The sequence below is a fragment of the Gossypium arboreum genome, chromosome 12 (assembly GCF_025698485.1).
Source record: "Gossypium arboreum isolate Shixiya-1 chromosome 12, ASM2569848v2, whole genome shotgun sequence".
Taxonomy (NCBI): Eukaryota; Viridiplantae; Streptophyta; class Magnoliopsida; order Malvales; family Malvaceae; genus Gossypium; species Gossypium arboreum.
Window position 1 is genome coordinate 89,860,170 of NC_069081.1, and position 63,333 is coordinate 89,923,502.

Genomic DNA, 63,333 nt, shown 5'->3' on the forward strand with positions numbered 1-63,333 from the left:
TTACTTAGATAAGTTTCCTATACTTCTATTTCATTCAAATAAACCCGTCAGCTCTAATTTGTAACCGTATAAGCCCTTAATAAGCCGGAGGAGATAAGGGCCTTGAGAAAAAAAAATATTTAATCCTTCCAAAAAATTAAAAGGTTTCAATTTAAATCTTTTTAGGCTAGGGCTAAACGGGAATTTTTCATTTTTGACCCCTCCAAAAATTAATAATTTAATTTAATTCCTTTTTTAACATGATTCTTTTTTACCTTTAGTCCGCTGAAATTTTAAAATTTTATCTTCATTCTTTGTCTTTGCTTAACATAAATCAATATTTCATTCGAAATATAGAGGTTATTTTAGTGCAATAAAAGCAGTGAGGAAGGCAAAAGTAACAGATAGAGGCAGTAGCCTTACCCTAAAAATGGTAGATTTATCATTTAATTTCTTAAATATTGTATAAAATTATATACTAATATAATAACAAAATTTTATTTTAATACCTAATAATTTATAATTTATCTCTAACCTCTAAAATAATTTTCTAGCTTCAATATTCCTGAATAACCAGCATATTTAACAACAATGAACTAGTTAAAGATCTGTTTTACATATATATATTCCATGCATTTAACTTCAATTACTATATGATATTAATTTGATGTCTATTCATCAAATATTAATCTAAAACGAATCTAAGGGAATTGGCAAGAACTCTAGCCTTCTAAAATAAAAAATAAAAAATTATTCAAGTCTATTTATAATTTATAAAATTTTAAATTAGTAATGATAAAAATACATTTTAACCTCCAAAAATTATAAATATATAAGCTATTAAAATCATAAAATTTATATTTAATTCAGAACCAAAATTTTGGTTAACCCCCTCCCTGAAAAATGGGTTTGCACATGCAGATATCACTACTCACACGCAAGCCACTACGAACCCAAAAGTTCCAAAAACACAAAGAATTGAAATTCTATGGTGTTCAGAGTTTTTGTCTGTCTTAATTCCTCGTGTCTAAATCAAACATTTGGAAAAAAAAAAGAAAGAATAAGAAGACATTTTTGGTTGGCTTGCTTTATAAATAAGACCACAATTCTCTCATTGTCTGCAAATAAACATCTCACTATACCATCCCTTTAGTTATTACCACCTACAACTGAAACTTTTTCAAGCTTTATAATAGTAGCACTGTAAAAGCAAAAGCAAAAGCAAGAAAGAAACATGGAGTTTAAGAGAAAGAACAAGACACAGCTCTTGTCTAAGATAGCCACTAACGACCGACATGGAGAGAATTCACCATATTTTGATGGGTGGAAAGCTTATGACAATAACCCTTTTCACCCTACTCAGAATCCCAATGGTGTCATTCAAATGGGCCTAGCAGAGAATAAGGTATGTATGTATGTATGCATGCATGTGTTTGTATGTAGGTAATCAGTAGGGTTGAATTTGGTTCGATATTCAATTTTTCTACGTTAATTTGGGTTTAAATTTATTGGACTTTATTTGACAAAAATGATTTTGTTTTATGATTTTTAACTTTATTTGATAAAATTTTAAAGTATTTTAATTTTTAATTACATGAAAATAATCAATAACTCTTGCATAATTTTTTAAAAATTCATGATTAGTTTTAGAAAACATAGGTTATTTTTGTTTTCGTTGAATTGACAAGCTTCAAACTTATATAAACGCAAAAATATTTTTTAAATATTAAATTTGATATCTTAGATTCTGTGATTTTTATTTTATTTCTCATTTTATATAAAATAAAATATTTTTATATTTTATTATTGGAAATAAAATAAAAATAAAATATTTTTAAAAATGAAAAGAAAATAGAAAATAAAAAATATTTTCCTAGCCCTAGTAGTTGGTTGATTAATTTCCATTTTTGTTTCGCTTTTCAGCTTTGCTTTGATTTGATAAAAAGTGGATAATGGAAAACCCTGATGCTTCCATATGCACTGCTGGAGGAGTTGATAAGTTCAAAGATGTTGCAATCTTTCAAGATTACCATGGCTTGAAAGAGTTTAGAGAGGTAATCAAATTTGAGTGAATGTTAGATACGAATATATATTTAAAAATTAAAATCTATGTTTATATCTGAATACGTGTAAAAAACGGGTTTATTTCAGGCTATAGCGAAGTTTATGGGAAGAGTAAGAGGAAACAAGGTTATATTTGATGCGAACCGTATAGTGATGAGTAGCGGAGCCACAGGAGCAAACGAGACGATTATGTTTTGCTTAGCCGATCCAGGCGACACTTTCCTTGTACCTTCTCCTTATTATCCAGGGTACGTATCTTATAAATATTGAAAGATGATAAGGTTTGAACCCATGTCATTTAAGTATTTGACAGTAGCATATATAGAATATATTTTTAATCCTATTTATAAAGTTTTTTAATCCTACTATAGGTTTATAAAATATTATCCTTTTTCAATATATTATAAAGAAAATAATTTTGAAATATTTTAAAACTTAGATTTTTCAAAAAAAAAAGTATAAAATTAAACCCAGCCCAAAGTGGAGTAGGCCACTTGGCCCATAAATGCCTCATATGAAACGTGTTTATTCACAAATAATTCTTCTTCTTTTGGATTAATTGTACTAAATATCCTAATCAATCATCCATAACTTCAATCCATTTATAGTCTCAAAACATTCTTATTGAGGTTTAAGTTAATAGTTAGGCTGATGAAAAGAGTCGTCAATACAATTTTAATATTTTAAAGACTTAATTTGAATATTTTAAAGTTTATGAATCAATTTAAAATTTCGGTAATAATTTTGATATGTTAGTGAAATTAAACTTTTTTATATTTTTTTCCATTAATTGAAGGTAATTGGTGGTTCAACTTAAGGTGTTCATGGGTCTGACCAAGTCGAGCTTAAGTATGATATTAATATACTTTAAGCTTGCCCAAATTCAGTCCGGCCCAAAATATGGATCTAAAATTTTGCTTGAACTTGCTCGTACTTATAAATGATTAATCCAAGCTTATTTTAGACCCACTCATATATTTTTAAATTTTTTAAAAAACATATATTTATATTATTTTAATTTAATATTTAATAATATATTTTGTATTCATTAAAATTTTATATATAGGGATCTTTAATATTTTTAATATTTACATTATAGTAGTATTATATATTACTATAGATTTAATTTTTATGTGTTATAAATTAGATAATATAAAATATTACAAACTTAAAATAGGTTTAACCAAGCTTGGGCATTGAATGTTCAAAGCTTGAGCCTAACCCATATTTTAAACAGATCTAAATTTTTGCTAAATGATTAAAAAATAATTAAAAATTGGCTTTAACTAAAATTTTTAAAATTTTAAATTTTAAATTTTATATTGTTGGAACCAAAAACAAATAATCTCACCGATTGAATCACTCATTCGATTCTTATATCTGCTTTGCTCATTATTTGAAAACTGTGTAGATTTGCCCGAGACCTAAGATGGCGCACTGGGTTAGAAATAGTTCCAGTTGACTGCAAAAGCTCAAACAATTTTCGTATAACGAGAGCTGCCATGGAAGATGCCTATGAAAAAGCTCAAAAATGGAACCTCAATGTCAAAGGCATCATCATAGCGAACCCTTCGAACCCTTTAGGCACCACATTGGACATTGCAACGATGAGAAGCTTAGTCGCTTTTGTCAACGAAAAGAACATTCACCTCGTTTGCGACGAAATCTATGCTGCCACTGTCTTTGACTCCCCTCGATTCGTTAGCGTTGCCGAGGTTATACAAGATATGGATTGTTGCAACCGCGATCTCATTCACATTGTTTATAGCTTGTCCAAGGACATGGGGATCCCAGGTTTTCGGGTCGGGATAGTGTACTCATTCAATGACGATGTTATGCTTTGCGCTCGTAAGATGTCAAGTTTCGGATTGGTGTCGTCGCAAACACAGTATTTGCTTGCTTCAATGTTGTCCGACGATGGGTTCGTGGGGAACTTTTTAAGGGAAAGTTCTAAGAGGTTGGCCAAGAGGCACTATGTTTTCACCAAGGGGTTGGAACAAGTTGGGATTTCTTGCTTAACAAGTAATGCCGGTTTGTTTTTTTGGATGGACATGAGACCGCTCCTTAAAGAGCAATCTTTCGAGGGCGAAATTGAGTTGTGGCGTGTGATTCTTAATGAAGTGAAACTCAATGTTTCCCCGGGCTCATCTTTTCAATGTTTTGAGCCGGGTTGGTTTCGAGTTTGCTTCGCAAATATGGATGACGAGACTGTCGAAGTAGCCCTCAACAGGATTCGAGCATTTGTGCTCGATCGAGAGAATCAAGAATCGACTAGGTCAAAACATTGTTGGCGGAAGAAACACCTTCGCCTCAGTTCCTCTTCCACTAGATTGTATGACGAGACCATAATGTCTCCATGCATGATTTCCCCTCACTCACCACTTGTTCGGGCGAAGACTTAACAAATACTTAAAATCAACTTAAATTCGAAACCCTAAATTTTATGATGTTTGAACTTAACAGTGGATTTATTAAACCACTAGGTTACTAATTTTTTCTCTGTATATTTCTGCATTGAAAATTTTTGCCGAATGTAAGCATTAAGTTTGTGGGAGATGAAATATATATTGTTCTAGCATTGTAACAAGAGTTAATATTTGGTACATTAATGATATATATTTTTTTATTTTACAAGTAGCATTAACAAATTGTTATGTGTCTCTTTATATATATATATATATATATATATATATATATATATATATATATATATTTTTCTTAATATTTTATTTTAAAATAACTACTGATATTATAAAAATAATAAAATAATACCAACTTATTGTATAAGGACTAAAATTTGAATTTAAATATTATAAAAGGACTAAAATTATAATTTAACCTATATATTTCATAAACATATTCAAGTAATTACAACAAAAATCAAACTAATCCAAAACAGGACGAATGTAAAATTAAACAAAATCAACTATGACATATGCCTATAACAAAACTCAGCACCCATCAACTCCCATCAAATTGAATACTCAAAAATCAAACAATGTCAAAGAATTGTTTACTTACAAAGTAGAAATGAGGTGGAATCCTGACCGAGACAAATAACTAGACAACAATCAATTATATGACATCATTTGATTGGCCATAACATTCCATTTCCATGCCATTAATATTGCAAACATATATAATACAAAGGACAGTTGAGACAGACAAACAAACAAACATGGCATGGAACATGATGTGATCTCACATGTGCATCATGAATTATATATATATGCATGGCTTTGTATACATGGTATGCTAGATTTGTCACATCAGTGACTTCCCCCCATATGAAATTATGAAGCTTTCAAGTAATCCAGAAGCCATTTATTCCATGGCTTACTCAAAGGGTATGTATATATAGTATAGTCTTAGTCTACAAATGTGTTTCAAAATATCTAATAGAAAACATGCAGATATTGACATTGTAACATAAACTCGTGATTTTTTATAACATAAATTATTAATTAAAATATTAGTACTCAATTTAAAAAGTTACAAAATAGTCTCTAAACTATTCGGAAGTTTTCATTTAAGTTATTGGACTATTAAAATTATTGTTTTACGACATTCTCTGTTCACGCCACCTGCACCAATCAAAAGCTCTCATTCTCTTTCTGTTCTACAATTCAGTATTTTTCATGAAACAACTTTGGACGTCACGAATTTGTAAACCAAAAATCCAAACAGTTTTCTTCTCTGATCTCTAACACTAGTTGTTAGATTAACTTGGATTTATGGCATGTTCTACTCATTAATGGGTACTAATCCACCGTACCGGTCATTGAATCATCGCTTGGAGCTCGCTAGTCAGGCTTTAAAAAAAAAAATTTAACAACCAGTGACTTAAATAAAAACATCCTAATAGGCCAGTGACCATTTTGTAACTTTTTGAAGTTGAGTGACCAAAAATAAACTTATTAATAGTTTAGTGACCTTGAGTATAGTTTACCCTTTTTTAATCAGTGCCAAAATGTTTAATTATGATTTTAGTCTCTTTACTATATCAAAATTTGAGATCAATCCTTCTCATTTGGCATAATTTGATCCCTTTATTTTTATAATGTTGTTAGTAGCTTTAAACTGATCACATCGCTAGTTACTATCATTAGAAAGGCAAAGCGGAACTTTTTACTTTTAATGGTATCTTTACTTCTAAAATGTTGATTTGATACCTAAATTTTAATTTCATCTATCAATGGGTTATCTCTCTCTAATAATGTTAAATTCTAACAACTTTTAAAGTTCAAGTATAACATTGATAGACAAAATTAAAGTTTAGGTAACAAAACCGATATTTTGAAAGTATAAATATCACAATATAAGATTTGATAAAGTATAAGGGCCAAATTTACAATTATCCTTTTTTATATAGCCTTGAGTTGTTGGCTAACATATAAGTTTGTTATTGGTTGAAAAACAAGGATTTTGTGTTAGAGAGGTATATATCAAATAAAAAAAAATTCTTGTGAGGGCATTAAAAGACAAATGGAATTATAAAACTTTTGAAAAGAATAAGAGAGAAGGGTAAGCTATCTTGTTAGCCAGTTTCAATTAAATGGTAATGGAAAGATTAATAGTGCATTTTCATGTTTTTTCTTTAGATGATTAAAATAGGAACGGCTCTTATTTAGAGTAACTAACGTGGAAATGCATAGTCAATATCTTGTTATCATTTAATGGTAGAACAACCAATTTAATTAATTTCTGTTTTGAATGACCAAAATAAAAATACCCATATTACCAAATAAGATGCTTTCTTTTCAACTTGTAAGTTTTAAATGTTTGATTGAATATTCAAAAAAAAAAAGTAAAATGGAAGCCTAATATCCTACCATATGAGATGAAATATGATGCCCCCACCCAAAGAACAATATGTTTGCACCCAATTCAGCAGTTGTTTAACCCTTCAAGTTATATATATATATATATATATATATATATATATATGATGCCAAATTATGTTCCATCTATTTCTATATATATGTCATCACCATAGTCCATAGCCTACCACAAACAAATCTTTAAATGTTTATATTGGTTTACAAAGGACGGTAAATTTTTGGCTTTCTTAGCTCAATCAACATTGAGTTGCGTAAGCTTTAAGCTTTGCCGTCCAAGGGTTCCTTCTCCATCTTGTTTACTTATCTTGTATTTTAGAATTAAGAGTATATAATATAATATAATATTCTATGTATATATATAAGCAAAATTAGATATTAAAAGCAAAATCAATATGATTTAAGCATGAAATAAAAATTCTCGTAATAACTCCAGTTAAAAAATTATACTTACTTAATTTTTACTGAAACAAGCATAATTTGAGCTCTTAAACTTGAAATAAGGTGATTCAAAATACGTTTTAAAGCTAAAAGATAAATCTTTCATTGGTCAAAAGACATCTTAAGCCAAAATTGCCTGGATCCCATTCCAAAACATGTTGCAAGTCAATTGATTTTTTAGACTTCAAAAATATCAGCTTTGGTGAACTTAAAAATTTTAAGTAGGATCGAGATAAAATTATAATTTTTTAGAGGGGGCAAAGTTAAAAAGGATTTAATTGTATTATTAATTTTTGGGAGGGGCTAAAAATGAAAATTTTTCATTCCACTAAGAACTAAAAAACTTAAATAGAATGATTTAATGTTTGAAAAGAGCTCATGGAAAATTTTCTCATTTAACCAAAGGAGGCTCTTGCCTGCCTCTTTGGCTATGTCTTTGAAAGTATGTGTATGTACTACAACCCAATTGTTAATGTAAATTTATTTTAGCATGCAAATTAGACTATAATCCAAATTTGACTAGTTAGTTTCCATGTATAGTTCCTAGGTACTAGTATAAATACCTAGCACTTGTACACCAATAAATATATACTAAAATAATTATTCCTCTTTCTTTTCACAAGTTTCATAACATGGTATCAAGAGCTTAAGTTCCCCCTCTATTTTTTCTTTGCTCTTTTGGTCCTGTTTTGTGCATCATAGCCCCTGTTTCTTCCTCTTTTTCAATCCGTTGACCAAACTACTCCCACTATTTTCCATTGTTCTACTCCTATTTATTCACTCTTTTTCTATCTGATTTGTCTTTATTATGGAGAAAATAGAGATTTCCCGCCCCATTTATGCTACCTGGATGGGACAAATAACAATCTTTGGGCTTTCGGGATGTATAACTTCCTTATTGGCCAAAAATTGTGGTGCATTGTTACTGGTGATAATATTCAACCTATTCATGAGACAGATGAGACTATTATTGAGTATAAAGACCGTTTGTTGGATTGAGACAGTAAGAATTATCAGATTATCACTTGGTTTTGTAATACTTCTATTCCTGACATTTATGCGGAGTTTGATGAGTTTGAAATAACAAAAGAGATATGGGATTTTCTTGTTGCTCGATATTGAACCACCGATCTTGCTCACTGCTTTCAACTATGGAGTACCTTGCACAATCCCAAGCAAAAGTCTAGTCTATTTGTGAACGCCTTTTCTAGCCAAAGTGAAGCCGATCTGGACTCAATTGTCACAAGCTAAGATCAATGAAGATTATCTTCGCCTTATCTAGGTCCTCATGACACTTCGCCCTGAATATGAGCCAATTCGAGCCTCTTTGCTACTTCAGAGTCCTCTTTCGTCCTTAGACAATGCTGTTAAAAAACTTATTTTTGAGGAGACCCGTCTAAGCTGGTCCAAGCATCTTCCTCCGATGTTACTCTTACTACTAGACTATTGTCTCAGAAGTCTACCTCTAACAATGTTTTCTATAAAAAAAATGTCATTAGAATGGTCATCAATTCTCCTCCTACCCTAAGGTGGAATGTCATTATTGTGACAAACACGATTACTTATTTGGCATAGCGTATGTAATTTAGTGTATACATTTACCTCAATGATAGTATGTATTTGTTGAAAGGTAAATTGTTTTTGCAAACCAGATTAATATATAATGGTTATTGGAGGTAGGTTAATCATTGAATTTGTATGAGCGTACTAAGTATTCCTAATACTTACTTCTGCATTACTTTTACCTTGTAGATACTAACCGAGTATATTGAATCAACAAGAAGTTCACACTATCCGCCAACATTGTGGTAGACCTTTGATTTTGTTTAGTTTGTCTAAGTGGCATGTATATAGGGGGTTTGTTATTTTATAATCAGTCATGTTAGAGTTTGAAGGGTTATCCTTGTGCTTTTTTTATGTATGTAATTAAAATGGATACAAGTTTTGTTTATGATATACATTGGTAATGTAACAGTCCGGTTTTGACCTTAGTCAGAATAGTGGTTTTGGGACCACCTATCCGAGTCAGAAAAATATTTAAATATTATTTTTCCTGCCTATTATAAGTGAATTTACATGTATAAAAGTCTAGTGTGAAAATTTAACTATTTGTGTGCTTAATTTGCAAAAAGGACCTAACTGCGTAAAATGTAAAAGTTGTGTGCTAGATGTTAAAAGTGCCTATTGGACTTGGCTTATTAAATGAGAGGTCCTTATGTTGTTATTTAACCATTGGAAGTTTTAATGGACATTAATAACCATCCATTATGTGATTTTATAATGGTTTAACAAATGTTATAATGGTAAAATGATTAATAAGTTAATTTATGTTATAGTAAAACATGAAAATAGGCATTATATGTTTGTTGGTGCCGAAAATTAAAGAATAAAAGGAAAGAAAAAGATTTCTAGGGTTCAGCTAGTTTAAAGCTTAATTGAGGTATGTTTTTGTTTCGGTTTTTGATAATTTCTACGTTTTTGTGACCGTTGTTAAGTGTTCTAGCTAGCCCATGCTTAAATTGGAGAAATTGATGATTATTTTGAAATGTGACATTGATGAAAATATGAGCTTTTTGATATAGTTGATGAACTATGAAAGCTTGATGTTGGGTTTACATGTTTTGTCTTTGAATTTTTGATGGAATTGAGTATTATGGGCTAAATTATAAAAATGTTATTTTGAGGGACTAAAATGTGAAATAAATGAAATGTATGGATTATTATGAGTGCTAGTAGAATTCGGCCAAGTATGTGTATATTAAAATTCTGTGTATTTTGTGATTTTGTGAATTATGGACTAAAGTGTTGAAATGTGAAAATGTGAGGGCTATTTTGCAAAGTACCCTAATTGTGTGTATATGGATTATTTTGAATGATTTGGTGAATAAAAGGATTAATTTTGAATACATATAGATTAAGAAAAAAGGAATCCGGATTTAGACCGAGGGAAGTTGAAGATTATAGAATAAACGTTCGAGTCAACAATTTCGAGTACAAGGTAAGTTCGTACGTAGAACATGATATTATAAGTACATGTGGTTGTTTTGATTATGCATAGTGTAATAGGCCCATTTCGCCCTGGCCCATACAATAACCAAAAAACCAAAATATAAAAAAAAATAGTAAAAATAAAATAAGGTCCAATGTTCATTTAAATTTAATAGCCCAAATCCCTAACAAAACCCAGCCCAATTACTAAATAAACCAAATCCCAGCCTACTCCACTCCTAAAACAACCCAGATGGCCCAAACTTCGGCACCAGGAGCTGAAACCCTAGGACCAAGTTGCGTCGCAGCCTCGTATGGAATCGGTTTCCACGCGCGCCATTGCTCCTCCACACGCGCCACGCCATACACACCTGTAAAATAGAATAACAGCAGCGCAGATTGACAGCAAATAACAGGAGGATAACAAAATAACGGCAACAAAAATAGAGCAGAAAAGGAAATTTGTAAATTTTATATTTTATTTTGGCTATAAAAAGGCCGATTGTAATCCAATGGAGGGGACTTTTCTTTTTTTTTTTCACATTTACACATACTGAATATCAGAGAAAGCAATCAAAAATTATCAAGAGGTGATTTCGAATTCTGTTTCTTTTCCTTAAGTTTTTTCCCCTCTTTTGATTTGCCTAGAATTTTCAAAATGAAAATAAAAAGAGTTTACCTAAATCGGCGCTGAGGAGAGCCGAATATTTCAGGAGTGTGGAGGTTCGGGCGAAGGTTGAATGGTGTTGAAATTTTATTTTATTGTTCAAATGTCGCTTCGTTTTATTAAAGATAACATAAGATTTGAGGTTTTTTAAGTATAAAGAAGAAAAGGAGGGGGGAATGCACTTACAAAACCTCCATAGGTGTAGTCAAGGCTCCTTCGTTGGTAAGATTGGACCATTGTTTGCGCATCATCGACCACCAGACCTGGTGGTGGTTCGGCGGCTGCATGCGAAACCCTAGCAGAGTGTGTAAATGATTTTGAGGTTTTTTTAAATCAAAAGGATTTGTTGTATTTAAAGAGAAAAATAAATGAGAATGAAGATGATTTGATACGGTGCCGTGTAAGTGGGGGTGAAGGTTCGCGCGCAAACCAGTCCATAGGCTGGATCTGCTCCTTGGCGCTTCGAATGGTTAATTTCGAGGCTGGTCCTTCGTTTTCGCGCAGGCCTTTTAATTGATCCTTATTCACATGTTATTTTGTTTCAAATTTTTCCTAAAATCTGCGTGTCTTTGCGATTTAATCCGCGCGTAAACGCAGCGTTGTGAAATTTGGTATATTTTCAGTTTTGATCCTCAATCATTTGTGCGCATTCTATTTCGATCCTCAGCTCAGTTTTAATAATTTATTTTATTTATAAATTATCCTCTTGATTTTGTTTTTATTTCAATTAAGTTTAGCTTATGTTTTATATTCTTTAGGATTTATTTATTTATTTATTTATGTATTTTTTTTTTAAAACCTATTATTTTAATATGTTATTTTGGAACTATTTTTAATTTCATTTTGTTTTAGTTTTTTAATTTTCTTTTATATATTATTGAATTGTTTATTATATAATCTATTATTTTAAAATTTGCTCTATGTAATTTTATGTTTAAAAGATTTATATAATATTTATCCTCATACATTGATATTTATATATACATATACATAATTTATATTGAATTATTGATTTAAATCCTCTTCGAATATGATCATATAATTTTTTTAAATTTTATTTATATATATTATTTATTTCTTTTAAATCTAATTTTGGTATTATATATTTTGTTTGTTTCAAATATTTTCTTATATTATTATCCTTTTATATATGCATTGTTTATATTAAAATTTTTACTTCATGTATATTAATCATTGTGGATGAATAAATCTTGTTTCAAATTATTTTGTACAATCATCAATTTCATATTACATAGTTAGTAGTTCATATACATTCTTTTATATATTTTTTACGGTTATATTTATCTTAAAACTTTCTAACATGTACACCATTGTTTAAAACTTTATATTGACATCCATTACTACATTTATGAATAAAATTTATATTATATCTTATCGATAAATTTTCGGTTTAAATCGTTTTGTATAGCATTCTTTTCAAAGTTCTTCTTATAATACTTATTTTGAAATTCATTTATATGTTAAATTTTATGTATTATTTATTCTATGTTTTTCTTTATTTGATGATCTATTTAATTTCAAATTTTGTGTGTATATACATATCCCTAGTTTTTATGTAAAATATTTCAAATTCTAGCATATGCTATTTGTTCATCAATTCATCACTTTCTTAAAATTGTTTTGTATCATATTGATTTCTTGTTTCTATTTTGTTTTGTACATTTGGTATTGATTGTTTTATATTATTCCATATATTATTGTTGCATGTTATTTATTCGTTTTTTGTATTATCATAACAATTGTTCTTCGTTCATGTTTGGAAATTTGGTTATATTTTTCTTGAATTAGTTTTATGTAATTGTTTGTTTTGTTAGTTGGTTAAATAGAGTTATATTGTCTTCATGTACCAAGTTTGGTACTTTAGTTGTATATATTATCCCATGTTTATTATTTCTCTTGTTGATTACAAATGTTGCTTTGTAATTTCCAACTTTTTAAAATTAATTATTCCATTTTATTTCAAGTCAAATAAATGTGTTTTGAGCTAGTCTACAATTGTTTATTTAAAAATTCTAAACTAAGGCAATGTTCAATGTTTAGAAATTCGAGAAATCGTGCCCTACCGTGCTGAGTTTCAATTTTCCGTTGGACTAAATAATTGAACATCCTTTTTTAATTTTCAACATATGATATTTTGGAAGTCAAAATTAATCGAGGTTTCGAAGGTATACAGTATCATGTTCTATCGTGCAGGATGTGATACTGTATTCCTTTGAAACGAGAGAATTTTGACGACCAACTTGAGCCACTCAAATATTTTAAAAAGAACCATATTTTAATTTATTTTTTTTTAAATCTTAGACATAAGGACAATACTTAATCAATTTGGTACCAATTTTGGGCGTAGTGAGGGTGCTAATCCTTCCTCATACGTAACTGGCTCCCGAACCCGTTTTTTTAAATTTACATAGACCAAAGTTATTTTAAATGGAATAAAATGTTTTATTAGGTGATCCAATCACACCTAAACAAAAAGATTGGTGGCGACCCCACACTTTGTTTTAAAAGTCGATCCTCGTTTTTTTCTCAAAATAAAAAATGGTTTCGACACATAGATGTATAAATAATTGAGCTGAATGTATATGAACATGAATCGAAAGTATTTGGCACTAAGTGTGCGATTTAAACTAGCTTCGGCTACTTGAGGCACTAAGTCTGCGATACCGACTAAGCTTCGGTCAGTTGAGATGGCACTAAGTGTGCAGAATCGTTCTAGCTTCGGCTAATCCTAAGCACTAAGTGTACAGATGTTTAAAGTAAAAATAATTGACAGAAAGTCTTATAATATTCAACGAGAGGTAAGTATGAAAGTGAATAAGTACGGAAAGCTTCAGGTATGTACGATGCCTAAGTGGTAGATGGTATTGTATATTAAGTTCACAGAATTGATATGGTCATATAGATTGAAAATGCGTAAATACTTATATGTTGATGTTTTATGTTTTATATATTATTGATGATTTTAGTACAAGCTTACTAAGCTTTTAAAAGCCTACTTGGTGTCTGTTTACATTTTTTTTTTTAGATATTGTAGCTACTGCAAGCTCGAGGATTATCCAGGATCGTCATCACACTATCGAATCTCATTTTGGTACTTTTGAAAATGCATATCTTTTTGAAGTATAGGCTAGTAGTGTGAGAAGTATGTTTTGTGATGTATATGCTTAGCCATGTGACTTGGTTAATTTGTGATTGAACTCATGGTTGATAAAGGTTCATAGTATGTGATGATAATATGAAATTGTTGCATGTTTTAGTTGGTAAGTCTTGGTAAGATTAACTTGAGATTGAATGATGTATGGAAGAAAATGTTTTGGCATGATATTTCCTTATGTTTATTATGAATTGGTAAGATTTATGGGTATGAATTTTAGTGACTATTATATGATTTGAAAAGGGTTATGTTTTGGTGCTGAATTTGCCTGAAATGGTGTTATAAATATGCTTGTTTTCTTTGCTTGTAGGTTGACCCTATTGGGGCGGCAAATTGGCTATTCAAATGGCCTATTTTTGTCCACACGGGTAGAGACACGGGCGTGTGTCTTAGCCGTGTGCGACACACGGTCATGTTGCACGGTCGTGTGTCCCTTGGGGTACCCTTCATTTGTAAGTTAGGTTAGCACACGGGCTAGACACACAGGTGTGTACTCTGGCCGTGTGACTTTTATTGGTATAGTGACGTCACAAATAGAATACCCCCTATTTTTGGCACGACCTAGCACACAGCCTAGACACGGGCATGTGCATTGCACACGAGCTGAACACACGGGCGTGTGGTTCGGCTGTGTGAACAAGTCAGTAGCTAAGCCCTATTTTGCCACGGCTTTGACACACGGGTGTGTCTAGATCGTGTGAGGCACATGGCCTGTTCACACGGGCGTGTGACCTTTTAAAAGTTGAAAATTTTTATAAGTTTTGAAACTTTCATATGTTATCTATTTGGTCCTGAATGCATGTTTAAGCATTGTATACTTGATTTTATGTGAATATTGAATGTGAATGAATGACTTTTATTAGTAATGAGATGATATTTGATATATGGTGGTTCTGATTTGAGTTATAAGTCCGGTAATGCCTCTTAACCTATTCCGGCTACTGTTTCGGGTTAGGGGTGTTATAGGTAGTTACTTATTGCATTGTAGAGGTATCCGTGGAACAATCCGTCATTTTAATAGTTTTCCATACTTCGAGCAAAAGTTGTGTCCACAGAAAACTCCGCAGTTTAGCAATCTAAAATTCTATGCATAATTGATCGATCCACAATTTTTCTAGTCCGCGGCATGGTCTGCCATGCATGTTTAAATTTTGTAAAATTGTTATTTGAGTTTTACACGGTAACCTCCTATAACTTCGGTCTAACAACCAGACTGGGCAAGGGGTGTGACAGAGGGCCTAGCTAGAAATTATCCAAATAGCCAAAATGATTATTTAGCCATTATTTAACATGAAGTTGTGAATGATCATGGTTGATTCCACTTAGTTTAATTATATGTATATTAAGGCTTTATTTAACTAATTAAATATAATTAATTAAGCAAAACTAATGCTAATCTAAGTATATATGTTAAGTTGAGTGGAAGATTGTTGTCTTCTCTCTTTGTTCAACAGTCCAAAACATTGAAACGAAAAGAAAAACTCCAAACATCCTTAGTAACTTTTGGCCATTAATCAACCAAGGTACATAAGCTAGTTTTCTTTAATTTTTATAGATTCTTGATCATGGGAGCTTGAATTAGCTAACCCATATATCAATTTGTTCAATTAGTTGACATTTAACTAGTTTCTATGATAGAGAAGCTAATGATTTTGAGCTTAAATGGAAGAAATTGATAGTCGATAAGCTTAGATTATGATAAGGGCTAAATTAGAAACTAAATTTAATTTGTTAAATAACTTTGTAACATGAGGGGCTAAATTGAATAAATTATTCTATAGATGGAAGGCATAATATCAAAATAGCCCCTAATGTTTGGCTATTTGGTCACTTTGGCCCTTAACATTTTTTTTGGATCATTTTCACACCTAACGTTTTTTTTTGTCAAATTGACCTATTTTTAACGGAGTTGCCGACGTGGCCGTTAGGTGACAAATGATACTGATTTGGAAAAAATTTACTCCACCTAGGCGCCAAATGTATGTAAATGCTGACGTGATATTATTTTTTTCTTATATGCCACGCCATCAAAATTGAATTTAAAATAAAAAAAACAATAAAAATCCCTAAACACATACGGACACAATTAAATCAATATAAGAGCTCCTAAATGAAGAACCCTAAATCTCATATCTTCTCTTTCTCCACTAAAATTTTGCAAAAATCGAAGCTTGAAATTTAATGGGTTGGTAAAAGAATCGAAAATATTGTCTGAAAAAAGTAGTTGGAAGCTATCAATGGAGAAGTTTCCTTATTCGAAGTTGGTTTCTTCATCACAAGGGGAGTTCATTTATGATGGAGAGAAAATAACATATTTCTATAACAAGTTAGCTCCGAAAGAGACTTTGTGGAGCGATTTAAACCCATGTAGAAGGTATTATGGTTGTTCAAATTTTCTAGTAAGCATATATCTAGGCAATTTCTTTTAGGGTTCATAAAAAATTGGAGATTTTTTTAGTTTGTTTGATTTTTCTATCGGTTAGACTAAATTGGTACTACAATTTGTCATAGCATTAGATTTTTGAGTGAATTGTAGGTTGGTGGATGCAGATTTTTTAAGTGGTATGATGATAAACTGTGTAACAGGGCAAATGAAGTAATACATGAAATACGTGATAGTGAAAGGAAACTTGCAAAAGAAAATACGAGACTTAAGAAGCATCTTATGAATTGTGAAAGTGTTGAGATGTTTGAGAGTGGTAGTAAAAGCAGTAATGTTGAGATGTCTGAGAGTGGCAATATGCAAAATGTGGACAAGAACAATCAAACAAAAGAGGTCAATCATGATGTTGTGGATCTCATTGAATTAAACACAAAGATTAAGAGCTTGAAGCAAAAATGCAAATCACTCAAAAAAGAGTAAGAGTTTTATAAAAAAATATTTATTTGCAGTGTATTATTTATCTTATGTTTCACATTATTTAGGAATGTTATAATTTGAAAAGCATGGTGTCATGTTCTTATGTTTTGTACATTTAGTACCTTCAAACTTTGTTGTTGACATAAATTGTCACATTTGAATTGGTGTTTGTAGCTAATTTGAGGGAAGTATAATGAAAGGTCTATGAGCAAAATGAATAAAAGAATGTTCGTTTAAAAAAGAAGTTACATGTACTAAAACGTTGGATATTTGACTTTTATGTCATATTCAAAATAGTAACTAACAAAATGACCTTAGACCCACATAGTTGCCAATAGCAGTAATGGTATGCCACATCAAATTGTTACATATACCATCATTGTTATACCAACTTCAAGCAAGTCCTAGAAGCCTAAAATACAAAAAATATCTTAAGCAACTATCACATGTAATGACAAACAAAAAATATATTAAGCAACTATTTCAACAAACAAACAAAATGTTTAGTCAAAATAACATCTCAATTCATTTCTTCATTTTCTTTACTGCAGTTGATTCTTGGGTGCTGATAGGTTCTTGATATACTATCCTTTTTTGGCTTCTAGTTCTTGTACTCGTACCAAATTGAGGGAAAAATCACAACCCCAAATTAGATTTAAATATTTTGAAACCTGTCAGTAAAAAAGTGTTTACAATATACATGTGATCCAGTTGTATTAGGTTGAATTCATGGTCTTCTATTGTTCTGTTTTTGGCTTCTAGTTCTTGTACTTGTGCCAGACTGAGACAATAAAAAATCATAACCCCAAATTAGATTTAAATATTTTGGAACTTGACAATGAAAAAGTGTTTATATATACCTGTTATCCAGTTGTGTTAGGTTGAAGGCATGATCTTCTGTTGTGACCCTCACCACCACATTTCCTACATCTCATAATTAGACTAGCCCTACTGAGTTGTCCAGGCTTCACTTTTTTTAGTTCATTTTTTACCTTCCTTCTATTCTTCTTTTGCCTACCAGGCATTTTTTTCTCAACTGGTAGAAGCACGAGCTCAATACCAGATTTTCTCTACTCATGTAACCTATTTATGGGTTGTAAAACATATGCATATGCTTTCAAATATGTCTCTTTCTAGTAGTACCTATATAAGTAGCCATTAGGATCTTGTTCAAGATGCCATATAGCAGAAAAGGCATGGGGACAAGGGTTCCCAGATAATTGCCAACTTCGACAACAACTGGTTTTATCCTCTACATTTACTATGTATTGTTTTCTGCCTTTCTTAACTTCACACCTATTTTCCCCATTCCAGATTATCTTCCAATCAACACCTTCCTTCTTGATGTCATCAAATTTCTTTTTTATTAGTAGATCATAATTGTATTTCCATGAACTGCGTTGCTTCCTCTTATCCACTATTCTGGTCATCATTTTAACTATAATTTCCTCCAACATGGTTATTATGCTCTTGAATTTAGACTCCACCATGCTAGAGTTAAATGCTACATAGAGGTTATTGTCAACAATATCTGACACTGAGTGCAACCACTGGAAGGCTTTGGTCCAAGCTTTCGAATTCTTAAAGAACAACTCCTTTGCAAAACCTTCATTAATCTTATACAATTCTTCTTTTTTTTGTTCCCACTTCTTCTTTGTTGTGGACTTCACAATTTTCCAAAAAGTAAATTCGAATGCCTTTGCTTTCTTCCTATCAGACCAGTTTGATAAGACAGCCTAGCATAATTTCTATGTTCTACTCAAGGCAAAATGTCATTAATGGTTATCTCAAAACCCTGCAAATTAATTTACAAAACATAAGTAAAATATCAGTAATAAATTGGTGCAAAATAAATAGCATTATTTACCTTTTGTTGGTCACTGATGATGGTATACCCAAAGCCATTTTCCGTTCCTAAGTCTGTTGTCAAAAGACTAAGAAACCATGACCAAGAATCAATGCATTCCCCCTCAACAATAGCCCAGGAAAATAGGTACATTTGATTGTTTCTATTTCCCCAATAGTAGACAACATCTCACCCTTAAATGGACTTTTTATAAAGCAGCTATCAAAACCTAGAATAGGTATGCACCCTTTTTTCCAACCTCTTTTCAGTGCTTCAAAACAAACATAAAACTTCTTGAAATATGGTGGAGATTCAGATGTGACTCTATTCATTATCATCTTTATAGTACTTCTAGGATTCTTTAGTCTCAACTCATTAGCATAATCCCACAGCATAACAAATTCCACTACAAAGTTTCCTGCAACTTATCCTTCACCATTTTCTTGGCCCTTCTGCACCTTGTCATATTAACATTTATATGAATTTCTGAAGCTACCCTTCTTTCCATCTTCCTTAGCTTCATTTTTGGGTGGTCCTTAATAGTAGCTTCAAAATTATTTACAATTACTTTTACATTAGCTATTTTGTTTCTAAAACTAACACAACAATTGTGCTCATCATGAAAACTTTTCACTTGCATGCATCTGGACATGTTACTGTAACTTGCAAATATTCCCCATTTATACTTGTTTGATGCAATGCATTTAACTCTAACCCTATTTAGTTCATTCTTAATTATCTTAAGTTCCCTTCTACAACATATTGAGTACTTACGAATTGCATATTTGAATTGCTCACTATCTTTAAAAATCATTCTAGTACAGAAGTGCAAACTTCTGCGTTTGGATTGTATGCGGAGAACCTACTTCTTCTTCTACAAGCATCAGTATTGCCATCATCATCTGACCCAAGTATGCTCCCATAAACATCACTATCAAAATATTCAGTCTCATTTCCTTCTTCTTCGCTATCAGCTCTATCATTTAGTCATTCACCCTTGACTTCTTCAAGGACCTCATCCTCAAACTGCTCTCCAGAGCTTTCACTTTCTGTCTCATCAAGTATTGTTTCCTTAGCTTTCCCATTGGTTTCCCCCTCTACTTCCCCCACCTTTTGCCTAGCTTCTTAAAACTCTTCATCATCATCACCATTTGAAAAGTACATCACATTTATCAAATAAACATTCTCATATTTTGAATCACTATCACTTTCATCCTCAACCCCCTCCTCACCAGCTTCTTCAACACCACTATTTAAACCTCCATCACTTTCTTCTAACCTTTCAATAGATACATCTAAACAATCTAAACTTTCAACACCCTCACCACCTTCACCACCCTTACCACCTTCATTGCCAGTAATATCAACACCCTCCCCACCTAAACCTTCAACACCCTCACCACCTTTACTGCCAGCAACATCAGCACCCTCTCCATTTAAACCTTCAACACCCTTACCACCTTCACCACCCTTAACCTCACCAACCTCACCACCTTTACTGCTAACAACCTCAACACCTTTCCCACCTAAACCTTCACCACCTTCACTGCTAGCAACCTCAACACCCTCTCCATTTAAACCTTTAACACCCTTCCCATTTAAACCTTCAACACCCTTACCACCTTTACTGCCAGCAACCTCAACACTTTCATTACCATCACCAGTACCTGCCACAGTTGCTACAAGTAATATTAAATCATCATCAGAAAAAATAGTAGTGTCAATCTCATGTTCTACATACAAGTTTATTTCATTATGCTTAACATAGTAGTTCAACATGTTTATAGTACTACTGTCATTCCACACAGCCCTAAGGTTATCCTATAAAGTCCTACTACTAGGTACGTTAAAACAAATTAGTTGTATTGTATTAAACCCTAACCTTTTGTTTAACTATTTTACACAACTCAAAATACGATATCGTATCTGGATCCTCTTTAAACCTCATCATCTCACCACCTGAACACTTAACATGGGGATCATGTACAAATTTACCTACAACATACAAGTTCATATAGTATTCCTCCTCTATAGGCATTTGCAGTTTAAACAATAAAAAAACATATTACAAAAGTTAGAAAATAGTAAGATTTCATACTAACAGACAAACAAAGTGCAACAAAAAAAGGTATAGATAAACAAAATATTAAATATTATAAACAATAAATGTATAAAGTTAAATGATTTAATAATTATATAATCAAATCTGATAAAGTTTATATACATATAATAACATAACGACAACCAAAGATGGAGGGACCACTTCAATAAGTTCACTTACTAAATTATGCCTAGAACTATTGCACCAACCAACCAACATCATACCCCCCACCTAAAATCTGTGCACTGAACCAAAAAGTAAATGAAACATGAGAATTTGTCAAATGAAACAATTAGAAAGTCCTCTTCTTTGGGTTTTGGGTTTATTGAGGGATTTTGATTTCGTTAGTAGCCAAAAACTAAATACACAAAATTCTTCTTTTAATTAGTAGCAAAACCCTAAATCAATGTCTCAAAAATAAAAAAAATATTAAACTAAAATCCCCAAAATCGAAATACTTTAAACAAAAATCCCCAAAATCAGAACCCCTAACCTAAAATCCTCAAATTCAATAACTTAAACCAAAATCCTCAAATTCAAAAGCCCTAAACATAAACCGAAATAACATACATAATGTTTCCAAAGTGAAAACTTTTAAAAACATACCCTCAATCTATCATCCAAAATCAAATTTGATTCTGTAACAGCCTTTGGGTAATCTTCTTTCGCACAATTTTCTTACTTTCTCAAGTTAGGGTTCATTGTCTACTCTCTCTCTTTCTCTTTTTTATTAGTTGATTCAAGAGTTTTTTTGTTTCTAGGATCGATTGAGCTTTTCTTTTTTTTTTTTAAAATATCTGATTCTCTTTTCTGAATTATTTTTAATTTTAATTAGGTGTCAAATACTTTGGAGCTTAGGTGGAGTAGTTTTTTTCCAAACCAGTATCGTTAGTCACCTAACGACCATGTCAGCATCTCCGTTAGAAATAGGCCAATTTGACCAAAAAAAAAATTAGGTGTGAAAGTGATCCAAAAAAAGGTTAAAGGTCAAAGTGGGCAAATAGCCAAACGTTAGAGGCTATTTTTTATATTATGCCTAGATAGAATGTATAAGGTCCCAATGAAAGAATGTGAAGTCTGATTTTGATCTGATGTTAGATATTGAAAAATACAAGTATCTCGGATATAAATACTAAATTAAATAAAATGAAAAATATGTTGGTTATGTATTTTAATGTCATTTGGATGTAATATGATATTATTCTTGTTATTGAATTATCGAACGTAGCTAAAGATGATGCCTGGTCGTTACAAGAAAAGGGAAAGACGAGAGTCGGAGAAGAGTAACAACTTCAGTTTGTACTTTTATGATTCAAGTTTAATATATATGTATATATATACATGATCATTGCATATTGGTTATTGAGGTAATATTATTATTTTTCTTATGAATCGAATTATGTTTATTAAATGCCAAGAATTGAATTGTTCTGAGTATCGTAGAAACAAGTATGATATGATTTTGCTAAATGATGTGTGATATACAATATGAATTGATGATGAAATGGTATGTGATCATGATATATGTGAATCAATTTATAATACATAATTAAAATATTAATTACCCTATTAGTTGTTCGGGCAAAGTCGGATATAATTGGCACGTCATAGGCTCAAGTATAATAATTATAAGCCGTCATTTTCGGGTAACCCGGGGTGATAGAATGTACATATTCTGGTAGTCATCGTTTTCGAGCAAACCGGGATAATAGAGTAAACAGATTGTGAAAGTCATCATTGTTAGGCAACCTAGGGTGGTAGTATGTATATGTTTTAGTAGTCATTGTTGCTAGGCAACCTTGGATAACAAAGTAATAGATCCGTGTACCTATCTTACATTCGTGTCAGTTTAATAGGGTTTATGAAGCATGAATTGGTTATATGATAATTGAAATGAAATGTGATTGAAATTGGTATACTCTGTATATATATGAAATGTGGAAAATGACAGCATGTAGAAGATCATGTGAACCAGTTTATACGAGCCCTAAGAGCCAATATGGAAATGAGATGAATCAATAGATTCCATAAGAAATTGAGATAATTCTATAAATATATGGTAATAATTGGAATAAAAATGAATGTTTTGTGATGATAGGAAACTTGGTATGAATTGTTCATGTATGTTGCCATTTGAGATAGGGAATTAGTCGATTCATGAGACATGATTTGTAAGTTGAATTGGTGAAACTAAATTGTGCTTTGATTGAAACCTATCATGTTATTTATAATATTTTATTGTCTTGAAACATGAAAGTACCGCTGAGCTTTATCGTTCAGCATACGGTTTATTTATTCCATATAGATTGTAACAGTAGATCTTAAAGACTCGAAAAGCGATCCAACATCCAATCCATGAGACTCGACTTAGCAATGTTCATAAAGTTTCCCTATGTTTTCGATAGATGGCATGTACCTATGTTTTGAGTCAGTTTTGTATCGTAAATGGTCACTTTGGAAATATGGATAGTTAATGTCAATTTGAATCAAGCATGTAGTATGTTAAAGATGTAATGAGATGGTACAATGCTGCAAAAATGGTTAGAATGATTCATTTGACCTTTGGTTTAGGTGTTGTGAATTGGTACCATATGGAAACTTTGGAAACAATAAGTGACGACGCGACCTCAGACCCCCGACATCGTGATGACACTCACTATTTTTTTGAAGTCGCGACATGGTACCCCAACGTCGCGACGTCAACCTGATAGTTTTGAGATTTTACATTTTGGTCCTTGTTCGGCCTTGAGTTACCAAACGAGCTTTTGTAAACTCGAATAAATCCCGGTTATGATTGTATAAAATGTTTATAATGATGTATTGAATATAGTAGCATGTATAAACTATTGTATTAAATTGTATTAAGTAGCTGCTCTAGCAATGAATGTGACATTATGTAACTCGAATTCAACGATTGGGTCAAGTATGGGTGTTACAATTAATTTTTCGAAACATCCCCAAACTATTTTCTAAACTTTGAATTGATCCATATAACTTTAAATTATTCTAGTTGAGTCCTCAAAGTATCAATATCGTATCAATCATGTCCAATTGCCAGCTAACACTATATATGTTTATACATATCCATACCTAAGGATGGCAATTCAGATTGCATATTCAAATATTCACATATATCAATTTATTATTTTCTAATTTGGATATTTCAGATTCGGATTTTAAAATTACTATCTACTACGAATTTGAAGCGGGTGCAGGTAGAAACTTCAGAATCCATTATCTAGATTCGCATTGCTTATTTAGGTAATAGATGCATATCCGAATATTCGAATCCACTTGTTACAAAATTCTTATAATTCGAGTATTCAAAAAATGATTGAATTTTCTAAATTAGTTTTTTTTTAACAAATTCAAATATTTGGCAAAAAATCATATTTAATTCAAATTTGAATAACAATATTCGGATAATTTGTGAAATCATATTTTTAAGTAGATTTACGAATTTAAGAAATTCATAAAATGAAGATATTCAACCACCATTTAATCATTCTTCCATAGTTCATATCTAACCATTGTTAAAAAAAAACACTGTACAAAAAGAATAAAGTGATAGTTTAAAACAAAATGACACATGCCTAAGATTAGCCACCTAATTTTATGAGAAAATTAAGTAGAATTATGGAGGAAAGGGAAAACATGGGTCACATGCATTTTTCAATTATAATACAGAAATTGTACAATTCGATGCACTCTTCAATATGGAATAATATTGCATTACAACAGTTGTCTATTTGTTTTTTTTTTTCATTTAACCTTTAATTGAATTAGGTTGAGTTACGAAAAGGACAAATAAAGTGATGGCAAGTACAGGAGATTCAGAAGCTTTTAGATTCAAGAAGGAATTACTTTTTATTAGTCTATAATTATTGTATAAAATAATTAGTCATTAAATTTTAATATGTTTTAATAATTATATCTTTCTTTCACACTACCAATCAGTTTAGAGTTTAGAGGTTAAATGTTAAATTAAATTTGACATTCAACATATTTGAGGTATTGAGTTAATTTTTAATTTTTGTATTTATTAACATATTTGATATTGTCTCTTTTATAAACATCTCATATCTAAGTTATCCAAGTAATAAGTACAAACATATTTAAATTTTAATTCACGGGATTTAAATATGTTCCACGACAAATCCAATCCGTTATTTAATGTCCAAGTTGATAGTTAAGCTGGCACAAAGACATGATTAATACAATATTGATATTTTAAACACAATTAAAACAGACCAATTTAAAATCTGAGTTATTAATCTTATATGTAATTTTTGAGATAAAAGCCACATGCATTTTTCAATTATAATACAAAAATTTCTCATTATTTTTAATGTTTTGAATAATATAACATGTCTATAAATACCAATTCTACTCTATCTAATCTTTTAAACTCTAATTAACAAACAAACAAAATCCTATAAAGCCCTAAGACCTAAAATTATAAACCATTTTAATATAATTTAAATTCTACTATTTTTATTTTTATAATTATAAATGTTCTCATCTATTTTATTACATAAGACAAATCTTGTTCGAGTCAAAGATGATATTCAAATAAAGTCTTCTCAATAATAACAATTCAAAGATTAAAACTAAAGGATCAATTCTAATACTCTATGTTTATATCATGTTTATGTAGTGTTTTAATTATAGAATGAAAGTAGTACCTATTAGGTCCCTCTATTGTAAAGATCAAATCAAATTAATTTCTTTATTATTAAATGGATCATTTAGTCATTATACTACTAGAAAGAATCGAATAAGGTCAAATATTAACAAAGTTAACATTTACTATTTTAAAAGACGTGAAAATCATTATTTTTCTATTGCATTCAACTCCAAATAATAGATTTTATTTTCGAACCATAAAAGCTTTAAAAATATTAACTTTGTTAAATAATTAACGTAACTTTTAAGCAATAAACACTAACATTGTTAAATTTTGGTTTTATCTTATTCTTTGTAATGATAAAAGAACTAAATTAATTCAATCCCTATACTAGAGGATCTAAAAGTACTTTCACCTTTTAAGTCGACTTAATTGCACTAAATATCCCTAAATAAAGATTTTCAGGTCTAAACTAGTTTCTAAACTTTAAAATATTTTAATTGCATCCTCAAACTATTAATGTTATATCAATCGGTCCTTATATTATAAAAACTATTAATTTAATCGTTAAATGACACATAAAATCTTATGTGATATAATTTAAAACAAAAATTTAAATAAAAAGTAAAATGTTACTGCATAATCTTTAAAAGCTAAAACTAAAAATAAAGTAAAATCGAAAAAAGAGAGCAAACGATAAACCTTTTTTAAATGTTTCGAAAACCTTAAAACCTACATTTTTCCAACATCCATTTTTTACGAGATTAGTTTTGCTTTAATTATGCTACATAAGAGAACGTCTCAATTAATGATTTTAATAATTAAAGGACTTTATTGATATAACCTCAATAGTTTAAGGATATAATTAGAATGTTTTAAGAATTGGGGATCAATTTAGAATGAATGTTATAATTTAGGGATGTAAGTCTATCCACTTTAAAAGTATGGGGATCTTGAGACAGAAAATTACATTAGGTAAAAACAGCACACCCTTGTGCTCTCCAGCTAACAATAATGGGTACTAAGTTCTAAAAAGAGAGAAAGTGAGAAACCTGAAAAAAAATACTAATAATAATAATGATTACGTGAATGAACCGACCAATGCATTGGGACCATTCAGTTCTTTCACGTAAGAGATTTTGTTTGATAGATCCATTAGTGAAAAAAAAAAGACCCACAAATCAATAAATGAACATTGACATATACAACAGATTGTACAACATGTAGTAGGAGAAGAACGTCACTATGACCCACCATGGTCATGGTGTTGTCAAACATGTGAAAGCTAACCCTTTTTTTTTTTTTTTAATTTTCTTTTGCTTTTTTCAGCTGCCATTCCCTCCTTTGCCCACCACTATATCATCAACTGTTGCAAACAAAAAGCACCCTTAAACGAAGTATCTTCATTTAGACATATTTGTGTGGCATTGCATTAACATCCAATGACATCCCAATTTTCCTTGTTTGATCATGTTTGTTTGGGCGGTGGCAGTGGAAGAGAGGAGTTGGGGTGAAAAGGGAAGAAGATTCGAGCGTTAGGGTTCAAATCTTATTCAATGGTTGATCTGTACCACTTCCCGCCTTTTGGAAGACCGATGACTTGGTGTGGGATTGGGGTGAAAAGGAAGAAGATTCAAACATCAGAGTTCAAATCACATTAAGTGGCTGATCTATTAGTACTAGTTTTAGTAAATACCACTTTCCTTTTTTATCTTTTTTTATTTGGGCGATGGGTGTAGAAGAGGTTGGTGTGGGGTTGGGTGAAGTGGAAGAAAATTCAAGCATAAGGATTTGAATCTTATGTGGTAGCTGATCTGAATGTATCACTTTTTCTATAAGATCGATAGTTAATCTATAAGTACCACTTTTATTCTTCGATAAAGCCGATAACATTAGGGTTCAAATCTCATTCGATAACTGATAAGTCCCCAGGGTGGTTGATCTACATCACTTGCAACCTTCTATAAAACCGATAATTGATTTATAAGTATTACTTTCAACCTTCTATAAAACTGTTAATCTAAAACTTCTTTTGTATCAAAAGAAATAAATAGAATACAACAATGGGTTCAAAACAAATTCCCAAAATTTGATTTTTATTCAATCTACTCCCCTACACAAACAACATTACTTATACATAATCAAAAAACCAAAAAGGAGTAAAAAGAGGCATTTCACCATCTATATATACAAAGGATTTTTATAATCTTCTTTGTGTTTCTTTTTCCTTTTTTTAAGAACCTCCTATATATTCTCCATTGATGACATTCTCAATTCCCCATCACCAATTTCCATCAACAAATAACACAAGCATTAGGGTTCTCTTCCATGCTTTGAACATAATAGTAAGTAGTCATATGAGGATTATAAGCTCTATAAGCCTTAACAAGTTCCAAAACAGGGTCTGGTGGTGGTAATGCCTTCTTCTCTTCTTCTTTCTTCTCACCACCTTTCTTGGTTTCATCTTCTTTCTTACCTTCTTCCTTTTTGGCTTCATCTTTCTTTTGTTCATCTTCCTTCTTGGGTTCACCTTCTTTCTTTTGTTCATCTTCTTTTTTGGCTTCACCTTCTTTCTTTGGTTCCTCTTTCTTCTCTGGTTCTTTTGCTGGTCCTACTAATACTATGTCTGTTGGCCAATGCTTGCGCAGTTTGCTTACCACAGTCACAGGGTCAACTGTTCCTATCACTGTTAATTGCTTTGCTTTCATGTCCATGGCAATGGAATCAATTCCTATATATCATAGAAAAGAAACATTAATCACAAGGCCAGCTCAAAAGAAAGAATAATATGATATGACAAGTAATCATTTTACTTTTGCTTTCTCCTTGAGTTAAAAAACAAATCACTTTTTCGATTCAGTATTCAGAAATCACATTAAAACTTTATTATAACACTAATTTATATCTAGAATAATTATATTGAATTCCAACTAAATCCCGAACCAAATCAACCAACGTTTAAACTTTCAAAATCATACAAATACATTAAGCTAGCAGTCCCATCATTTTCCTTGTTTAATATTAAAAAAGAACATTTGGGCAGCAATCAAGTAAATACTTAATTATAATCTTTTTTATTTAAGAAAATTTCTTTATGCAGTGTCACATCAGTTAGTTTATGTTAAAAATCTTTGTTTTGTATAGAAATTGAATTAGGAAAATTATAGATTTTCATCACCAAATTTGATAAACTTTTCAAAAAAGGGCCTCTAATAGAAAGAAAGAAAAAAAGGGTAAAAAAGTTTAAAAACTTTTTACACATGTAGCAATTGTTACAAAGATTTCATGCTTTAAAATATATGAACAATTACCTGAAAGAGTTGAGACTGTTTTTAAAGCCTTTTGTTTGGCTTTATCATCATGCAAATCCAGCTTCAACACTACCTTCTGTAATAAAAAACAAGAGATCTGTTTCAGAATCATAATTAAGATTTTTTTTTTCTGTTCAAATTACAAGATGAACATGAAAAAAATTGAAATCGGTCTTTTTGATTCTTAGGAATCAGTATAAAAGAAGAATCAAAATTGAATTTAAGAACAAACCCATCAAGAAGATTCCCTCAGAATCAAAAACCAGAAAAGGAAAACAAATAACTAAAGTCATAAACAGAAAGGAAAAAAAAGATCCCAAAAGGAACTATACCTTCATTTCTGCTCACACCCTTCTCAGGGGAATTTGCAGAGATTTTAAATCTAAAAAGAAACCGAGAGAGGAATTGAGAGAATGTGTACAAAAAACAGAAAAAGAAAGATAAAAAGGCAAAGGGAAAATTGTGAAAGAGGAAGAGATTGGATTGAAGACGTAACGGGATGTTGCTTGGCTTTTCTGAAAAATATGGAAAGATTACTGATTTAAAAAAAAAAATTAGAGTAGAGGAAAGAAAAGAAGAGAGAAAGAGAGAGTCAGTGAATAATGAGACTAAAATGGAAGGGAGTGAAAACAAGTGGCCATGGATGTGAGAGTTTATAAGAGAGTGATGCAGGAAGATGATGATGAAGCATTGAAAAAAGCAGTAAAAAAACATGTATAATTTGTACAAGTCATCTCCACGCTATTGAAAGGTGCGTTGTAACCATACCATTGCCTCATCTTTTATTTAATTTTGAATTTATAATAATAATAATAGTATTAATAATATTATTTAAGGTTCACTTTTTTTCCATTTTATTCTTGAAAAGTTTTTAATGGTTGTTATTAATATAAAAAATTATCGGTCAAATGGTCAGAATATTTATTTTCAATCCAATTTTAACCTAATTCAATTAGTTTATATTAGATCATATCTATTCTTTTTAGATAATACTTAAAATAAAATTATCTGTAATTTCTCTCCAATCTATAAATAGGAGGATAATGCGTTTCAATATACTCAAACTCACATCCTTCTACATTAACAATAATATTCATATTAATTAAACTAAAACTTGATCAAAAGAAATTAAGTAAAAGTTATATTACTTTCAAGTTTACGTGAGCTTATTAATTAAAATTTCATAAATAGCACAAATTTGACAACCGACATTTTTTCAATTTCGTAAGTAGATCATAATATTAATTATTGATGTCGAAGTCAAAAAGATATATTGAAATATTTGGCAAGCAATTATTTTTGTATTATAATTGTATTTATATTTATATTTGTAAATTTTTAAATTATATATTATTGTCGTAAAATAAAATTTCTAGTTTTTAAAGAGGAACAATTGTAGTTTTAATTATTGGTATAAGTATAATATAAATCATAATGTTGTTGGAATCGTATTGAAGCAATAGATTGGACAAAGCACAATTCAGTATACCGATTTAAGTAAAGGGATTGATATCAGTTTATAAGTAAATTATTCAAAATCAGTAAAAAAATTAAGACAAAAATTCACAATTGAATTAGTTTATAAATTTGTAATAATTTAATTATTATTAGATCGATGATTGAACTAGTCAGATTAAAAGTCGATAACTTGACTAATTTAATTATTGATCTGATTTTTAAAATATTAAAATAATAATATTTAATCAACTAAAATTAAAATCAATTCAATATAAAATGGACCAAAAATTAAAATATACCTTTAAACTTAAAATAAATTATTGCACAAATTCGATGGCAGGTAATTTATGGAAGTGGATCCCTCCCACCCAGGTGCGTACAAAGATATTTTTACTGCGAAGGCTTGAATTTTTTTGTGCACCGCAGATTGAGGCGCGTGCAACTAACTTCTCGCTTTTGACATTGATAATTGCAATAACAAACAGCACGGAAAGTCGCCATTTGGGCATTTCAGTCGGAGCGTGGCCCCCACCGGTCAAATTTCTACGTCCGAACACCTGCGGGTTTTCGCAATGAAGGCAGCTCATATTTTATCACATTTTTTATTAAATCATAACAATTATCTCATTAATTAAAAACGACATTGTTTCGTGCATTTTTTTAATTCAATTATTTAGGAAAAAAATATTTGAAATTCATATTTATTTCATCAAAAACTAAAACACCTAATTATTAAAGAATTTTTTTTAGAATCTAATTATTTTAGTTAAATAAATCGAGCTATGGCTTTTATATGATATTTAAATAATTTTTATAATATTTTTTATATTCACATGAAATTTTAAATTAAACCCAATATAATAAATAGCTTATCTTAACATTAAATTTTTCTAAAATTAAAAAAGAAAAGGGATATATTTCATTTGAAGGTTCAACCCTTACCTACTACTAGTGGTGGCAGAAAGTTAGCCCTCAAACCTACTACATTTTATTTGAGCTGTGGGTCAAATATTCAAATAGTTATTGCCATGCCATTTAAATCCATTCACTATTGTTTTTGCTTATTTGTGGTAAGTTTAGATTTTACCATTAAGCTTTTAAGAATACTGTCATAAATATATATATAATTTTCAAATATTTTTATTATTAATTTGATAATGTACTAAAAGGTTTGAAATTGGCTTTGAACGAGGATTTAAGCAAGTTGACTTAGAAAGTGATAATGCTATGTTGATTGGATTTATTTGGAATGGTTGGGTATCAGTGAGTAATACATTCATCACTGGTGTTTGAAACCTTGAGAAGTTAAGTTTAGACATATTTAGAGAGATGCTAATAAGGTTACGGACTGCATTGCTAAGGCTGATGGTGGAATAATTGATTATTATTTATGATCCTTCGAGCTATGCAAAGGACTTTTTGAAAGAGGATATTCGACAATATTTGTTGATCATAGATAAAATACTCTAATTTCTGATGTTTTCTTAAAATTGTTCTAAGTTTACTATTTACCAAAAATATATAAATATTATTAGGGATAAATCAAAATCTTTTAAAAATGCACAATTTTTTATTTATTTAGATTTTATATATCTAAAAAATTAAATAACGGTGCAGTATAATCTTATGGTCTATGTTCTGAAACTAAAGTGGGTTAAAAGAAATCAGGGACTAAGTTAAAAAATTATCAAATTGAGGGATTAAAATGTTATTTTATCCCATTTTACTATCATGTTACTAGAAAGTTCAATTGGTCCCGACATGGATGACGCAAAGTAGTAGGGCTGGCTTCTTTCACGCGAATGCCGTTGATTAACAGCATTTTGAAGTTTGAACCATAAGAAATTCCCCGATAAGTAAACGTGGAGGACCACCATATCATACATGGATGGTACCGCAACATGTATTAGTGGTTTGATTCGATCCGAATCTTTGGATAATACAATACCAAAGTTGTCATCTTATTAATGTATGTTGCATAAAGTGATAAAATTATAAAAATTTAAAAATTTTGGTTAAAATATGTGATAAATTTTATTATTTTTAAAAATTTTAAAATTTAGTCTTTATTTTTGGATTTTAAAATTAGGTTTAATTATTAACACTGTTAAAATTTATAGTTAATTAAAATGTCATTTTTTAACCAAAAATTTTAACGATGTTAACATTTAGACTTGAATTTTAAAATCTAAAAAATAGAGGACTATTTCTTAAAATAAAAGTACAATGATTAAATTCTAAATTTTTAAAAAGTATAGAGACTTATGACATATTTTAACAAAAATTTAATTATGTAAATAGTTTTTTAAGAGTATTTTTATGTTCGAACTCATGTTCTCTTGATAGCAACATATCTTACTATTACACCTAACAATGTAAATAGTTAAAATAACTTGTTTCTCATTAAGAGGTTTCACTTTATTACTAGGTTAAATTTTGCTATTAGTCTCTGTAATTTGTGAAAGTTTTAGATTTAGTCTTTATATTTTAATTTGGTCATTTTAGTCACTTTACTTTTAAAATTTTAAAATTTTAGCCATCACCAAATGATAAATGTTAAATTCATTAAGTTTTGTTGTCCCCAAAACCTAATGCACCAAACATATTCTCATATGTGTATATTGCCAAGTCAGCTTGTTATTTTCATAAATTACTGACTAAAAAATCAATTAATAGATTAACTACTGTTATTTGTGTTAAGACTAAAATTTCAAAATTTACAACTTAGAATGATCCAGTTAAAAAATATGGGCTAAATCTACAATTGTACATATAGTACAAGACAAGTAATTGAATTTAAACAAACAAATTTGAGCGCAACCGCTTGGTGCATTAGATTTTGGAAATAACAAAACTAAAAATTAAAAAAAAATTAGGACTAAAATTAAGCAAATTAAAATACAAAGACTAAATCCAAAACTTTTATAAAATACAGAGACTAATAGCAGAATTTAGTCTTATTATTATTACTACAAACCAAATACCAATTTAAAACAAAGAGATCTTAAATATTAAGAACATTACATTTTAAATATAATTTATAAGAGTTATTTGAATTAAAATTAGAACTTAAACTTGTCTAATAATTGTAAGGTTAAAGTTGTTATAAGTACTAATACTTTTAGTAAATTTATAATTTAGTTCTTCTACTTCTATTTTTAATAATTTATTCTTTTATTTATCAGATTTAAAAATTATGTACTGTTAAATTTTTTATTAAATTCATTGATATTGCATTTTAAAATATAAAAAAAAATCACTTGATAACCTTGTAACAATGCGACTAGCGCGACTTGAATGTAGGCTACACTTAGAATTATGAACATTCTAATCATCAAACCAACACATGAGTTCAAAAACTAAACTTTTTAAAAATAAAAATAAAAAGTAAAATTTAAATCTACCAAGAGTATAAGTTTGAGGCATATTTGAATGCATTTGACCAAACGCAGCTTATAGAAAAGCCTTCACTTTTTTCCTGCTTTATAATTAATGTCATCAAAGAAAATATAACACTTCCTTTCATCAAAAAGTTTATTAAAATTTTAACTATATTCACGTAATAATACTTGTGATAATTTTTATATATTTCATATAAATTAAAAAATATATTATTATTTAAAATTAACAAATTTTAAAGTTTATATTTTAAAAAATTACTCACATCAGTAATAAAATACATATAGTTTATTACATCAATGCTGTAAAAAAATTAATAGTTTATTAACTTTTCTTTAAAAAAAGTAATTTAAATAAAATTTAAATATTAAGGACTGAAGTGATAAAAAAGTAAATGTTAGGGTTGTATTTGTTATTATGTTTATTATTATTTTTATTTACATGTAATGTTAGATTTATCATGTGTATGAATTGATTTGATTTGGGTCTAAATCAATTTAAATAATTGATTCATCATGTTAAATTTATCATACGTGTAAATTAAATTGGTATCAGTTTATCATTTCAAGTCATTTATTTGAGTTATTTCATGTAATATTGTTTCAAGTTCATATTTTAATTTCTTGCTTTAGTCCATCACGATTATGATCAATTCAAATTCAAAATCGAAATTGACATTCATGATTATGATAGAAGGAAAGGAAGGTATCATTAGGTTAAATAAGGGCAAGCCGACAGTGATGATGTATGTATAAGAATCTTTTGCTTGCTATCACTCAAAAAGACCCAAGAGGGTGAGATGGTAGCGTAGCCGGCCTATATACGTTATATTACGTTGGCTTCGGCCCCTTGAATTGAGAGGTTTAGGTCCACAAAAGAGAGCCTCCACTTGTGTGGTTTTCTTTTCAAACCCTCTTTTAATTTTTTATAGCTTTATTTAGAATTCTCCAAAACCATCAATCTTTTTCTTCTCAATCTTAGATTGCTATGTGCTTTTTAGTAGACCAACTTTTTTCTTTTGATTTGACAATTCATTTTCAATGTTTATATTTAATATATGCTTGTATGTTTGCCAAATAATATGTATGTTGATGGGAAAAAGAGGTGGAAGGTTTGGGTGATGGTTTATATTGAGGTGTGTGAAGAGTTGTAAGGAAAAGTTATGGTATTTTTGGTACACCGAAGAGGTAGAAGGAGAGAAAAAGAGAGATCCTTCACCAAGGTTAGGAAAAATATTTATAGGTGAGCATAACTCTGTCTTAATTTAAAGTTTTAATACGTGTATGGTGCAAGTTTCATCATGATTGATCACTTGAGAGATACAATAACCTTCTAGATAAGTAACAATGTGATAGAAATGCACTAGACGATATTTTATATGTAATTATGTAAGACATGCAAGAAAGTACTCAACATCTATCATTTGCCAAGTAGATCAAAAAAGTTTCACTTGATACGCGGGCATATGTTCATGGAGTCTAGCCCTAGCATAAGTGATGGCCCTGGCTAGGTTAAGGTGTTGGTGTTGGTTGTACAACAAAGTTGTGATGGCGAAACCTTGATGAGCGAAGTACCTATAACAATGCATTATGTGTGAATGATGCTTTGGCTTATTAGTTAGGTTGAGGTTTTAGATTCTTAGAAATTAAGTTCGAGTTCAATTATATATAATTATTATTTGTAGTGGTGAATCTTAACATTAAGTTTAAATAACTTAATTAAAATTTCTAAAAATTTTGAAAAGCTTAATGTAAATTTCTAAAAATTGGTGTTAAAATAACTCTTTAAAAATCTTTAAGAGGATTAATAAAAAATTCTCAAATTGGGGGAGAGGTCCCTCTACTTAGACTTGTTCATGGGCTAGGCTACCCAACCAGGCTTGAAAGCTCGCCCGAAATTTGAGAGGATTTGGACAAAAATATTATGCCCAAAAAATGGGCTTTGACAACAAATTAGGCCCGTTTAAAACATGGGTCGAGTTCGGCTTGAACATTCAAGGTTTGAGCCCTACTGCTTTTAATTTTATAATACTTTATATTATGTTATTTTTATATTATATGTTATTTATAACACATTAAAAAATAAACCTATACTAAATATATAACACTACTCTAATGTAAACATTAAAATAATGTTAAGATGACTATATAAAAATTCAATAAATAAAAATAAATTATTAAATATTAAATTAAAATAATATAAATAAATTTTAAAAATAATATAGGTGAGTCTAAAATAAGCTTAGGTGAGTTTTTTGCAAGCATGGTCGGACTTGGACAAAATTTTAGGCTCATATTTTAAGTTAGACCAAACTTGAACAAGTGTAAAGTATATTAATATCATACTTAGACACAACCTAAACTCGACTCAGCTCAGTCCATGATAAAAACAATAAAAAATTGATTTAATCATTTAAAAATTATAAAGATATATAGACTATTAAAATAGTGAAATTATATTTTATTATCGTAAAAATTATAATTTAATGTCGAGACACTAATTTTTTTTTTAATATTTGGGAAAGAAAATCCAAAGACTATGATTTGGTGTTGCTTTCAATTTTGATTATTGTGTGATTATTTTTCTCTTTCCTTTTTCTTTTCTTAAACCAAACCAAGTGTGGAAACGTGGATTGACAATTTTTCCTTCAAAAGTTTGAGTTTGGGTTAAATTTTTTATGGTTTTGTGTGAACTAATTTGTGTACCTCAATGAATAAGGAATTACTAATAATATTATTTTAATTTTGATCCCAATACGAAAATATAATTCAATTAATTTGAATATAAACTTATTCAATTTAATATAATCACAAAAAGTTAATATTTTCAATTCATCCATCTCGAACCATAAATAATTTAAACTTTAAATTATCCTAACTGAAATTATTTAAACTTTATATGAATTGACCAGAAAAAAAAAATCTTCAAGTGGCAAACCTAAATGACCTAATTCGAAATAGTTCGAATTAGAAACAATTCAAACTTGAAATGATGTGAAAATTTTAAAACTGGAATTAGTTTAGTTTAGATTGATCCAATCTAAAATCAACCCAACTATTAGGAGGTCTTATAATAATTTGCATCAATTAATACATCAATTGGTACTCAAATTTGACAATTTTTTCTCTAATATTGTGTTGTTATGTCACCTCTATGAGCTTCTACACATGTCCCTAGTAGATGAACCTCATTCTATACACATGTTCTCATAGACGAACCCCACAATACTAAACGTACCTTAGACATAGGCATCGCCACGACGAACTCTCACTAAACCACCTCTATTGAAAGTGTATGAACAAGTCAAATTTGAATCGCACTTAATGTTTAAATAAATAAATAAATTGATAGAAAAATTCGATTAATATAATATTTAATACTTTTAAAACTTAATTAAAGCATTTTAAAGTTTAAAAAATAGAATCAACCACGTTTGCATAATATAGAAACTTTATGGCCATATCAGGGAGAATTACCCCTCTATTTCATTTAGTGTTGTAAAAATTAGGACGACGATTCAACAAATTAAATTAATAGTTCTCGTTCAACTAATCGAACCTTCAATTGAATGATAATTAAATAAAAATAAAAAATTTATTTAAAAAACAATACAAAATTCTTAAAGTGATTCACTTAAATTACTAATTTTTCTTTTTCTTAATTCACAACTATTTATTCTATATCTATGATTTTATGTAATTCGTCAAATCACTAATTTTCGATTCAATTAATTATTATTTACTAAAACCTTTGAATTAACCTACAATTTGGGACATGTCCTACCTATCAATCAAACGACTCATATTAATCCACGTGTACGGTTAGTTCCCGCCATTTAACTCTCCCTCCAGTTTGAATATAAAAATGCTCGAACTTTCACTTCCTCACCACATTTTTCCTCACCACATTTCCATATTTTCTACTTCTTTTTACTATTTAAAGAAAATCCCAAAATTAAATCAATTTAATTATTTTTTTAAAATTAATTTTTGGGAATTTCAAGCTTATGGTCTCTTAATTCTCTACCGCCGCCGCCTCATCCTCCGCCTTCTAGTTCCGTGTCCATGTCCGCCGTTGGTAATACCGGTTCCTAGTCGGAGGATCCGAACAAGAAGATCAGGAAGCCTGACACTATTACCAAGTCTAAAGAGAGCTGGACTGAGCAGGAGCACGATAAGTCTCTCGAAGCTCTTCAATTGTCAGTAAAATTTACTAGATTTCATTTCTCTTTAGTATTGTTTTTAGCTATTATTTGTTCAGTTTGAAATTTGAATTTAATGAAGTGAGTAACAAAGTCAATTTCCTTAAAAAAAATTTGAAGATAATATGCTTAAGTGATGTGCGAAAGTTTTTGCTAGATTTGTTGAGGGAGCTTTCGTTTTATGTGGAATCTTACCAGTTCGATGCAATTACTTGGTGATTTTTTTCAGGTGATTTGGTAATGACATTGTTAGGTTGAGAAGCAACTGGAATAACATATTGATTTTAATTCTAAGTAATTTTAAATTTGAATTTAATGAAGTGAGTAACAAAGTCAATTCCTTGAAAAAAATCGAAGAAGGTTGCTAGATTTGTTGAGGAGGATTTCGTTGTATTTGGAAACCTACCAGTTCGATGCAATTTGCTTTTTCAGATAGTTTGGTGATGGCATTGTTTGGTTGAGGAGTAACTGGAATAAGATATTGATTTTAACTCCAAGTACTTAGAATTAAGCTTTTGGAATGCATGAAATTTGAATAAGATATTGATTTTTAACGTAGAAATACGTTGATAGAGTTTGTTTATATTTACATTATTATATGCATACTCTGTGGCTTGTGGTGCTAATGATATCATTGTTTACCTTATTTTAGATTTGATCATGATTAGAAGAAGATTGAAGCATTTGTTGGGTCTAAGACAGTGATCCAAGTAAAATTAGAAAGATGGTATGGTTTCTTTCCGCAATGAATTTGGCCATATATGTTGTTTTTGGTATGTGTTTGCTGAAGACTTTAATGGGTGCAATTGACAGATCCATAGCCATGCTCAGAATTATTTCCTTAAGGTTCAGTAAAATGGGATGAGTGAACATGTACCGCCCCCTCGGCCAAAAAGGGAAGCAGCTCATGGGTACCCACAAAAAGCTCCCAAAAATTGTCTGTATGGTACTATTTTTCGATATTGGTTGTATATTTTTTTGGGTAGTTGTGCATGAGTTGCAGCTACTGTTGTATCCCAAGTTGCTGGACCGTTTCAATCTTCATCGGCGTTGCTTAACTCAGGTTATACATACAGAAAAATATTCATCATCGATGCTTTGAAATCCGATTGCTACTTCAGCTCTATCTTCCTGGAATTACAATTCCGTGCCACCTGTCTCTGTATCTCAATTGACCAAAGGTTTTAATTTTTCCTGCACTGCTTTTATCTTTAATTTTTCTTACTCTCAAGTCTGGAAATATAATCACATATGAATCATGTATGTTTTCAGATGATGCAGCATTGGCTGGACCATGTATTGTGCATAATTCTTGTTACAGTAGTAGCAACAAAATCACTTCCGGAACTTGGTTGTTTAGTGAAACCATTGATGGAGGGGGTCATGGGAACAAATCTAGAGGTTAGTAATTTATTTCTACTTTGAGCTTGATATGGGCATCCCTAGACCATGTTGCCATATTATCATATCTCGAAGCTGCAACACTGGAATGGCAAAAAACAGGACACATGCAATTTCTTAAAATAATAAATCTAAAATAATACTTCAATAATACTGACATCTATAATGCTATCTCATGCAGCACTTAATATGATGTAAATCAAATACGGTTTAGCAGCTGTTTCTGATTACTGAATTAAGTTCTTTTTATCAAAAGATAACTCTGATTTGTATGATACATGCGCTTATCTTTACACTTGAAAAATACTTTCGCTCATATTGACATTTGTTTATTGTTACAAAAAGACATATTTCTCTATTTGCAAGAAAATGGCCATTTTGTCTCAGATACTTCATGATGAACTCTAGCTGCCTCATGATAAAGAACATCTACGTATTTGACTATGGGCATATTTTGATCTATATTCTTCCCATTTCTTCTTTTTGTTGCTGTTTGTTAAAATTAGCCCCTATAATAGCTGTTTTTTTCAATTTGGCAAATAAAGAATTTTTTTTCTCAGTTTGGTTCCTAAAGTTTTGCCCTGTCAAACAGTTCACCCCCAAAATCGAGCCGTTAAAAACATTGTGGCATTAAGTGCAAATAAGGATTCCACATGTAGCAAACTTTTCAATGTCAGCGTGTAATTTTTTAATTTCTGAAAATTTTACAAGTTCTCTTTTTTATTTTTAAATGATGTAATTTTTCATTAGTTTTTACCGCAACTTGAAATTTTCCTTCCTTCCTTCCATTAGCAATAACTCTGCTTCTGATTTGATGCAGCTATGCCGGATTTTGCTGAGGTGTACAGCTTCATTGGCAGTGTCTTTGACCTCAGTGCAAGTGGGCACTTGCAGAAGCTGAAGCAGCTGGACCCGATAAATTTTGAGACGGTATGTCACACTAAATGATGTTAATTATCCAGGCTTTTCTTTTTCTTTTTTTTTTTTTTTTTGGGGGGTTGGTGTGAGGTTATAGAGATGTCATATTCTGACATAAAGCTTACAGTTAAATCAAGGGGCTTTGTTTGGCTCTTTGCAGGCATTGTTGTTGATGAGAAATCTGTGTGTCAATTTGACAAGCCCCGAGTTTGAAGATCATGTAAGTTATTTTTCCTCTTCTTCAGCACTGTTACCTTTTACACAATATATATTAACTTTCAGTTTTTAGCCCTTAAAAAATTGTTGATGGAAGTCTGTAAATATAACACTGAAACCACATTCAAGTTTGAATCCGAACTCATCATGTTGAATTTATTTAGTGTCCTTCTTGGCTTCTCTTTCCTGTTCTGACTTAAAGGTTGGTAAATGCCGAAAGGTCTAAACGATATCTGGTCAAAATATAGATTACATTCATTACTAACTAGTAATAAAATCAAATGCTGGAGAGCCTGAGGATGTGAAACTTGGTAGCTCCTACAGTATCAATCTCGCACATATCTCGGCAAACACCAGTCCATCAGCATAACAAGGTACTCTAAAGTGTTTGTGGAACAGTTTGTGCGCTCTTCTCTTTCATTGCTCATTCCAAGGCTTTAATGCCAGGTTGCAGGTAAATGGTCCTGCTGCTTAACTTGCTAACAAGGTGTAGCAGTCAGATGTTATGTATATATGTATGAATGCATGCATGCATGTCAATACACTGGATGTCTTTTCTATGCCTTGTTTATATCATACAAATGTATTAGCCTGTTAGAGGCTACCGTGTATAGATCTTTGAATTGTGACTCTGACCATGACCATACATCGCTTGACTATGACTAGCCACACCGAAAAGGCTGATCGGCTTTGAGTTTGACCTTCGTTCCATCTCAATAAGCTTTTGCAGTACCTCCATATGATGGCTCTCACTGCCATGATCATGAACTGAAATATCAAATAATGTCTGCGTGTATGTATGTGTATGTATGCATATTATTGGCATATAAAATATGCATCATGAATACAAGATCATTTTGGTAATAGTAGCTTCACATGGACGACCATTTAAATTTGAGAGGTTATGTATTCATTACTAGATAGGCTCATTAATTTGGGGCTCCTTACGAGTTAGGGATTTTCAAGGTTAGAATCCGAATAGTTTTGATAGACATGAGAATTACAGTGTCGGTACCGAGGATCACGTTTGATGCAATAAGTAAATCCAGGCAACGGCTGAGGATATTTGTAGCATTTTGTTGTTATAATTTGCATCATTTCTGGAATGTATGTCTAATGATGTGAGAGGAGACATTGTAGTCAATGTTGTTTAAATCAGACTGGATATATTGGTTGGACCATCCTAACTAGTTGGGATATCAGTTTAGAGAGAAGGGTTAGATAAGGTGACCTGCGAATATCTTTTTTTAATTTTATGAATTTTTAAATAATTCATTTAATTAAATCGAACGAACTAAATGAATCAAGAATTGATAACCTTATAGCTACAAGTTTGAATGTCGGTTTAGTTCTTAGAACCTTGATTGTAATGCATCATTCTTTAGGGGAGTTTCAGTCAGGATTAAATTCTTGTTCCTTAGTCTGATTCTCGTTCTGGAACATTCAAATTGATCCAGATTCATAATCGAGCAAAACTTGAAACAACTTGAACTAAAAATGACTTTAATGAGGAAATTAAAATGATTTGAGCTTAAAACAATCAATTAGAACTTGCTCCACTTGGACAACTCCAATTTCAACATAAATAAGTGAAACATAAAATGACTTAAATTAAAATCATTCAAAACTCGAAGTATCAAATTCATTTAACCCAAAATTAAATCAATATGCTCAATAAACTTGGATGCAATCCAACTCTTTTTTTTCTTCTACTCAGGTCTTTTGAAATTCAATACTTGGTTAGGAATTTAATTATTTTTAAATAAAAGTTTCTCTTTTAATATTTTTTATTGAATCAACAAAAGAAAACAGTTCATATAAATTGCCATCTTTATTCATAAATGCTACTTTAATGAAAAACACTAGACATCCACTAACATATCATCTAATTATTATATCATAGTTGAATGATAAAATCATGATAGTGACTATGAATGATTAGTACAATAATGCATATTCTTTATTCCTTATGTAAAAGAGAAACAAAAGAAAACTTCAAGAACACTACTTTTAGCTTCCTTCTAATTCCAACTTGTCTTTTGAACCCACAAAACAACAAGTAATAAAACCATGTTCAAAAATACTTTAACATTCTATGATTAAGGAAATTTATTTATTTCTTTAAAAAATTTATATCTATTCATACCCTCATTTCGAACTATTAAATAGGATAATAAATGTTCTTTAATACATTTAAACTCATATTTTTTATATTTATAATGTATAGTAAAAGAGTTTGAAAAAAAAAAGAGACAAATAAGGCTCGGCTTGTTGGCAAAAATGGAGACCTTGAGATTTAAATACTCAAGTTTAAAACTCATTATTTACAATTATATGTGTAGGTTTCAAAATCTCATAATATATCGATGTCGTATGTGAATTTTAGTTCAATAAATCGATTTAATTTAATTTTTTAATTATTAATCTTTTATGTTATAATAATTTGATTATAGTATTTATAAAATTAGAATATTATACTGACCAATAATTTAATGCAATGATTTATCCTTATCTACTCAAAATTTCCTAATAACGCCTCTCGTCTCCCCACTTTCCATCACAATTTTCTTTTCTGTCTTTTAGAATATTAATATATTATCATAATTAAATTGGACCGATTGAATAAAAATAACAATAAATTGTCCAAATCAATATAATCTCTAAGTTTAAAAGCTGGTTTAATTTTTTTTAAAAATTAAAATAATTTATTTGAAACTAAAAGGAGCTATTAATTTTAATATTAAAGATATATCATTAAATCAAATACATCCTTTATTATCCAAAATTAAACTATTATTTAAATATTAAAAACTTGTTAACCAACTAGGTAAGTTGAACCTATCATTTTCTTTTTATGATTTCTCAAAGTATATATAGAAAGAGGTTAGATATTGGGCACGAGTTTTAAAGTTGTTTCATATTTAGATTGGGATGTAGCAGGGGCTAGTAAGGGTCCGGTTCCGATCCTTCTAAAATAGAAAATTTTTATTTAGGCCTTTTATTTTTTAATTTTAAATTAATAAAGGTAAAATTACACTTTAATCCCTTAAAAATGATAAAAATTTAATTTAATCTTTTAAAATTATAAAATAGAGACATTAAAATGATAAAATTATATTTTTACTATTGTAAAAATTATAATTTAATTTCAGCCCTCTTAAAAACTTTTTCTAGCTTCATCCATGTACTCAAGATGAGAACTGAATGCTTAACCACTAATTAAAATAGAGTAAGAACCCTAACCATTTCACTTATTTTTTATTTGACTTTATAAAATAAAATGAAATTGACTAATTAATTAATAGTTGCAGTTTGCTTGTGAGTTAAGGTATTTATGGCTGGACCAAAATTATGGCATGAGTTTTACATGTTGAAATCCCCCTTTTTACAATTAAAAAAAAAATAATTTCCTTTTTGAATTATAAAAAAAAAAGAGGACAAAGCCTTAAAAGTAATGTAACGATTCGAATTTAAGTTATACCTAAGACGATGAGCACCACTGTATTTTTAAACTATTTAATTTAAATTCGAAATGGATTAAATTAGCACAAATTATTTTTATATTTTGTATTTAAATTCAATTCAAGATATTCACCGTGAATAAATCTACTTGTAAATAATACTGTGCTTACACGTGTAAGTCCTTATCATCGTTATTACTTTGTATACCCACGTGGGACGTCCATATTCAATCTGATTCGCTCGATTACATCTTGACCGTTTGGTGTAAGCTTAGCTAACTACAACAAAAAGTATCCTATGACTTTCCTCTTAACGGTCATTAGCCGTCGAAAATTTATCCGGACTTGGCTTAAAATATACTAACACGAAAGAAGGTCTAATTCTGCTGTTAATCCTTATAATATGCATAAGTTGATGATTTAGTCTCTATAATTTAATTTGGTCAATTTTAATTCTGTACTTTAGAAATTGATCAAGTTTTCCTATACTCTTTGAATTTTAAAATTTTAGTCCTAACTCAAACAGTAAAAATTAAACTTGTTTGGTTAAATTATGATATTAGTCATGTACCAAGCTTGAAGCTGTAGATTTAGTCCACGTTCTTCAATTTGATCATTTTTAGTCCTTATATTCTTCGATTTTTGACATTTCAATCTTGACACAAATGAGAGTCGTTAAATTCATTTGTTGATTTTTTTTAGAGTAATATATAAAAATAGCAAGCTGACATTACATTACACATGTGATAATATGTTTACCATATAAATTTTTGGAAATAGCAAAACTTAATAAAATTTATAGTCATGCCGATTGAGTCTTAGCTCGATTGGCATCGGCATTGTTGTTAGTACAACAGGATGTGGGTTTGAGTACGCTGAAGCATATTATCCTCCTAATTAAGGGTTAGTGAGAGGCTGTGGATAGTTTTAGACATTGTATAAAAAAAAAGTCATTATGTGATCGTAATTAAAATTTCAAAATTCAAAATGTATAGGGATTCAAAATGAATAAATTAAAGTATAAAAAACTAAATTTACAACTTACGCATTATAGGGAGACTAATAACATAATTTAACTGGAAAGAAATGAAAAGGAAAAGGATAATTTCGTCATTTGAATTTTATACATAAATTTCCAACTCCAAGTCCAACTCTAGCTAAGAATGACAGGTAGACATTAACATTTTTAATTTGGTTTAATTTCAGTTGTAGTACCTCCATTTTGTTAAAGCTTGAGATTTAATCTCTCCATTTTATTTCCACATTATATCACATGAAAATCGAATTAGTCAATTTACACATGTCAGTTGAATACTTTATGTTATTTTAAAAGATTTTTTATGGCTTCACTTTAATTCCAACAATTAATTGGGTTATTAATCTCCACCTATTAATAATATTATAAAATTAGATGAATTAAATTATAAAAATCTTATTTTTGGAGAAGCTAGTTTTAATGTAAAATTATAAAATTACCTTTTTATTTGTATTATGTATATTGAGTATACAATTCACTTTAAATTATATTATATATATTGAATATTAACTCGATTGACATGAATATTATTACTAATACATGAGGATATAGTTATAGTGAGCTGAAATACATTATCCTTTTATTTATAGGGTGGGGCTATGGGTAATTCTAAATATTGTGTAAAAAGAACAGATATAATTAGAACCTATAATTATGTTGTTCATATTTATATCTTTTAAAATTTAGAATTCATATTTCATAATATTAATAAAGTTAAATATCATTTAAATTCAAGATTGACATTTTATTTGTTTTAAAATTATAATAAACACTTAAAATTTAAGAAACACATCAATTTTAGAATCACATTTTAAATTAAATAAAAGATTAAAATTTAAATGTTAGTATCATAGAGGACTAAAACAAAAATAAACATTTTAATTTTCATTAATTAAAGTAATTTATTTATTTAAATAGTTGCAAGAAGGTATTAAAAGAATTGTTCAGTGCTGTAAGTGCAGATCATTAAAGAAGAAGAAGAAGCACTATCTTTCTATTTGTGTGCTCCTTTTGATTTTAAACTTTCTTTTTTATTCATCCTTTTTGGGTTTCTTTTTGGCTTTCCATTTTTTTTATTTCCGGTGAAGCTAATACTGCCGGAATCTGAAAATGTCGGTTTACGACGCGGCGTTTGTTAACTCGGAGCTATCGAAACCAACGTCTGTTTTCGGGTTAAAGCTATGGGTAGTGATCGGAATCCTTTTCGGTACTTTCATAGTTTTATCTCTGTTCCTTCTCTCCCTTTGTCTGACAACCCGCCGCAAATCTCGGAGACACCGACAGCTTGACCCCGCACCGCCAATCTGCAAAGAGATCCAGGAAATAGTCCACCACCGTCAGCCATCGGCGCCGGATCACCAACGAGTCACGCCGCCCGTTCAGGAGGTTAAAGTGGACTTGGGGAAAACGGAGCAGCAGCAGCACGTAGTGACGGTGTTCTCTAGCGGAGAAAGTAAAGGACATACCAGCGTGAGCGAAACACCGTCGTTTGGGAGCGGGACGGTCGGGCCGGAAGTATCTCACCTTGGGTGGGGAAGATGGTATACGTTAAGGGAACTGGAGTTAGCCACCGATGGATTATGTGAAGAAAACGTCATCGGCGAAGGTGGCTACGGCATTGTTTATTACGGTGTTTTAACTGATGGGACTAAAATTGCTGTAAAAAATTTGCTCAACAACAGGTATCCAATTTCTCTTTTTATCCGTCTTACTGTTCATCTTTGTTTGTATTTATGATTCGGGTTTATTGCGAATCATTGATATATATATTTGCAGGGGTCAAGCTGAGAAGGAATTTAAAGTAGAAGTGGAAGCAATTGGACGTGTACGGCACAAGAATCTTGTGAGATTACATGGATACTGCGTTGAAGGTGCTTACAGGTACTGCAACTTACATCTTTAGTGCAATGAAAAGTTACTGTGAAAGTAAGATTGCATTTTGTTGTTGACATAGTATTACTAAAAGTGTCGACAACGTCATTGGAGAAGAACAACTCCGAAACTTGAATATAGATAGTAAAATGGACATGAAAGATAACTTAGTATCTGGGTTTTGTTTTGCTATGCAGGATGCTTGTGTATGAGTACGTTGACAATGGTAATTTAGAGCAATGGCTCCATGGTGATGTTGGTGATATTAGTCCACTTACATGGGATATTCGTATGAATATCATTTTAGGAACAGCAAAGGGGTAATAAAATTATAAAACATTACATCTTTGTGCTTTTGATTCATGTAAAATTCTCTTCCTTCATTTCTTTGCTTTGGATGCCATTGTTATTTGCAGTTTAGCTTACCTTCATGAAGGTCTAGAACCGAAAGTTGTTCATCGAGACGTAAAATCTAGCAACATCCTGCTCGACCGTCAATGGTACCCTAAGGTTTCGGATTTCGGGCTTGCCAAACTCTTGTGTTCCGAACGGAGTTATGTGACTACTCGAGTGATGGGCACATTTGGGTTGGTTTAAACTTCCATTTTGCAGCTTTTTTGTCGGTAAAAGTATCATATGGATTGTTTTTTTTCCCATTTATCTAAAAATGAGTAAAATAATCTGTCAAAGAGCAAATTGATCATTTTATTAAAAATTTCATCTATTTCTACTATTAAATTTTGGTTTCTGTATAATGATATGAGGTATAGGGTTTAAGGTTTATGTTATACACTAGGTGTAATTGTCTAGTTATTTCGTCAGCCACATTAGTTTTTAACAATAAAAATGGATGAAAATTTTAATTGAAAGGATTAGTTTGCTCTTTGATTTAAAGTACAGAAGTTAATTTGTTCAGTTTTTTTTATTAAGAGTCAAAATACAATTTGATTTCTAGTACAGGGTATCTATTATACCTTTACCGCCTTTGTCCTTTTTCTCTCCAAGATTAATCATTTTGTCCATTTTTTTCCAGCTATGTTGCTCCGGAATATGCTTGTACCGGCATGTTAACCGAGAAGAGCGATGTCTATAGTTTTGGCATACTTATTATGGAAGTTATTAGCGGGAGAAGTCCGGTTGACTATACCCGACCACAAGGAGAGGTGCATTTAGTGGAATGGTTAAAAACCATGGTCGGAAACCGAAAAGCCGAAGAAGTAATCGATCCTAAGTTACCCGTGATGCCTGCTTCAAAAGCGCTTAAACGTGTACTATTAGTCGCTCTTCGATGTGTTGATCCTGATGCAACAAAAAGGCCAAAAATGGGGCATGTTATCCACTTGCTCGAAGCTGATGATCTACTATTCCGCGATGTGAGCTTCGTTTTCATTTATATTAGCCATTCCGGTATCTGAAAAGGAGTTTTAATACTGTTATCTTGTTTTGCAGGAACGCCGGATCACAAAAGAACCTTGGGATTCGCATTCCGGTGACAGGCAGACGAATCACAATGCAACGAAATTAAGTTAGAGATACAAGTGAAGGTGATATAACTATCACCAGCCAAAGCTTTTATCAACTCTTAGGAGACTAACAAATTTAAGCCTCTTTTAATTAGTTTTCAGAAGTTTTTTAAGGTTTATATGTTTTTCAATTAGGTCCCCAGTTTTTTTTTTTGGTTGTATCTTTAACAGTAATCTGCAATTTTTTTCAATGTGAATATAAAGTATGCATTTGTACAAATGGATGAATTCATAAATTCTTATACCGATTGTAATTGATTGTCTTAATTTGTTTGTAAGTAAAAACTTGGTTAAATTCTCTATTAGTCCTTATACTTTGTAAAATTTGTAAATTTAATCCTTGTCTTTTTAGAATTTAAAATTATATGTATAATATAAAATTAGTAATTAAATTTAACCTAGTATTACATCAAAATTAATGATAGTGTTCTTATCTACATGTGATGTAATTAATTTTTCTCCAAATGTAGACCGGCAGATGAGTTATTGTAGGAGACAACATTTTTCAATGTTCAAAAAACCCTTTGCAGGCGCCGTCGGGGAGGGCCTGTTTGAAAATAAATTTCATTGTTTTCGATACATTCAATAATGGTTATGTTAACTTAGTTTGTTGGAATCGAAGCTGAGGTGAGAGATGATAATTAAAATTTGCCATTTCGAATGCAATATTACATACTTTTACATACAATGATGAACTAAAATATATTTAATTTTAGTTAACACTTAAGATTTAATAACTTTACTTTGAGAGTTTGGTAAAAAAATCTCCCTGATCCCTTGAGCAAATTGGTTCCTTTATAAAAAATTAGAGCAATTTCAAAAGTGAGCAACTAAGGATAATTAATTACGATACTAATATTTTCAATCAATTGTACATGATTTTGATTGGAATAATAATGAATTTGGCCCTCAAAGTTTATACATTCTATAGATTTGGTCCTAATTTAACAAATTTATCTTGCAACATTCGTTTAAATGCATAAATGTTGAGGTTAAATTTGTTAATTTTTTAGAATTAAGGCCAAAATGACAAAATATGTAAACATTGAAGGCTAAACTTGTTATTATACCAATCAAAATTATGTACAATTGATGGAAGACATTAACGTTGTGATTAATTTGTTGGATCTAGTGCCCTAAGTGTAGTATTTTTGTCTTTGTATACTAGAATTTTTTCAAACAAATTGGTTTAATAAAATATTCATTGATTATATTAATGGTCTTTGTTTATTATGATTAATCTTTTTGCACACAAAGCAAAATGGAAGCAAATATTGATTCACTGGTTATCAAACGTTTAATTAATATTAATGGTATTACATGGTCAGATCGTAATACAAAAAGACATGTATTAGTAGATAAATCCAAACATGTCCTTAGTCTAATTGGAAATGAGCAATCTGATTGAAAGAATAATATGACGTTTATCAAGTCCAATTAGGGAGATGTTTTGTCTTGAGCATCGGAGCGGATGATTCTTAGAAGATAGAGACATAGATGTGACTGACATAGAGACATAGATGTGACTGACTGGAATGATAGTACATAAGACAAGACCCGAGTAGAATAGATCTTAGATCTGTTTACGTATTAATTCACTTGTGACTTTCATAATGTGATATACCTTAATCTTAAGTGGATGGACTATGTATGCATGACGCTTATACTTTGATGTAAGTAAAAGCTTGAGTTCAAATAGATAAGGAATCAGAAGCTGGTGCATTGCACAAATGACTTCTACAGTATGTAGCATCATTTACAATAGTGGAATTCATAGTCTAACTAATGGGAAAGGATATCCTCTCATCGACATTGCATGATAGATGTAAAGTAAACATGGTCATGGGTCATTTGTCTTTATGATAAATAAATTGATTACTATTTGACAAAAAATAACTTTTCATCAAGGAAGATATAATTGTTACTATGAGATAAAATAAGATCATATTGGAAGAACAAATTTATCTCATAGAGATTACGGATACCCGATAAGGGTATTACACTTATGACAGAGTCATTAGGCAAGCACTTTATTAAATAGCTTTCATAATGGTATGTAATTAGGGAGAGCTCAATCATAATACTATAGGGGAATGATTTCGTAACTAAATAAGTTTATGATTAATGGGCGAAAAACTAGATTTAATTATAAATTATTTGAACCCTAATTTTATATGTTCAATCGGTCCTACTGCTAACTCGTTGAAACTAGAAATAAATTATGTGGAGAACCAAATGAATGGAAATGATGAAGTTTTCTATCTCTTCTTATAAATAGGTGATATCAGTTGATCTTAAACACACACTTCTTGAATATAGAGTTTTCGTTATTCTGCCAAAAAAAGTGGTAATTTATTTACTTAGAATAAATTCTATTTTTTGGGAATTACGATCTTTATTGGTTTCTATTGAGAAAATTATTTTCCTACCGGAAGTAATAATATTGTTTCTTATTCTGTGTTTGATTTATGTTGCTTGAGCCCATACTCAGTGGAATTTAAGGTACGAGGATAACGGAGAAAGTCGTTCGGTTAAAAGCCAAGATCGACTCAAACTCATTTCACACAAAGCACATGTACTTTTTGATAAAAGTTTATTGCTATAAATATCACAAGCTAACTCGATTTGAAATTTTTTAAACTTCCACTATAATTGTAGACCGTTTTCTTAACCGAATTTTCCTTAGTTACTAAGTTTCGAAATTACCAATGATTATTTTGCTCCAATTTTTTTTAGAGAGATTAATTGATCAACTTCAATGTAGAATCAAACTAATACGAAACACAAGCAATGAAGAATTGGAAAGAATCAAACAAAACTCACACATGACATACACACATTGTTGAATGGAGACGCACACATTTCAATTGCACATGATAGGATTTGAACTTGAGTACTCAATATCTTAGGGCCTTCGCCTTAAATAACAAGCCAAAGCCTAATTGGCATTTAATCACTTTGATTTGGAATAAATTGGTTTTCTATTTTTACAATATTATTAGTATATATAAGAGTGTGTTTAATATAAACCATAGAATATTTTCATTTCACTGAAAATGAAAATTTTAATATTTAATATTCTAAATGTGTTTAATAGTCATTTTAATTTTTTACTTAATATAAAAATTTCAACAAAAAATGTTGAATAAAATAAGTAGGTAGGTAGCTACTTATCACTTAAAGTAGAAAATATTAAGATTAAAAATTAAAATAAGTTATCTTTTTTAAATATTCAAATTAGCATAGGTATCTTTTATCCAAAACTATCCAAAATAAAATAAAACATTATATTAATAAGATTAAAATTAAAAACTAATTTTAAGATCAATAATTACTTTTATCAAACAACATAATTATGTTCAAGTACTTATATTTATTAATTTAACAAACAATTTTATGATATAAATTCAGCACTTATAAAATTTAGCATTAAAATTGAGTACTTAATTTTTCAGTATTTAAATTTTCAGTTTATCAAACACACCTAAATTAATAAACTCTCAAGTTAGTTGCTATTGTTAAATGAACAGTTTGATCTTTTTATTTTAATTATCCAGTCATGCAATCAAGATTACGTGAAAATTGAATCAACTGTGTTCAATCAATAATAAATTTACATGCCATTCTACTTAAGGTTGTTAAAAAAGGTCACCATGTTAACAGTTGCAAAGTGTTATCAATTTGGACCTACTTGTAACAATATAAAATTAGACGAAAATATTATGTTAAATTAAAGTAGATATATTAAATTCCAAATTTCAACATAGTAGAGGAACAAAAACCACAATCATACCACTAAAAAAGATAAATATTTGCGGTAAAAAAATAAGTTCAAGTATGATTCAAGTCCTTGCATCCTTCATACATTTGAAATTTAGTCAATTTACTTTTTATTTCAAGGAATTTAATCTTCCTACTTTTCTGATGTAAAAATGTAAGCCCATTATTAACACCATTAAAATTTTTTTGTTAAGTTCAGGTTCATTACAACATCAAATTTTTTGTAACATAGCTATTGATGAGTATTGTTTTTATTTCAAAATTCTATACCAATAAATTTAATAGAAGAACCTTAATTGTGTTAACAATTATATTTGAGTTTTAAAATATGAAGGGTAGAAGAACTAAATGCGCGACAATAAAAGAAAAGAAACTAAATTTCAAATATACAAAGTAGGAACTTAGAGAACATTTAAAAAAATACGATGAAATTATTCAATTAAAGGATGATATGTTTTAATCCCTTTTAGCCTTGTTTAAATAGTAAAACTGTAATTTTGAGTCCTTTAAAATTTCAATATAAGTCATCTCCATAGGTAAAAGTACCATTGAGGCCCCTATACTATGAGTTTGTAACACCCTATTACTAAGCCTGAGTTACGAGGTACCATATTCGTTTTCGGAGAAACTACTATCAAGTTACATTCAATACATACCATAGTACATGTAAATTCGAGTATTATAGGCAAAAGATACGACAAACAATCATTCCCGAGTTTTACACTGTAATGACTTAAAAGCCGGTGGTGTCAAAAAATACAGTTTTCGGACCCTGTTTCTATAAACCAAGCTGGTAAATATTTACAGAGTTATAGTATAAGGGAATTGAATTTTGGATAGCTAATTTTATTGAATTGGTGTTCAATTAAAGTATAAAGACTAAATTATAAATGTGGTAAATTTCCAATTATTATAGATTTTTAATTAGAAAATGGATGAATTATTGTCACTTTGGAAATGATGGTGGACGGTGGGCAACCTATTTATAAAACTTATATGTTATAAAGATTTTAATTAAAATAAAATAAATATTAACTAAATTGAAATAAGTAATAAATTAAGCTTAGTGGAGAAAAAAAAGAAACAATATTCTCCCTTTATCTTCATGCAACCAAAATAGGAGAAGAGAGAATAAGGGTTTTAAACCTTAAAGCTTTAATTGGTTAGTGCAATTTAGTCTTTTTTTTTAATTTTTATATTTTTGAGATCAAGGGAGCTAAACTAGTTAGCCCATGTATCAATTTGTTAAATTTTTAAAGTTTTAGAAAGTTACCATTGTTGATTTCTTGAAGTTTTAGGTATAAAATTGACAGATTTTAAGCTTAGAGGTGAAAATGGACTAAATTGTAATGGTAATTAATTAGTTTTGTATAATAGGGACTAAAATGCATAAAATGTAAAATTGGATGTATAATTTAGAAATAAGAGGTCCCTAATGGGCTATAGTGAAATCGGATTAAAATTTGAAGTTTTAAATTGAAAGTTATGATAGTCTCGATTTTAGGGACTAAATTGAATAAAATGAAAATTTTGTGTAATTTGAGAGTTGAATCTAATTTTAATTGATTATTGATTGTATTGTATGTTTATGTTCATCCATAGCTAATGTCGACCCAGAATCCATGAAAAGAAAAGGAAAAGCTATATCAGTCAACGAATAGCTCAGAGTTTACAATAAGTATTTCTATGGTTTAATACCTATTTAAATTTCATATTTTTATGTCACTTTATATCATAGATTGTCATAATGAACTATTGTGGATGAACCAAATTGAATTGGGGTATATTAAGGTTGAATATTGATATAAGGACTAAAATAAATAAAGTAGAAATTATAGATTTAATCCGCATTTAATAATCAGTATGAGAATTTAGTTAAAACATATTGAAATATATCATAACTGATGATGTAACAACCCATTTTTCAGTAAAATCGAAACAATAGTTTTGGGACCATAAATCCGACCGAAAAATATATTTTATTTTTATTTTACCGTATGGCCCGTAATATGATAGAAATGACGTGTGAAATTTTAATATGAAAATTTTATCGATTTAGTGCCTAATTACAAGAGGACTAAATCGCATAAAATGCGAAAGTTGAATTCTAGTAGCTATGAGGATCAAATAGTTATGGAATTCAAAACTTAAGGTCCTTATATGGAATTAGACCATTAATAAAAGTATGTAGATTTTTATGGTGACTCATCCATGGAATTATAGAAAAAGACAAGGGATTAAATTGAAAATACCAAAATACTTAATTAATTAAAAGATGAAAAGAAATTATATCATCTTATTTTCATGATCTTCAACCTAAAAACACATGGAAACCCTAATAGAGAGAAAAGAAGCTTTCAAGGCCTAATCGGGTAAGTTTCCTTGTCCCATTTTTAGTAATTTTGGCATTTTTGAAACCGATATAGCTTAATCTCTCTATTTGAAGGATTAATTTTAAAAGTTATCAAGGTATAAAAATGTCTCATGGATGTATTTTGCTGGAAATTAGAAATTTATAATAGAAAAAGAAAGATTATTGATAGATTGTAACGCCCCAAATTTTTGTAATTTCGACTTTTGTGGAATTGTAGCATTGGAAAATATCTAAATATATTTTCGCATGAATTTGCTTAATATTTTCCTGCTTTTGGTGTTTAGGTATTTTTGGGGTGTGTTAGGGAAGTCCCAAGTTTAAGTCTCAACTTGGGCAAAATTTTGGATTTTTTTTAAGTAAAGCTTGGCTTTTGGTTAATGGGCCTATAAGAATTTATTGGTAAAAACTTAACAGAATGGGCCTGCTGGTCTAGTGGATAAGTGGCAAGGGTTTATGCTAGAGGTCCTATGTTCGAATCTTGGCTTGGGCATTATTTTTGCCACTACAGCCGTGATAGAATTGGAGGTGAACTAAAACACTGAAATGGTAGGGTTTATCAGATTTTTCTGAGTAGTTTCCCGGAAAGAACTCTCTCTGCCGAAATTCTATTCTATTTTTCCCTTCTCAACGTTCTTTTTTTTTTTCTTTTTACTGAAATTTCCCTTGCCTTCCTCCCATTCGTTTTGATTTCGTATTAACGCGCTTCTGCGATTCATTGATGTTCTTTTCATTGGTAAGTTCTGCTTGTCATTTGTAAACATCATTTTGATTAAGAGATTAAAGGGGAACTTTCTTTGGGTGTTAAGTACTGATCAATGGGCTATTCTTCATTCCTGAACAGCGAATTAAGCACGTAGTATTCACTAGTTTTCGCTCGAGGTAAGAAATTTAACGATTCTGGGGTAGAATACCTCGTGTAGTTTCAATTGAAAATTGTTTAAGTGACTAAAATGGGTCTTGACATTGTCGAATATAGGTTCTGAAGTGCTCAGGATTGCGTTAGGCTTCAATCAAAACCAAGTGTGTACTTCAATCAATCTGAAATGCGTTTCGGTGAAAGCTAAAAACGCTACTGTCGACGCCATATAGGCGTGTGGACTGCCTGTGTAGAGGCTGTATGGCGAGACACAGCCCTGTGGTCGATGAAATAGGCCGTATGCACGCCACACGGGCATGACTGACACGGGCGTGTAGGGCTGGCGAGGCCGTGTGCGAGGCACAGACTTAACTATTTGGGTCGTGTGTGAACCACACGGGTGTGTAGGATCTTGGGCCAGGCCGTGTGATCCACACCGGCAAGGCCAATCTGGGCCGTGTGAGTCACATTAGCGTATGGGCCCACACGGGTAGGGCACACTAGCGTGTGAGCCCGATTTGTTTGAAATGTTCTGCAAGGTTGCACGGGTCGCCCAAGTCGACTGTGACCTGATTGTAGGGTTGGTAAGCGTTACTTAGACCCTTATACTCTGATCTGATACTAAAATGTATGTAAAAGCATGATAATTAAAGCATGTGTATCTATTCTGATTTGATGATGATGTCATGCTTTGATATCTACACATGAGCATGCCATATTATCTATGTTGTATTGCATTGGGTTGGGTTTGCTGTTGAAGAGAAGGAAGACTGAAAGGCTACTAGCCTGTCATTTGACAGTTATGCTGCATATATTTGATACGTGCCGTGTACGGTACCACTTGGAGTGTAGGGTTGGATGGGTTGATTCTATCCCCATACTTGGTGTGCAGGGCTAGGTGGGTCGATTTCATCCCCACATGGTGTGTTGGGTTGGACGGAGATGGTGTGCAGGGTTGGTGGGCATTACTGTTCTAATTGATATGCATGTATGTCTGTACGGGCTAAGGCCCGAATGTATCTGATATTATTCTGAGTGGGCTAAGGCCTACACTGATTCTGTTAAGAGCTCAGGCTCGATTATGACTAATTGACTGCTATCTGTTTACATGCATGCTTTACTGTGGGGATGTACACACTGAGTTTACGAAAAATCACCGCTTATTTTATTTGTCTGTCAGGTAATCCCCAACAGTAGGTGGATTGGTGCAGCAGAGCGCTCGACTGTAATCACTGCTTCATTCACTCTGGTTTTAAAGGTTTTTAATACTTTTATTATTTTAATTGCTATAGTTGGGAGTAATTATGTAATTTCTGGTTCCAGACTATTTGGTTTAAGTTCGGAATTTGAAATAATGTTTATGGATTTTGGAACTGCAACTTTATTTGTTCTTAAGCTTCCGCGAACTAAGAAATGTTTTCAAGAAAATTAATCAATATATGTTTTCTGAGTTAAGTAAAAGGTGGTAACTGGAACAGTTTTTGGGTAAACACAGTTTTAAATACGTTCTCATATGACTTTGCCAGATTCGACCATAACTTCTAGGCCGGGTTTGGGGTGTTGCATAGATAAACAACTTTTGCAAGGTGATTTTTGAGGAAAACTTGATTTAGGGACTAAAATTAAACTTGTGAAATTGTAGGAAAAATTTTAAAATTTTATGTAAACATATGCTGGAAAATTTATAATAGGGCTTTGGTTAGGCTTGGAATAGAGTGTAATTTGTACAAGTTTCATTTTCCGGGACATTTGTAATAGGGCTTTGGTTAGGCTTGGAATAGAGTGTAATTTGTACAAGTTTCATTTTCCGGGACTAAAGACGAAAATAGAATTTTTAGAAAAGTTAGGGGCAAAATGGTAATTTTGCCTAGGACGTAAGTTGAGTCTGTTTAAGTATGAAATGTATGAAATTGATGATTAAATTCATTTATATAGATCCAGAAAACACAAACTCGAGGTTAGATCGAGGAAAGGAAAAGATTTCGGATTAGTAGATTATTACGCGAATAAGTGTCGAGGTAAGTTTGTATAACTTAATCAGACATGTAATTATGTTAATTAATTTTTGTGTTGTATGTAACGAGATTTTTGTTGATGTGCTTCACTTGTTTGCTATGATGAAAAATGAAAATAAGCTTGAAATGGTGATAAAGGGTTAGTCTCAATTGGATGTTGAATTCCGATGATTGTGTGCGCTTTCCCGAAACAAGTAGGGTCCTGCATTTGTTGTAGACGGGATAACTTGGATGAGTAATCCCAATAACCTTTTTATATAAAGGATTTAGCTCGGACGAGTAATCCTAATATAATACCTCTCAAGTATGCGTTAAGATTAAGGTTTAGCTTGGACTGGTAATCCTAATCGAGCCTTTGAGCATACGCTATATAAAGGATTTAGCCTGGACTGGTAATCCTGTTATACGATATGGACTTGAGAGAGTGTATCTTGGTTAAGTGCCCTAATGGGTACCCTTGAATAAGGAATTGACGGATTATTAAATCGTACACTTCGAGTGTACTACTTAAGCATCCATCGGAATTCAACGATTCAACGGACATAAAACTCTTGACATGGCACAAAAACTTTGAGATAAATTGATAATGACTTGAAAGAATATTGCTTGATGAGTTCATATATGTTACTTGATTTATATGAATTGTTGGTGACTAACATGTTTGATGAAATGCATGTGATTAGGCTATTTAGCCAAATGGATGGAAACAAAACATTGTATGCCTAGATTTTAATAAACAAGATTGGTAAGTTTAGTTTATGTTATACGAACTTAATAATCATTTAATGCTTACTCCTTTTATTTTTCCCTATTTTATAGTACTCGGAAACTCGTAAAGGTTGGAAGATTGTTGGAGCATCGTCACATTATCAACTAGCATTTTGGGTATATTTTGTGAAATCATTTTGGTGCAATGGCATGTATAACGAAACTTGGCCAATAGTGGCTTGAAATGTCCTTTTGTAACCTAGCCATTGGAATGGCTAGTGATGGTTCATTTTGGATATGAATTAGTAAGCTATTATAGTATATATATATCCACATGTGTTATGTTAAGTCCATGTGATCTACTATTGTGAATGCCTAAGTTAAGTTAAGGTGAGTTTGAAACCATGTATATATGAAATGGTATACCTTGATGAGTGATGGATTTGTTCAATTGGAATGCCTGAATTGGTTGGTATTGGTTGTGAGTTTCAAGTACAGATTTTTTGGTGATTTTGGGTGAGAAATGAAGCTAGGAAATGGCTTCATTTTGTCCACATGGGCAAACACACGGGCGTGTGTCTCAGCCATATGTGCCACAGGGCCTGGAACACTGGTGTGTGTCCTAGCCGTGTGAAACTTGTACTTAATTCGAATTGAATTAATTAACCACACAGCCTAACACACGGGCGTATGACATGGTCGTGTGTGCAAGTCAGATAGTTACACGGGGTCGAACATGACCTCTAGCACGGGCGTGTTCCAGGGTCACATAGGCGTGTCCCTTGGACCATATGGGCGTGTGAGCCCTGCACCTTGAAAAAATTTTGTAATTTCGTGAAAATTTCTTAAAGGTCCCTATTAAGTCCTGATTCGATTCTAATGCTCGTATTGGACCTCGGGGGTCCAATTAAGGGAGTTATAAATAATCTCGGCTAATGAGTAGTGACTTGCATGAACGTATTGAAAAATGTTTTGAATGTTCTGGTAATGCTCTGAAACCCTATTTTGGCGACGGGTACGGGTTAGGGGTGTTACAGATCAATTTTGAACTATGAAATATAAATTGGTTTGTATGAAACTGTAACGCCCCGTACCCGAGACCGTCGCCGGAGTCGAACACGAGGTGTTAACAGACTTAATTCATTACTTAAACAGCTCAAACAATTTATTTTTAAAATTTTCAGTCAAGCTAGCAATCTGCATCACAGTCGCTTAAAAATTCATATCTCAAGTTCCAAAACTCGAAATCCAATTCCGTAAATTTTCCCTAAAACTAGACTCATATATATATTTACTAATTTTTTTTATAATTTTTGGTCTAGAAAATTAGTACATTTTATTATTTAAAGTCTCCCTTATTTTAGGGTTCGACTTCATTGACCTCTGTGTATTACGAATCAGATATCTCCTTGTACAGAGTTTAAATGACTATACCGTTTGTTCCTAATAAAACTAGACTCAATAAGGGATTTGTAAATATAAATAATGACTTATAATTATCTTTGAAAAATTTATGGTAAATTTCCAAAGTCAGAATAGGGGATCCAAAAATCGCTCTAGACCTGTTTCACAAAAATTTAAACATCTTATAAAATATAACTCATATACCTGTTTTCTTTCATCCATATGAAAATAGACTCATAATTATTCAATTCTATATTTTATTCATCATCTAATTGTATCTCTACTATTTTTAATGATTTTTCAAACTCACATCATTGTTCTTATCTCAATCTATTTTATGGTAAATTTTACCTATTTCATGGTTTCCATGGATTAACTAGCAATTTAGCATACATAACACCAAATATGATCATGATTAGCCATTCCAATGGCTAATCATTACCAAGCATTTCCATACCACTCAATAACCATATCATAAGACCATATATACAAAATAATTATAATGCTATACATGCTATACTCAAAATATACAAGCCATTATGCCAAGATGGTATACGGATAGTGTGAGTGTGCCTCCGACCGTTCCCGATTTTCGAGTTGGCTTGTCAACACTACAAGGAATGAAAAGGAGGGAGTAAGCATAAATGCTTAGTAAGCTCACATGCAAATAGCAAGTAACACAACTATATATGCAAACATAAAACATCATTTGCATAATCATCACCGAGACATTCATATCACATTTTCATTTATCATCTTACCATATTGTTGTTATATCGAGTTTTCAACCCGAGGGTTAAGTACATACCTGTTCAAAGTATTCATTTCACAACACTTACCAATACGTCCCTTTCATCTCGAGTATTCCTCCATTTGAGTAGAATTTTACCCATTGAACACATCGGAATATAATACGGATACATGGAAAGTTTGCACATAAGTGCCACATATGTAGCTAAGCTACCATGTAACCCGCCCATAAGTGAACTCGGACTCAACTCAACGAGCTCGGGCGTTCGCATCCATAAGTGAACTCGGACTCAACTCAACGAGCTCGAATGCCTAGTTACATCTCTCGAACTCGGACTCAACTCAACGAGTTCGGACATTCGCATCCATAAGTGAACTCGGACTCAACTCAACGAGTTCGGATGCCCAAATGTCCTAGTGACATGTCACTTGTATCCTAATCCATTCCTAAGGTTCAACGGGACCTTTTTCCCAATCATGTGTCTCAACCATCTTCTACGGAATGCCGCTTCTGATACTCGGTAGTATTTCACATTTTCCAAGTATATCACATAATTTGACATATTAACAAACAATTATCACAAGATAATATTTCATAATAATTATCATATCATTTAAATAGCATTAAAACATTTAAAATAATAACTATGTTACCAACATTTACATATGAACTTACCTCGTATGCGAAAATGGCTACTTTTACCATTTCGTCCACAACTTGGTATTTTCCCCATTTTAGCCCGAATTTTAGTTTTCCTTGCTCTATCATTTAAAATATAGTCTAATTAGGACTCACATTATACAAATTGACCCAAAATCATATTTTGGAAAAATTACAGTTTTGCCCTTGAACTTTTGCATATTTACACTTTTGCCCCAAAGCTCGTAAATTAAACTTCAGCCTATTTTCTTATGTTTTATGACATACTGATCATTTTCCCTTCTATGGTAACATCAAATTCTCACTCTAACATGTACTTATGACTATTAGGTATTTTTACCGATTAAGCCCTTTTGCTCGTTTTCACTTAAAACCGAGTAGTACGAGTTGTGTAACATAATTTAAAACCTCATATTCTATCATAAAACACCAAAATACACAAATTTCACCTATGGGTATTTTTCCAAATATGAACCCTAGGTTGAATTATTGCTAGCATAAGCTTAATCGAGCTACCGGGACTCTAAAAACGTAAAAATCATTAAAAACGAGGCTAGAACGGACTTACAATCGAGATTGGAAGCTTGAAAAACCCTAGACATGGTTTCTCCTTGCTATATTCGGCCATGGGGTTGAAGATGAGCAAAATTGGCTTTTAATTTTGTATTTTAATTCATTTTACCCCTAAATGACCAAAATGCCCTTACTACTAAACTTTCCAAAAATTCCATCCATGTTAATTTTTGTCCATAGACTTAGAAATTGGTAAAATTTCTATTTAATACCTCCTAATTAATATTTCAAAACAATTTCATACTAGAAACTTCTAGAATGCAAGTTTTATAAATTATTCGATTTAGTCCCTAATTTCAATTTAAGCACTTTATGCATAAAATTTCTTCACGAAATTTTCACACAATCATGAAATCATATCATAGACCTCAAAATAATCATAAAATAATTTTTTTATCTCGGATTTTGTGGTCACGAAACCGCTATTCTGACTAGGCCCAAAATCAGGATATTACAGAAACGAAGGGAAGGATGGATGACTTGTAGCCATATGACATGTGACAGAGCAATTGGGAAGCCATCATTATCGGGCAATCTAAGGTGGCAGGTCATCATTGCTAGGCAACCCGAGATAAAATTGAATCAATAAGCCATCATTTTTGGGAAATCTGGGGTGGAAGCCATCGTTTCGTGATAATTTGAAGTGCTAGGTCATCGTTGCCGAGCAATCTGGGGTGTAGGCCATTGTTACTGAGCAATCCGGGGCGACTGGTCATCATTGTTGGGTAGTCTGGGGTGGTTGATCATTATCGTCAGGCAATCCAAGATGACAAATTGAAGTAAGTTGAATATGCATTCGTGCGCTCGGAATATCATCAGAAGGATAACACAGTTTGAGTTTTCATGTATTAGAAATGTATATTGAATGATGATTTCATGTTTGAGTTATAACGAACAAGATTTTTAGATAATGATTCTAAGTGCTGTGAATTATACCATCTATTTATATTGTTTCAGATTTATAAGAATACTACTAAGTGTATACTCATCATACAATTTATTTCTCGTGTGCAGAATGGGTTTATATCTACGTTTTAGGCATCCACTTCAGCATCTTATCAAGATTCCTGACTCCATAAAGTTTGTGCCTCTTGTTTCTAGTTAAATTTGGCATGTACCTAGTTAGTCCTAGAAGTGTTTTGGTTTTGAAAATGGTGTTAAACATAGATGTTGACATGTAAAGTTCATTTTGGTATAATATGTATATGTTTTTTATATGCATAGGTAAAATAAGTATATACAAATTATAATGTATATAGTTTTATTAGTGAGTATGATAATGTGTTATGTATGTTAGTTAATGTTATGGATAATGTTGGTTTTATGGAATTGATGTTTTGGAAGGTGATATAGGAGTGTTTTGGACATGTTACAAATGCACAAAAATTGTTCATTTGGTCATTTTTTTGGTAAAAATGTAGTTGGACATTGGTTGTTAGAAAATTAAAGGTTTGATGTCCTAAAATTGCAGAAATAGATTGCCACGTCATGATGAGGAACCTCGTCGTCACTAAGAGGCTGAGTAGTTTGTCACATTGCAACGAGGAACACCCTCGCGTCATAACATCAACTTACACTTTGAATTTTTACATTTAGGTCCTATTTCATGCTCGAGTTTACAAAAGATCCTTTGAAAGCTTGATTAAGCTTGAATTTTTTCGGGTATCATAATGTGAATGTATTTATGACATGATTAAATGTTTAATTGATTTATTTACAGTGTATTTTAACTGTAGTTTCTCTGGCAACGAATGTGACATCTCGTTACTCGGACCCAATGATTAGATCAAGTAATAGGGTGTTACATACATAAGCTAACGAAAGCTTAAA

The 63,333-nt window shown here is 30.9% G+C and overlaps 2 protein-coding genes and 2 pseudogenes across 4 annotated transcripts; 3 read left to right on the plus strand and 1 right to left on the minus strand.

Moving 5' to 3' along the window:
* Nucleotides 1-949: 949 nt before the first annotated feature.
* LOC108478985 (1-aminocyclopropane-1-carboxylate synthase-like) lies at nucleotides 950-4,677 on the plus strand (annotated as a pseudogene).
* A 22,977-nt stretch (nucleotides 4,678-27,654) lies between these two features.
* Nucleotides 27,655-29,577, minus strand: LOC108476932 (heavy metal-associated isoprenylated plant protein 39-like). 3 transcript variants are annotated; one of them, XM_017779304.2, is made up of 3 exons: nucleotides 29,230-29,577; nucleotides 28,898-28,973; nucleotides 27,655-28,317 (listed from the first exon to the last, which is right to left on the minus strand). In XM_017779304.2, the coding sequence occupies exons 1-3, from the start codon at nucleotides 29,233-29,235 to the stop codon at nucleotides 27,881-27,883; spliced, it is 519 nt and encodes a 172-aa protein (XP_017634793.1). In that variant the 5' UTR covers nucleotides 29,236-29,577; the 3' UTR covers nucleotides 27,655-27,880. The 3 variants fall into 3 exon arrangements, with proteins under 3 accessions (XP_017634793.1, XP_052878980.1, XP_052878981.1); XM_053023020.1 differs by having other exon boundaries at nucleotides 28,898-28,970; nucleotides 29,230-29,543; XM_053023021.1 differs by lacking the exon at nucleotides 29,230-29,577 and adding an exon at nucleotides 29,130-29,155.
* A 9,249-nt stretch (nucleotides 29,578-38,826) lies between these two features.
* LOC108477558 (protein REVEILLE 6-like) lies at nucleotides 38,827-40,649 on the plus strand (annotated as a pseudogene).
* A 5,264-nt stretch (nucleotides 40,650-45,913) lies between these two features.
* On the plus strand, nucleotides 45,914-48,602 carry LOC108476681 (probable serine/threonine-protein kinase At1g01540). Its single transcript, XM_017778950.2, has 6 exons — nucleotides 45,914-46,669; nucleotides 46,764-46,868; nucleotides 47,057-47,179; nucleotides 47,276-47,446; nucleotides 47,893-48,232; nucleotides 48,309-48,602. The coding sequence occupies exons 1-6, from the start codon at nucleotides 46,098-46,100 to the stop codon at nucleotides 48,387-48,389; spliced, it is 1,392 nt and encodes a 463-aa protein (XP_017634439.1). The 5' UTR covers nucleotides 45,914-46,097; the 3' UTR covers nucleotides 48,390-48,602.
* Nucleotides 48,603-63,333: the final 14,731 nt, after the last annotated feature.

What these genes read in the sequence shown, in the direction of transcription:
- LOC108476932 (XM_017779304.2), bottom strand. An exon ending in AACAGTCTCAACTCTTTCAG is followed by an intron (nt 28,318 to 28,897) that starts GTAATTGTTCAT and finishes TATGATATATAG; the next exon opens with GAATTGATTCCATTGCCATG.
- LOC108476681 (XM_017778950.2), top strand. Translation starts at nt 46,098, where the DNA reads ATGTCGGTTTACGACGCGGCGTTTGTTAACTCGGAGCTATCGAAACCA. An exon ending in AAAAATTTGCTCAACAACAG is followed by an intron (nt 46,670 to 46,763) that starts GTATCCAATTTC and finishes ATATATTTGCAG; the next exon opens with GGGTCAAGCTGAGAAGGAAT. An exon ending in ATGATCTACTATTCCGCGAT is followed by an intron (nt 48,233 to 48,308) that starts GTGAGCTTCGTT and finishes CTTGTTTTGCAG; the next exon opens with GAACGCCGGATCACAAAAGA.